Genomic DNA, 72089 nt, shown 5'->3' with positions numbered 1-72089 from the left:
TTATAAAAAAGCTAATATAATGATGGCCCTCTGTATGATATTGTTAATTAATTCGTACTTCTACCTAACTTTTGTGGCGGGAACCATTTTTTTTTCTCGCTGGAACAACGCTGTAGCGCGATTCGCCCACGCGACGTGCGGCAACCGTAAGTCGATGTATGTTTGAACATTTTGTGACATGTACGCGGCTAGTAGGCTACATGTAATTTGTCAAATTAAAATTACAATCTTATACATCAGAAAGTCCCGGAGTACAGGGCTATAGAGTACTATCACTCTATAGTCCAATTCGAGTCAGCGTTGCAAAGCGGTTGGTGGATCATCGCGGGTTAGTTTTATATCGATAATAACTCTACGGAATGATTTCCTGAATTGTTATTGCCTACCCGCACTCTCCTGTCTTTGCCATGAATATTTAATTCGAACTGTAATGAATTTACAAAAAAAAAAACACGTTAAACTGTAAATTTCGGTTTCGAGAACTTTCTAGAAAATATTAGAAAACTTTTAACGAAATATTGGATTGGGTGATTGGTCGTCGTTCTCAAGTTATGACGAGACCGTGAGAATTAGCGGGTTTATTTATATATATTGTAATTTTCAATAGTTTTTTTTTTTATTTACGTGTAGTATTTAAAAGTTAATGTAATGATGAATGTCGCCCGCGACATTGCTCGCGTTTTAGGAGTTGGTCGTTATGTGTTAGGTTTAAAAAATTAATAATCTATGTCCTTCCTTGAAGTTCAAGCTTTGTATTAAATTTCATCAAATTCGGTTCAGTGTTTTGTTAAGACAGCAAGAGTTACTTTCCCGTTCATAATATTATATTTAATATTTGTTTAGTTTTATATAAACTTTTACGTTTTTCTCTTCGTTTTTGATCGCGTCTGTATTTTGAATATATTTTGAAATATTTTATTCATTTTCATCACGGTAGAATCTACATTCGGAACCGGAGGTAGCTTTAAATTTTTTTTTAATTTAATTTTTAATTTTTTTTAATATGTGAAATTCATTCCAGTGCTCGCAAGAGCCTATTTGAAAAAAGTATATATATTTTGATTTTGATATTTTTTTATATATTTTTGCCTAGACCTAAACTAAAGTTAAATTAATAAAAAAAAAAAAGTAAAATACGCTGCCTAGCAATAAATTCTCCATCTTCTTGGATCTAGTCCTGGTATCCAACACTTTACACCGACACACTGAATCGAACCCATTCACTAAACAAGCACCTTCACTCGCGAGCAACAAGGAACTAAAATGAATCAAGCGTCCGCCTCCCTATTTATAGAATATTATGACTCATCGTATATAATGTCATACGTTTTATACATAATGTAATGAAATCTAGAACGGGTCGGTGTGGCCCAGTGGTTAGAACAGCTGAATGTCCACTGAAGATTACTGGTTCAAACCCAAGCAAGAACATTTTAATTATAGTTTTTAACTGACATAACTTTGTATTTCAAATGTTAAAGAAGAGTAACTGCATAGTTTCTTGGCGGTAGAATCTATATACCGAACCGGTGGTAGATTCACTTAATATAGTTTTGTAAAATTACGATTCAAAAGTTCTCGTAAAAGCCTACTTGGATAAAGTATATCTATTATTAAATTAAAAAAAAAAAGAAGTATATTATGATTTTCGTCATGACACATCTTATGACGTGTTTGATAAATGACGTTTTATAAATAATGTTTACATAATTACATCGTCATGGAACGATCGAGTATGTGCCGGTGCGGTCCAGTGGTTAGAACAGCTGAATATCAATCGATGCTTCGGGTTCAAACCCGAGTAATCTAAATAAATAAAAATAGTTATATCATTTTAGTTACACTCTATTCCAATTATAAGAGGAGAAAAGCCAAGTAGACAACAGGACAGCAAAGTATTTAGAAAGATGCACAAGAGCCGGCCTTATCGCTAAACAGCGATCTCTTCCAGGCAACCTTAGGGTAGAGGATAGAAACAGATATAGAAAGAGGTAGAGGTGTACAAGGCAGATATAAACATAATATATGAATACATTACAGTGAAATAATAATATATTTAAAATAAAATAATGTACAGTACCCGGTAGCTAATAAGTAGACATATATGTATCTATATAATATTCGCTATGGATTTGAAATGGCGTGACCTTGAAATGAACTTCGACGAAACTGACGTTCACGAAACAGCTTCGTTGACAATTCAGAGCGTCATATTTTCGAAAATTCATTATAATGAATATCAGATTATTCGAGTTTGATTTCCTTTCAAGTGTTGTTTGTCGATGCGCAAGACGAATTTTCTCGAATCCAGAACGAATAGCACAGATTATACAGTTCTCGACCAATGGTGTAGAGCCATTTCAAGGTCAACGATGATTATTACCGATTTCCGTTATTTTGATGACGTAATTCTTTAAGTTGGCGTTTCTGATTGCTTTATTTAAATCAACAGACTCAAAATATAGTTTGGTTCGCGCGTTAGAGAGCGGGATATCGGGGTTAGAACTTGGTGGTTTGTGCAAGCCCGTCTGGGTAGGTACCACCTACTCATCAGATATTCTACCGCCAAACAGCAGTATTCAGTATTGTTGTGTTCCGGTTTGAAGGGTGAGTGAGCCAGTGTGTACAGGCACGAGGGACGTAACATCTTAGTTCCCAAGGTTGGTGGCGCATTGGTGATGTAAGAATGTTTAACATTTTTTACAACGCCATTGTCTATGGGCGGTGGTGACCACTTACCATCAGGTGACCCATTTGCTCGTCCGCCTACCGATATCATAAAAAAAAAGAACACTGATTAATTAAACTAAATACATAAGTTTTATTAATTTTACTTGCTGCTATAATTAAACATATACTCCTTCGATATTATAATGAGGACAAAATCCAAATAAATAACATTAGTCATTAAATTGACGTGATGTCATTGGTCGAGAGCTCGAAAGATCTGTGATGTTCAGTATGGATTTGCGTTATTTTTGTTAGTGGCAGTGGGCCGGCCATATTTGTCGTAGAACCGATGACCGTTGGGGAAAACGTGTTCTAGAGTGGAGACCGCGTCTCGGCAAACGTAGTGTAGGACGTCCTCGGGCACGGTGGAGTGACGATTTGCGCAAGACGGCTGGCAGGAGCTGGATGCGAGTTGCCGAAGAAAGACCACAGTGGCGTGCATTTGGAGAGGCCTATGTCCAGCAGTGGACGAATGTGGGCTGATGATTGATTGATTGCGTTATGAACGTCGACACGACAAGCTTTTATCGCAACTTTGGGAGTTTAAAAGTTTAATAATAGTGTATAAATAAAGATATATTAATCAAGAACCTTTGACGACCTCCGTGGTCGAGTAGTGCGTTCACCGATTTGCATGGGTACGCCACTCCGAGGTCCCGGTTTCGATTCCCGGCCGAGTCGATGAAGAAAAAGTTGATTAGTTTTCTATGTTGTCTGGGTCTGGGTGTTTGTGGTGCCGTCGTTATTTCTGATTTTCCATAACAAAAGTGCTTTAGCTACTTACATTGGGATCAGAGTAATGTATGTGGTGTTGTCCAATATTTATTTATTAAGAACTGTTAGTAGTGTATAATATATTTATTAGCAAATCTCGTGACATACGTAAATCTAAGGTTTGTTTATCTTTATTCCTTCTTCGATCTGAATAGACTATCCTTTTCTCGGTTCGGCGGTTTGGTCATTAAAAGACAGACATACAGTTACGATCGCATTTGTGGACCCTCGGTGACCCGAAGAATGCTTTGCAGGGCAGTATCGGAGTATCGGTGTCTGTCGTATTATAGAGCCTAAGATATGGTCTGAAATTTTTCACCTTTCAAGGGAACATACATTTATTACGCAAGAGTATTTTCGCTAGTTCGACTGGGTTGAAATTATAATTTTATACTATAATTAATTATGTTGTTTTATTTTTAGACAAACATCATACAACGATCCGTCTGTCGTTCGTCGTGTTCTTCGTCAGGCTACCTGCGGGTGAGTCATATAACTATTTCAACCACTACGTTGGTACCACCGGCAATTCAACCGCGAAACAGTAATACTCGGTACTGTTGTGGTCCGGTTCGAAGGGTTATATAGTTAATATATACAGGTATCAGGGACGTAATATCTCAGTTTCCAAGGTTGGTGACGCATTGCCTATGCAATCTTCGAACGTATAATAAAATACCGGAAGAATAATCTTTTTTTTTTTAATTGTAGCCGAGATGGCCCCGTGTTTAGTACGTGTACATCTGAATGATTGTGACAATGATGTTGAATATTTCTTACAGCGCCTGATTGAGACGGTAGATGGGCGTTTCTCAGCTATAAAAATTGATGAAATTCGTTTAGATTTATACTTGTTTAAAAGTTTTTATTGAATTAAATACAATAGACATAATATAACAAAGAGCCGAGATGGCCCAGCGGTTAGAACGTGTGCATCTTAACCGATGATTACGGGTTCAAACCCAGGCGAGCACCACTGAATTTTCATGTGCTTAATTCGTGTTTATAATTCATCTCGAGCTCGGCGGTGAAGGAAAACATCGTGAGGAAACCTTGTATTTGTATTCCACATGTGTATTCCACCGACCCGCATTGGAGCAGCGTGGTGGAATATGCTCCAAACCTTCTCCTCCAAGGGAGAGGAGGCCTTAGTCCAGCAATGCGAAATTTACAGGCTGTTAATGTAATGTAAAATGTAAGACATAACATAAGATTGGGCTCTGATGGAATATAAGGACGCCTATATACCGCCGCCCCGGTGCGTGACGTCACTTTTGCAAAAAATGCAAAAAATGCCAAATAAGCGTCCTGAAGCAACCTTTACTCGGTGCAATAACCTTGCTTCGTAGTACGCATAGTTTCCGTAAGATGGCGTCAGTGTCATTATGGTTTTGGCGCGAATCACGGCGGCGCTTGGAGAATGTCAAAGTTTTAAATGCTTCTCCTGAAAGAATGCATTTTCGCTAAAGTGTCGGTCTGTATGTACAAGTCATTACAAATCGTGTGACTTTGTCGTTATAAACTCGTAGGCGTCCCGCAGTAGGTAAATACGGTTGACGCATCGCTCTGATCTCTCATTTCCAACGAAAACGCATAGGTCTTTTTTTTATGGGTGTAATTAATTTTTGCAGCTACTGGCCGACCGAGTTCGAGTGCAGAGATGGTACTTGCATCACAGCGGACAGGAAGTGCGACGGTACCGTCGACTGCCCCGACGGTTCGGATGAAACGCACTACCTCTGCCGCAATACACAGTATGTTACCAGGCGTTGTATTTTATTTATTTAATCTTAATATATGTATATAGAGCCGAGATGGCCCAGTGGTTAGAACGCGTGCATCTTAACTGATGATTGCGGATTAAAATCCAGGAAACACAGCTGAATTTTCATGTGCTTAATTTGTGTTTATAATTCATCTCGTGCTCGGCGGTGAGGGAAAACATCGTGAGAAAACCTTCGTGTGACTAATTTCAATGAAATTCTGCCACATGTGTATCCGCCAACCCGCATCGGAGCTTAGTGGAACAAACTCCAAACCTTCTCCTCAAAGGGAGAGCAGCCCTTAGCAGTGGGAAATTTACAAGCTGTTACGTATATGTTTATACTAGCGACCCGCCCCGGCTTCGCTCGGGTGCAATACTGATACGAAATTTACTACAGAATGTCTCCATACAACGGTCACGGCTTTATGTCATTAGACAATACAGACCGCTATGTCCTTGGATTTTAAATCTGTAATATCTTCGAAAATATTCATTTAAATTACATGCTGTAAAGGGCCATATTGATCCATATTAAATGCACAATGTATTTAAGTTACTTAATTGGATAAGGATGAATGCTGTACTGCTTAAAATCTCTTCGAAAATAAGCCATTATTTCTCGTAAAAAGTAAAGGATAAAAAATGTTTTTTGTGAGTTATCCTTAAAAGATAGACTTTTTGATAGAGAGATCATCGCGGACTTTTTTTTGTAGATCTTTTTTAGGTGTACAATACATAATCAGCCTGTAAATTTCCCACTGCTGGCCTAAGGCCTCCTCTCCCGCTGAGGAGAAGGTATGGAGCATATTCCACCACGCTGCTCCAATGCGGGTTGGTGGAATACACATGTGGCAGAATTTCGTTGAAATTAGACACATGCAGGTTTCCTCACGATGTTTTCCTTCACCGCCGAGCACGAGATGAGTTATAAACAAATTAAGCACATGTAAATTCAGTGGTGCCTGCCTGGGTTTGAACCCGAAATCATCGGTTAAGATGCACGCGTTCTAACCACTGGGCCATCTCGGTTCATACATAGGTGTACAATACTGTAGTACATTATTTTGATCTTTCACGTAGGATTCACACAGCGTTTGCAATGTAAGTGCAAAAAAAATTGTCGGTGATCAGTTCAATTGTTCAAAGGAGGAGAAGTCGATCCAGAGATTCTGTTCAGATTCCGTTCATTTGCATCTCTCGGACGTTGTTTTTTGTTTTTTTTGTATATCGACTATCATCGAAGTAATCTATTTTGTACAAATGATTCAAAAGAATATTAAATCCAAATTATAAAATAAAATGGTGTCGTATCGTAAAGAATATATGTTAGTATGTTCGTAACGATAAAAAATGTTTAAACGCAGATATTTCCGGTGCCCCGACTATCTCTTTCGGTGCACGTACGGCGCATGCGTCGACGGTACGGCGCCGTGTAATGGCATTTCAGACTGTGCCGACAATTCTGACGAGTTGCAACCAAAATGCAACAATTACACATTTGAAATTGGGTGAGACATTTTTTGTTTTTTTAAATATCTCTTTCATACTTTAAGGCTTTTTCATGTATGTACATTATAGTGGAAGGACGAGTAAAGATAAAGAAACTAAAAGACTGGTACTCGTTGTAGATTCGTGAAAAACCGTATTGAAAGTTATCGGAGCTTTCGAAATAAAGTAAAGTCTATTACAATGGAAGCAGGAAAAATTATAAACAAACCTTAGATTCACGTACTTCATGCGATTTGCTAATAATAATTCAGCTATATCGTGCATTACTAAGAGTTTATGATTAATACATCTTTATTTATAATACAACACTATTACACTTAACTACTTATTTCCACTTTAATTTTACTTGGTAAATTCCGATAACTTTCAATATTATTTTCGCAAATCCACAGTGAATATCATAGATCGATTGCGTCAATTTTCTGTCAAATGGTGTTTATTTGAATTTTTTCCTGTTACGGTTATGTTGTATTATAAATAAAGATATATTAAACAAGAGCTGTTAGATGTACATAATATATCCGAGTTATTAACAAATCGTTTGACATACGTAAATCTAAGGTTTGTCTAACTACTCCTCCTACCATTGAAATGCACTATATATAATTTTTTTTATCTATTTCCAAACATGTCCAATTGTACACGTTGAATATTAATACCTCAGACCCGTTCGTTTCCACTGATAATCTCAGCTCAAGCGGAGGTACGTTTAGGATACGACGGAAATTCCGTCATAAATGTCCTCTAAGCTCCAGTAGTCGTAGAAATGAACCATTAAACCCATTTTTTTTATTTGTTCCATTTAGTGTATTGAAAATGTCAAACCTGTTGGTAAACTTTTCAAGTACACTAGACACTCGGACACAACGTGCTCAAACAGCTGATGTGACGCTTACCATCGTGTAACGAGTTTACAGTCTAGACACTTTACTAAAGGGCGCCGTCGAAACGGCCCGCCAGTCTAAAATATCAATATAAATATTTTTATATACATTAGAGTCCCTATTCTATGAACGGAAGATCATTTGGCTGACTGTCGTTCAGGCCTAAAGGCCAACGTGTCTAGGCTAGGCGTTTAATTGGATGGCTGATTAAGCTATTTGCCTGCGACCGTGTATAGTGTCGTAGTCTAAACGTAGCGTTAGTTCGACAGCGATACATTTAAAGTATATTTGGTATCGTTTGGTACTCTGCTGTATGCTTAATAAATGTGTAATACACTTGTAGGGGGCAGTTCAGGTGCAATGACGGCAGCCTCATCGAGAACGACCGGCGATGTGACGGCATCCGCGACTGCAGAGACGGCTCCGACGAGACGTTGATGTCCTGCGCCGGCAACGTCTGCGCCTCCAACCTGTTCCAATGCGCTTATGGGGCCTGCGTCGACGAGGGGTCCGATTGTAATGACGTAAGTCGGATATTAATACAAGCTACCCGTTTCGTACGTACAGAGTCAAGCCTCCCATTTCAACTTTAATGTTGGGGGGGGGTGCTACATTAAAGTTGAAATTTCCAATAATGCTTCTAGTTATACGTCAGTAGTTTTGTCTGTGCGTTCATAGACACGTAGAGACAAATTATTTTATAAGTATATGTATATTTATTTATTATTTATTCGGATCTCCAACAGTCGTACATAGTATGCATCCAAAACTGACTTTAAATTAAATTAAAACAAACCCAAACACAAAACTACAAAAAGTAGTATATACTCCATTCCAACCATAACAGGAAAAGAGCCAAATAAACAACATTTGACAGCAAATTGACGCGATACCACTGGCCGAGAGCTTGATATGATATTCACTATGGATTTTGGAAAAAAATGCATTTTAAACGTCGACGAAACTTTTATCAGAATTTTGGATCTAAAATTAGAAGATATGAAGATATATTAATCATAAACTCATCGCACGATGTACGTAAATCTATGGTTCGTTTGAGTTTTTTGTTTCTTGGAATTGGCTATATACATGTGTATATCAAATTTAAAAAAGGAAAACTAATATTTAAATAAAAATACCAAAAAAAAAAACAAAAGACGTACGTAACTGATTTTTGGAATTTTTAGATCGACGAGTGCGCTGATGGTTCTGACGAATCGGATATGCTATGCAAGAGGACAGTACCACGAACGACCACCACCACAACAACCACGACGACCACGCCAAGTACAACTACAGTGGGGTAAGATTAATCAAGAACTGTTAATAGCGCACAGTATAGCTGAGCTATTTGCGAATCGCGTGGAATACGTAAATCTAAGGTTTGTTTATCTTTATTCCTTCATCGTTTGGAACCTTGTTTCGTGAACCGTGCTCGCACCAGTGGTGGGCGAATGTTTTTAAAGGGACCACAAAGTTTAAGGACTACTAGAGGTGGGTCAGATCATACAAGAAATGCATTTTGTGTTAAAGCTTTTAATCATAATATTAGAAGAACATTACAGCATTAAACACTTGTGTGGAATTGACCTGCAACACTTGAACTAATTTAGCTTCACCTATAGGTTATGAGCCGAGATGGCCCAGTGGTTAGAACGCGTGCATCTTAACCGATGATTTCGGGTTCAAACCCAGGAGAGCACCACTGAATTTTCACGTGCTTAATTTGTGTTTATAATTCATCTCGTGCTCGGCGGTGAAGGGAAACATCGTGAGGAAACCTGCATGTGTCTAATTTCAACGAAATTCTGCCACATGTGTATGGAATATGCTCCAAACCTTCTCCTCAGAGGGATAGGAGGCCTTAGCCCAGCAGTGGGAAATGTACAGGCTGCTTATGTAATGTAATAATAAGTTATGCATCTATCCATCTTTTAAGTAGAATCTACTTTATGCTTCTCGATAGTCAAAACGTAATTATAACATGTACATTACTGGTTACGTTAAGAATAATGAATTAACGCTGTTTTTCGTTTTCTAGTGTTCCAAACATGTGCACCCTCCCGCCGCATCCCGAGAACGGTCTGTTCCTGAGGAACGGTGGCGCTGGATACAAACCCGGTGACGTCGAACCGACCGTCCTTTTGAACATCGAGTGCATGCCCGGGTACAAGGTGGTCGGAGAGCCGGTGGTCGTCTGCGTGTCCGGATTTTGGTCGCCCTACAGATTACCATCCTGTGTCCGTGAGTAATGACGTACTTACCTGTCATTTCCCATGAGTCACTGACATTATCCCTTTAAAATCCGTCCGTAATGCGTCTCGACGTTTTGAAATTAAGTTATTAAGTGTAGACTGCACGCAGGCGCCTGTTCGCTGCCGCCGTCGGACAGCGTGGAGTACCGCTGCCAGCTGCGCGACGAGGGCGAGGACGGCTGGCGCGGCTGCGACGAGCTGGAGGTGCACGGGACCGTGGTGCGGCCCGAGTGCCGCCGCCCCAACTACTACAGCCCCACCGCGCTGCCCTACATGTTCTGCGCCGACGGGCGCTGGAACTACGAGCCCACCTGTCAGGCCGGTGAGTGCTTCTGGAAGATAGGTCGAAATTCTGTGCAAGAATTCATTAAATCGTTCCACATAGAGGTTTACACGCTTACTCAATGTGGACGAGAGATAACTAAGCTAAACTGCGTATAAAGGTGTTGGTCAAGTGGCTAGACTAGGCCGCAGATCCCGAGGGTTCGAACCCCCCGATCTGGCCGATTAAGTTTTTCTATCGAAAATATCTCGGATACAGTCCGGGGACTGGAAGTTGCGTGTGTACACTTCCGTGCTTCGGTGCGCACGTAAAGCCGTCGGTCCTGCGACGGAACTCTTACCGGTCACGTCGGATTTGCCGTCTCACGATAGTGACGGAACGGAGAGTGCACCTGCGTCTGTGCGCACACTCGTGCACAATGACATGTCCTGCGTAGGTCGCTGGTCTCCCTCGAGAGGGGCTTCCGTGTCGAAATCGACAGTCAGGCAGTCAGGCAACGAACGACTAACGTAATCGCAGAGTGCGGCACGCCCACGCCGCGCGCCGAGCCGCTGGTGGCGGGCGGCAGCGCGGCGGCGCGCGGGGAGTTCCCGTGGCACGCCGGCCTGTACCGGCGCCGGCGCGGCGCGCACGGGCACATCTGCGGCGGCTCGCTCGTCAACCAGTGGACCGTCGTCACCGGTGAGCGGCCTTACGTGTTCGTGTTGATCGTTACGCTTCCTTCGTTCGGCTTCCATTTTACGTGTAGTCCCGGGAGATTCGGTCGGGTTCGTGAATGAATCGTATTAAACTCGATTCGAATGTGTTGCGTGTGTGTAACTATTGATGAAGTGTAACTTGGTGGTAGGGTTTAGTGCGAGCCCGCCTGGGTAGATAGCACCCGTTCATCAGATTTTCTACCACCAAGTGGTATTCTATTGTTGTGTTCTGGTTTGAAGGGCGACTGACCACAGTCACGATGATAATTATGAATTAGTTCCCAAGGTTTGTGGCGCATTGAAGGAATGATTAAAATCTCTTACGGCGCTAATGTAAGTAGGCGGTGGTGACCACTCACCATCAGGTGGCCCATCTGTCCGTGCACCTACCTGTTTCTACAAAAAAAAAATCCGATACAGTCCGTCGAGTCTGTATCGTTTATTATCTTGCAAACTCGTTTCGTTTCACACGCTCTGAACGCCGAACTCTATCTTTCCCTTCCCCCATTATCGCTATGTAGATATGCACCTGCACTACTGCACAGTATATAAAGTATTCCCCCCGCACAGCTGCGCACTGTGTCTATGAGGACGGTTACGGTATCCTGTCGCTCGAGAATTTCGCCGTGGCTTTGGGCAAGCTGTACAGAGACTGGAACGATACACGGGACGCGCCCTATCAGCAGACGTCCGAAGTAAGTACAACAATTTATTGCACAACAAAATTTCCGCTTTTTTTACTTAAAAATCACGTGTTACACGTTAAGCCCGCTCGTTTCCCTCGGATGTGTTATCTAATTATTATTTTTTTTAAGCTAACGGCGATTTTCGTGCCGGAGCGATACGGCGGAGCCCAGATGTTGTATCAAGATGATTTGGCAGTGATTAAACTCAAGGATAGAATTGTATACAGGCCGTACATCCGCCCCGTCTGTCTTGATTTCTTACAGGAATTCAATGATTTGCAATTGCAAAACGGAAAGTTGGGAAGAGTGAGTTTGTTTAATTATATATATTTATTATTATAACATTATCTGTATGTAACACTTACGGGGTCGGCTTACAAGTTGTTAGGTTAAAAAGTAGCAACTTCAAGCTTACTTCATATTCAATTTCATCAATTTCGGTTCAGTGTTTTGGTCATAAAGGGAGACAGACAGACAGGCGTGCAGAGTTACTTTCGCATTTGTAATATTTAGTTTAGATGTTTGATACGAGAAACATCCTCAATATATTATCAGCAATACCAATATTTGCTTGCTATAATAGAGATATGAACTGAAAACGATACGGCAACTAGTAATATAGTTGATTAAGAAAATAAAAAAAAAAAACTGTCTTAGGCCGCCGGTTGGGGTCTCACTGAGAGCCGACGAGGCTCCGAGTCCGCGGAGCTGAAGGTGGTGGACATGCCCTACGTGGACTGGAAGGAATGCAAGCGTCGCACTCCGCCCGACTATGCGGCCTTCATCATCAGCGACAAGATCTGCGCCGGCTTCGGCAACGGTGAGAGCGATTCGGGCACCGTTACCGGCACCGTTTCCGGCACCGTTACCGGCTCCGTTACCGGCTCGGACTCACGCGGCCCCCTCCCCAGGCACGACGCTGTGCAAGGGCGACAGCGGCAGCGGGCTGGTGTTCGGCGCGCGCGAGCACGGCGTGCTGCGCTACTACCTGCGCGGCGTGCTGTCCACGAGCCCGCACGGCGCGGGCGGCGGCTGCAACCTGCGCGCGCTCACCAGCTTCACGCACGTGCAGCAGCACGAGCGCTTCCTGCGGCAGCACCTCGCCTCCGACCGGCCCTAGTCGACGCCTCGACGCCAGTGATGACCTAGGAACTCTATACGCTTATAAGCATAGGCGGCGCCTCTTGTGGGCGCTTAATGGTGTGTGACAGCTTAACGGCGTTTCGTGCTCTACCAATATTTTTTTATATATATAAGGAGAATGACGAGATACTAATTTAATACTAAATTATTTATGACAATATATTTTATATGATATTAGTCGATTATAAACATATTATTTACGATATACACAATTTTACTAGTTCAAAAATGTTATGTCTTCCAAATTTTACTATTGAGGAACACGAAATTAAATTAAATAAATAAATATTAGACAACATCATTACTCTGATCCCAATGTAAGTAGCTAAAGCACTTGTGTTATGGAAAATCAGAAGTAACGACGGTACCGCAAACACCCAGACCCCTTTTTTTTTTTTTTTCTCGCTGGAAAAACGCGTTACGCGCTTCCCCCACGTGATGGAAAGTGAGGGGGTGTGTGGGACTCCCCGGAGCCCTGGACGCCGAGTGCGCCCAGGTACGCCGGGTCTACCCACTAAAAAACCAGCGGTACCCTCTCCGTCTTTCGGTGGGCGCCACGGGATCGCTTGCGCATGCTACCGTGACGCCCTGACGGTCGGCCCGCCTATGCGGGCCTCCAACACCTAGAGGGGGTTCTCGGGGTACTGAGACCCCCCAGTCCCTGCGACGCCTATTGAGGCGGGGGGAGAAGGTGCGCGTAGCGCTTCTTCCTCCTCCCCGGTCGTCTTCGGCGGAGCGGGTCTTCAGCGGCATCCTCTTCCCGCTCCCGCTCCGCGGCTTCCTTCTGCGACATCACGTTTTCGCCCGGTCAACGACGCCAGTCAACGGGTGTAACTTTCGGCGGTGGAGCCGAGTGGACTGCCTGCGCGTAGGGCGCAGCAATTTGCTGCGCCGACTCCCGCCTCTTATCCGCAGCTAACGGAGGGCGTCGTATCATTGCGGGTGGCAAGCGTTCCTCTAATACTGCAAATCGGGCGTTAAACATAACGCTGAGCGAAGAAATTATGGAGGCCTTAAATTTCTTCTCATTTGCCCCTGCCACCTTGGTCCGCATCTCCGCGAACTCGCGGCGGTGAGCCTTCACCTCGGCCTTGAGGCTGTCCACCTCTTTGCGCAGGCGGCCATTATCAACGCGGAGCTTTCGCGTCTCCTCGGCTTCTGTCCGAGATGCTAAGGCGTCTACAATGCCCTGCAGTGCAGCCGCCGACTCCCTCAGCCTCTTTGCAAAGCCTATTTTTAAGTTGGAGGACTTTTGGGCCACCTCCAGAATGAGAGCTGCGCTTCGGCCAGCTTGTGCTCAAAGTTCCTCCGCACCCAACTTAGTGGGATCCTCCGTATGAACATCTGAGGAAGAGGATTCCTCGGAGTCCAAAACAACCTGAGGAGCGTCCTTTCGAAACGTTCGACTACGCAGCGATGGCTCGAAGGCTTCCTCTCTGGCCTCGTTGGCCTTGGCTTTCAGCTCAGCCTTAGCCCGAGCGAGACCACTACCACGTCCTTTCGCGGTTTTGCCGCGAATGGCAGGCTTGCTCTTCGCAGCTAACCTCGTCTCCGTCTCCGTGTCAGAGTCTGAGTTAAAAATAGCAAGGCCCCCATAAGGGCGTTTTCTGCCAACCAAGGCGTCGGACGACAACCTAGAGTCGACGTCCATCGCCGAAAAATAAAAACATCAAACAAGAAGAAAGAAAGAAAAATTTTCCATATACAAAGCAAAAAGTCCAGATGTTACGCGTCAGAGATAACGAAAACCAGTTTACAAGCCGGGTGTCGTTTTAATTCATCAAATCGTAAATTCTTATCGCGATATTCAACACAACCTCAGTCGAAGACGTCCGAACGGCGAATCCTACCCCTAGTGCCCCCTACTTTAAAGTAAGAATAAAATAAAAATAAGAATATCAATCATACCAATATTAATCATAGCAACATTTGTAGTCTCATCACGTAATATTTTAGTTAGTTTATTTCCGATAAGTGTTATAGAACTCCATTAAAATCCTTATCAACAATACGAAACGCACATGAACATCACAATTTATTATAAAGATTAATTTATTGCATAAATTAAAGCACGAGAATACTATATTACGAACGTTGACAGGAATCTCCTTTGTGAACTTAAGACCCGGCCCCCGACCCCGCTCGCACCGGGCGGGTCGGCTGCTTATGTCGCGCGTCTCAAGTCCGTTAACGGTTCTAGTGCATTCTCATGCTAAATGCGAGCTCAAATAGTGCGCATAAGATAGTCTTAGTATTTTAGGTATGTTATATTAGTCTATTAAATAAGATCCGTACAATAAGGGTAACGAATAAGAATTTGAGAGAGATTATAAGGCTTGAGAATCCCGTCGATTTGCTTAACTAACCGCCTTCCACCCGATGCGTTCAGTTTTTGATACTGTCTATTCCTACTCAGTGGGACTGGTGACTGGAGAACTGCTGAGAGAATGACTTAACAATATTAGAATGACGTTATGTTCATCTTATACGTTGCAATCTTGCCATGTTAGGAATTAAATTAGACCCTTTCTATAGGGTAATATTTTTTTATAAACAATTTTATTTATTAAGCTGTGGTTCAGGAATACTACACACGTTCCGTGAGAAACGATACCGGATAAATGATTAATGTTGTTAACGCGCGAGTGTATTGAAATAGCTGGATGAGTTGATATAAACGAACCTTTTTTTTATTTAGATACTCTATGCGATCAGCTTAGCTACAGGATTGTTTTAGAGCTCCGTAACTTTTACAGAATCCGATAGAAAAATGTTTGTTATAATTTAGTTTTTACGTAGTTTTTTACTTAAGAGAATATCTAATTGTTTTTTTAAACCTAATACCAAATAAAAGCTCATAAATAAAGTCTCAATGTTACCATGTAATTTTCTCATTTTAGAGTTTCTAAATAATCTATTATTTGTAAATGTGACTATCCGAAGCTATTGGATAATCGAAGTTTCGTATCAGCAACCGTGTCCATAAAATCTCTGCTCTATATTATGGATTACTAAGAGTTCTTGATTAATATCTTTATTTATAATACAACACTACGTCCACGTAAATCTTACTTAAAACTTTCCAAAAACACTCCGCTGACGTTCAAAAAACAATTTTTCACAAATTCATGATGAATATCACGTCTTGTCAATACAGGGTCAAAGTTTATTTATCCAACTCCTCCTGCTATTCGAATCGACAGGGTTTAGATAGTAGTAATAATAATTAATTTATTTTTGAGATTAATTTCTTATAATACGCTTATTGTACGGTAGTTAGACACTTCCTAGGCTGCCCTCCTTTTATTTGCAGCCGTGAAATGAGATCGTAATTCTTTTTTAATTCTACTTTTGTTATGCTAACATTATTTACAGAACAAATTTTAGTATAGAAAGGCATTTATTTGCATTTAGTTTTCTTTTTATTTATTTAAAAGTAACAATTGCTATGAATATAGAAAATGTGACAGAATAACGAATTTGCTAAACTTAAATTCCCGCCAAAATTTGACAGTTTTTTTTTATGTAATTTGGAATGAGATTCATGATGATATTTGTATATTTTGTTACGTATCTGTTATTTCGCGTTTATTAATGAATCATGAAGTATGATAAATTGTTATATATTTATTTCTTTTGTAATGTTATTAATTAATTTATTTTTTTAATTTTAAACCAAATATTACCAAATACGTACAAATGTGGTTGTATAATAGATTTGAATTGTATTAGTCAATTATTAAATGTAACTATTAAAGAATATTTAATAAATTATTAAAATGTAATTCTTGCTGATTGAAATTATTGTAAAATGTTTCTTAAATGGTCGATCATAGAGTTGAAAATATGCTAGGATCATTTGTATTGTAATGACAAACTCAACTTCGTCTTCGATCTTATTCTCTTTGAGAATATATTTTGTTCTTCTGTCCTTTATTTTTGACCTTTATACAAAATTACTTTTGTAACATTTATTTTTAAATACCCTAAAATAGACCTCAAGAGATAAGTAGTTACAAAAAATAGTCTACAGAGATTATTGTTGTATTTCAAACTAATTTGGCGTATAACCGACGAATAAAAATGGCAACTAAGTCTGCAGGGGAGGAATGAAGGTCAATGCATTTCAACTATGCCATCCCATTACATGTACCATTAAGAAAATTTATAGGGATACGATGACCAAGTACTGTAAAAATGATTAGCTTACAAATACAGTATTTTCATGTCAATAAATACCAATAAATGATACTTAAATTTAGTATATACAGCGCCATCTAGTTTTATTTATAATGAACTATTTCTATTCATAGTGACAGTTCACTGCAAGTTGATATAGATGGCGTTCATGTGTTGGAAGTTACAAAAGAAAAACTCGATTATTTTTAATATCTGTAATACAACGAAAAAGTGTGTTGCATGATTATTTAAGAAGACTACAAGAGCTAAGTGTCCTTGAAAATCAAACTCACCCACAATCGACAGGACACCAGAATTATTATTATTTATTTTGAGTGTTAATTGAAAAATTATTATAAAACTGATTAAATTAAACATAAAATATTTTTATTTATATTTTGTATACAAAAAAAATAGACATTTAGTTTTAACCTAAGAGTTAACGGAAGAGATTTCATGAGAAAAAGCGAAACTACCCGTAGTTTATTTGTTAATAGTAAAGAAATGTTAAATTAAATTTTCTAGTTGTTGTTTTAATTTTATATTTTCTTATTATTTTTTTTGCACGTTAGTATGGTTTATTAGCCTTTAAATTCGATAATCTTAATTTTTATTACCAAAATGTAAGCGGATTAAAAACTAAAACTAAGAATTTTTATATCAATGTATCAACTCATAACTATGATGTAATTGTACTTACGGAGACTTCGCTTAACAGTAGCGTCTGTGATTCGGAACTCTTCGACGACAGATATATCGTTTATAGGAGGGATCGCGAAACCAGTTCCTATAATATGCGTAAAGATGGCGGTGGAGTCCTCATTGCAGTTTCAAAACACCTTAAATCGGTAAGGCGTTCCGAATACGAAAGCACGAGTGAGGATCTTTGGGTAAGCATTGAAATTAAAACTTCACGTAAAACAATCGAAAATTTAAATATATGCGCTATCTATTAAGCCCCACCATTAAAAAATGAAACTCTTACGACTTTCAGTTCAGTTCTTGACTTGTTACTCAGGAGTACTCATTTTAGCAAAATCATTCGTTGCTCCAGAACTTTAATAAAAGAAGATCCATTACATCCGGCTTTGGAATTTTGTGTTCCCCTCAATGTAGTTAGTCACTTACAAGTTAAGTCTACTATCAGACCCGATTTTTTTAAAGCAGATTACGACATGATTCTGGAATGTATTTTCTCAATAGATTGGGAGCATCAACTTCAGAAGTGTCCATCGGTTAATCAAATGTTAGACTACTTTTACAAGTCTCTAAGAGAAATAATTGAAAAAGGGGAACCCATGAAAAGACTACGTAACTCAAAATATCGCACCTGGTATTCTCTAAATCTGATTCGTCTATTTAAAGAAAAATATAAACTCCATCGTAAGATAAAAAAAATTAACAATTCCCTTGACTGCTTATACTTTGACAGACTTCGCGACAGTTGCCATAAATTATCTGTTGATTGTTATAATGAGTATATAGCAAAGCCTGAAAAATCTATTCGTTCTAACCCTTGAGTTTTTTGGTCGTTTATAAAAGCTAAAAGAAAAGGAAGTAGTTCTTATCCAGCCAAAATTCAACTTGACAATAAAGTCACCTCTGACGGTAAAGAAATATGTAATTTATTTGCTGAAAACTTTGGACAAGTGTTTTCAAAGTCCGATAAAAACATAAATACATGTAACAGTATTAACACTTCATCAAATTTTCTTTGCCATTTTTCATTTAGTACACTAGAAGTTTATAAATCACTTAAAACACATGATGAACGCAAGGGGGCAGGTAGTGATAATCTTCTACCGGTCTTTATAAAAAGATGTGCTAGAGCGCTAGCCTTACCCGTTACTTTAATATTTAATCGTTCTTTAAAAGATTGAGTATTTCCAGACCAATGGAAAGAAGCTTTGGTGCTCCCCATATTTAAATCTGGTGAAAAGCAACTTATTGTGTTTTACTTCCGCTTTATCCGAAAATGTTTATAAACGAATACCTGTTGATGTAATATACGCAGATTTCAGCAAAGCTTTCGACAAAGTTGACCACTTGCTTTTAGTACATAAACTATCACAATTTAGTGTTGGTGGAGCGCTTCTCAATTGGTTTAAATCATATTTGCAGAATAGAACTTTTAAAGTTGTCATCAGTGGTCATTGTTCTGATATCTTTGAAGTGGTGTCAGGCGTTCCACAGGGCTCACATCTCGGACCAATTCTTTTTAACGTATTTATTAATGACATCACTACACGTTCTCACCACGCAAGCTATTTCTTATTTGCCGATGATCTAAAATGAATGAAGCCTATAATTACAAACGCTGATGTAAATAAATTGCAAGAAGACATTGACAGATCGGAGATTTGGTGTAGCGCTAACAATATGATACTTAATATAAAAAAATGTCACTACATTACAATATATTAACAAACAACAAATTTTACCATTGCACTGTATACAAGACCTTGGAGTTACTTTTGATTTTAAACTGAGATATGACACACATATATTTAATATTGTGTCTAAGGGATTTAAAATTCTTGGTTTAATACTCCGTAATATGAAGGACTTCAAGAATATTTCTACCAAAATTAAAATATTCATGACTCTAGTTCTTCCCATACTGGAATACAATAGCATTATATGGAATCCACAGTATGATATCCACATCAATAGATTAGAACAAGTTCAAAAACGCTTTCCTTGCCATCTCTCCTACAGCGATTTACAGGCTAAAAACATCACGAGTTATAACGACAGAATTAAATATTATCACATGACCTCTTTTATAAATCGTAGACATATCACAGATCTTATATTTCTGCACAAAATAATACATGGAGTCATAGATTGTAGTAATCTGTTGCAAAAGATTCAAGTTAATACTCCTTCTCGTATGGCCCGTATAAAAACATGTAACTTATTTAATATTCCTACATTTCAATCAAACTTAGGTCATAACGCTGCTGTTCCAAGGCTCTGTAGACAATATAACATACTTTCTAGAAATAATAATGACCTCGATATTCATCGTTACAGTTTGTCCAAATTCAGATAGTGTCTAACTAAACTTTTAACCTAACACAAAAATATGTTCAATTGATAAGCTATTCTTAATTTTTAAGTTACTAATTTATATTTGTTTTTTACTGCTACGTATTTTCTTTTTCATTTTTTATCTTAATTGTATTTAAATTATTATTTAGTGTATTCTGAGGTCTCCTATAATTGAAGGAGCACACAACTTGTAACCCTTATATTGTTTAATTTTAAGAATATGTATTTAGTGTGTATCTTTTGTTGGAGACTCGAGAATTAAATAAATAAATATATAAACCTTATTGTGATTTATATTATACCTCGACTGGTTATACTAAATAATACATCATACCGATTTTTAACATTTTATAAAAGTTTGATAATCTATTTATATAATACAATCGTAAATGATCTCTGAATCTGTAAGTAAATGGAAGATATTTCTGAAAAATTATTACAGGAGGTATTTTTTTACGCAATATCACATAAATATAATTTTTAGATATTTTGACAGTTTATATATTCGTTTGATACCAATAATCTCGTAAATGGCTTAACTTTTGGATTCGGGTTTCACAATTTTAAATACAATAAAACAGTTTTAAGTTAATCCTAATTGTGTCTTTATGCCAATGCAGTTGAAACACAGTTGGACCTTGGAGTAGTGCAAAAACCTTTCTACTCTTAACTTTAAACGCTAAATGTCGCTCGCACTTTCAGAGTTAATAAGAGTTTTAATTTTAACTTTGTTCTTCAATGTAAAAGTTGCACATAAACTATTATTGTACACGTGTGGACAGGGCCGGACCGTGAGTTTAAGGAGCCCTGGGCTAATACTACTTAGTGGGGCCCCCACTTAAGACACACCCTGAACGTAGACATGCAAAAATTAATTGAATCAGTTTTATTAATTGCTACAAACCATACGATCTATTTAATTTAATAAAATGATGGATTCTTTTGCATCATCGTCTATTTTTGAATTTGACTTGACTTAGCTGGGGGCCCCTTGAATCCACGGGGCTCGGGGCTGAAGCCCAGACAGCCATACGGTAGATCCGGCCCTGCGTATGGAGCCGGGACGGGTAGCTAGTATTTAATAGTAAGACTGGCATAAATACATATACGTACATACTTCTTTTTATTAAAAACGATTGAGCTGTCACAAAGGAAACAATTGGATGACTGTGAGGGATTGTAAAGAAATATAGAGAGATTGGAGCATCATTGTAAAAAATAATTTTTATTTTGCCATCCCGAACTACTGAACTTACATAAATTTATAAAATTAATTGGTTAAAATGACGTACATTCGAGTGAAAATATAATTTAATTGCGACCTACATTCGCAATGACCCTACTTACCGTCACGCAATCCGTACATTCGGTCCAGTATGAAATCAATAATTTACGACGATTCGAATACGATACCATAGTTTTATTATGCAATGTAATGTAATGTAAACTAGTTTAATAATTAAATAATAATAATATACTTGGTGGCCCGATATATACTCATCAGATATTCTATCGCCGAATAGCAGTACTCAGTATTTTTGTGTTACGGTTTGAAGGGTGAGCGAAAGCAAATGAACCACCTGATGGTAAGTGGTCACCACCGTCCATAGACAATAGCGCTGAAATAAACCCTTCCATACAACGCCAATGCGTCACCAACCTTGGAAACTAAGATGTTATGTCCCTTGTGCCTGTAGTTACACTGGCTCACTCAACCTTCAAACCGAAACACGACAATACTGGTACTGCTGTTTGGCGGTAGAATATCTGATGAGTGGTTGGTACCTACCCAGACGGACTTGCACAAAGTCCTACCATCAAGTGAGCGAGCCAGTGTAACTTCAGGTACAAGGGACACATCTTAGATTCCGAAGTTGGGGTCGCATTGGTGTGATATAAGGAACGGTAATACGGTTCTTTAGAAATAGCATTTCCACTGAAGACGCAGTTCTAGCATTAACGAATGAAATAAGCAATCAATTGGATTCTGGTAACAAATGCGCTGGAGTGTTCCTTGACTTGGCTAAAGCTTTCGACACCGTGTCCATTCCCATCCTTCTTGAAAAGTTATATAATTTTGGTATAAGAGGATTGCCCCACGCACTACTCTCGGATTACTTAACCGACCGTCAGCAACTACTAAAGTTGAATGAGTATGTGAGCCAACCCTCAAGTGTCAGTTATGGTGTCCCACAGGGAAGCGTATTAGGACCTACCCTGTTCCTAATTTATGTAAACGATCTCTGTAATTATAACGTTGAAAACTGCAAAATTTTCACGTATGCTGATGATACAGCCCTCATCTTTAATGCTAAATCTTGGGACGAGTTACATTCTATAGCTGAGTCGGGAATTCATCGAATTTCTTGCTGGTTAAGGTCTAATCTGTTAACATTAAATATAAATAAAACTAAATATGTAACCTTTTCCATCCGCAAAACTACACAACCTGACTCCCACTTTAATCTAAAAGTTCATAACTGTAATTATCCTGATTTAAACACTTGCTTTTGTGATAACATATCGAAAACAGATAAGATAAAATATCTTGGTGTAATTATTGACCAGCATCTCACCTGGAGACCTCATATTGAGAGCGTCGTTGACAAGATAAGAAAAATTACTTGGGTTTTCAAAAAACTTAGACACGTTGCGAGCGAGGCCACTCTTATTACCACCTACAAAGCACTAGCCCAATCTATATTGAGCTACTGTATCCCTGTATGGGGAGGTGCGGCTAAAACGCATTTAATAATTTTAGAAAGAGCGCAGAGGTCTCTCATAAAAGTAATGTTTTTCAAACCGTACCTTTTTCCAACTTTTGATTTACACAATCAGTACAAATTACTGACTACTCGTCAAATATATATATTAAATTGTATACTTAAAATTCATCATCATTTACCTTTTGTTCCCTCTCAAACCCAAAACCGTAGGCGTAAATCTGTTTGTCCTATCCCAACTAGTAAAACCAAATTTAAGAAAATGCAATACAATTATCAATCGTCATATCTTTATAATAAACTAAACAGTAGACTTGACTTCTACAGACTGACAAAGACCAAAGTAAAGCGTGTTCTAACTGAAACATTACTCACGTATAATTATGATGAAACTGAAAAATTGATAATCAATCTAAACCTTTCGCAATTATAATAAAATTTATACATGTTTAAGCGCACGCATGCACACACACACAGACACACACACACATACACATACACACACACACACACACACTCACACACACACACACATACACACACTTTTCTAGTTGTAACAAAGTCATTGTTGACTTTCTAGTTGTCCTGGTGGATGAGCGGGGCACCCAGTAATACGGGTTTGCACCTAGTACAGGGGCCCTTGCAACTTGTTTGTAATGTAATCCTTAAGTCAATAAAGTTTATTTTGTTTTTTTGTTATTTTTTGTAATAGTAATATTTCATCAATGTCTACGGACGGGAGTGACCACCTACCATCAGGTGACCCATTTGCCCGTCCGATTGTCTATTACATAAAAAAAACACGTTAAATAATAGCCCTACTTCCACTAAGCCCGGCGCAAAAAGTTTATAAATGAATCATGTCTGTCTGTGACATCGTAGTCTCCTAAACGGATGAACTGATTTCATTTTGGGCCATTCATTTATTACGTAAGACGATTTAGGGGGAAGGGGGTCGACCATGTCTTATGTTTTCTTACAAGGGGATGTGGAGGAGTCTGCATAATTCTTACGTAGGATCAAAAAATGCGCAAAGTTAAAATTATTTGAAAAAGGTTCGATTGTCGAGGTTCGCTTGGATGCGTATAGGTATAAAACGATATTTCCATTTCCATGGCGACGGGCGGGCTAAAAAATGAAGATTATTAGTACCTTTGACATTACGAATAAATATTTCAACAAATTGATGCTTTGTAACATAAACATTAAATATATAAATAAATAAATAAACCAAACGTGTATTCCTTTTTTTCTATTAGATTCTTACTTAATAACTATTAAACAGGGGTGAGGGGCTCAGCCTATTCTTATTTTTTCTTATAATAGGGGGAGAGGGGGTCAAAAACAAAGGAAAATTGTCTTACGTAATAAATGAATGGCACTTGTCGATCCTACAGCTTGAAATTCAACGTAATGTTGAACACTTGCGATGTTCTTAGTTACGATTAAAGTAAAATTCGTTCAACTTCAACTGGTTGAAGATCAGCAGCTGAACTATTACAGATAAATAATTAGTTTTTCAATTAAGACAATTACAGTTAATGCTCCAAAAGAGAGGGGCCTCCAAAAGAGAGGGGCCCACTACAGAAATTCCGACGAGTTGACAATTATACTGTAATATATATTATCATCCCAATAATCATCATCCCTCATTCCAATTTTACTTGGGGTCGGCGCAGCATGTCTTCTTCCATACTCCTCTGTCGGACGTCATCTCACAAGTAACATTCTTTCCAGCCATATCGTCTTTCGCACAATCCATCCATCGTTTCTTTGGTCGTCCCCTACTTCTATATCCATGTAATATATATTTATATATATATGTGGTCAAATTATATTAATTTTACTAAATACTGAAAAACTGAACTAAGTAAATAAATTTTTGCTTACTGACAGAAAATAAAATTTTCAAATTAATTTGTAAAACAGTAATCAGGGCCTACGATCCTCTGTTGCTCCAGGGCCTCCACTCCTTTGGGCCACATTGCCTGCAATTCTTTAAACCTGGCTCCAGTAAAATCACGTTACATATTTCTCCTCTCACATCTCTCCATTTACTCCCAGATCCGAAGTACGTGGAACTCGGTGGTGCTCTGGACGCCTAGTGCGCCCTTGTACCCCGGAACACCCAATAAAAGAGCAGCAGTAATCTCACATGTTACTGTGACTGAGCTCTTTCCGACCTGATTGATCTTTTGACTTCGCGCAGAGATATTGGATCACTCTGTATCTTCTACATGATTCGGGAACCTTGAAGTAGAGTCTTCTTCCTAAAGGATGATTACCACCAATCACTTTCCATCAGTTGAGCCTCGTGCTCGTTGGCCACTTATAGCATAAACATAAAACAATATAGTTACCATAAGTTTGAGAATATAATGGAAAAGATAAACTTTATTAAACAAATGTGCAAAAATATTACATGAGGGTGTGCAATTCAGTTTATCCTTATAATTTAAATGATATCTTTCTAAATTTAATATACACGATTCGTTTGATGTTCTCTTATAATAATATCAAGTTCTTTGATTCGGTTTTCGTAAGGCTCGCTTCGTTTTTGCACCTGTTGACAATATTTTATGGATTTAGTTAATTAAATATCTAAATTATTTTATCAAACTGCAGAAAAGTGGTTCCATAGAGTGGTTGTCCGTGGCAGAAAATGTCTCCCAGAGGATCGGAATAGCGATTCAACGGGGATATGCCGCTATAATTCTTGTCACTATTCCACGCGGTCATTTAGACAGCTCATGGTCATCAAACAATCAATCCAAATAAACTAAATGTAATCACTCGACTTTTGACATGCCTCGTAATTAACAGGATTATTTTAAATTAAAGTGAAGCAATTCATCTTACCAACACCTTCGTGTCGTCACGTCTGTATCGTAAAATCCCTTCCAGTATGAAGTAGGTTATCTCCACGAAGCTGATGAAGCTGGCTCCGAGGAACAGACCAGCGGCACCGCCGAACGACACTAATATATAGATGATAAAAATCACTCAGGGTGTCATGATATCAATAACTAATACTGTATTGCTTCTGTTCCAAAGTCTGTGATGGGAAACGTCAATATGCTCTTGTTCAAAATGGTACCCCCAACTCCCTCCCAGGAGAGTATCTCCTGTATGTATTCATATACCATATACTGCGTAATTATTAATTACTAATTATGCCCCCGGCTGCGATCGAGTTTTAGGTGTCAGTAAACATTAAACAGTCTATGGCTTTCCTCGGAGTTTAAGCTTCATACCAATTATAAACATAATCGGTTCAGTGGTTTATAAAGACCAACAGACAGAGTTGCTTTCGCATTTATGATATTAGTATGGACTGATTTTAAAATGCTTACCAATTAGGTCCTGTAGATGAAACACGATGTACCGCGAGTATCGCGCTCGTGGTGGCCGAACCGTCAGCCGCATCGCACCACGAGACTGGAACGGGCCCCTGTCCCTACGTAGCAAACATTGGTCAAACAAACTCCAGTAAGACACTGTATAAAGTGTATTCCACAACTAAGATATGTCCCTTGTGCCTGTAGTTACACTGGCTTAATCACCCTTTAAACCGGAACACAACAAAGCTAGGTACTGTTGTTTGACAGTAGAATATCTGATGAGTGGGTGATACCTACCCAGACGGGCTAGCACAAGGACATACCAACAAGAAATGATATGATCCCAAATATATTTCCATCGCATCTCTAGTCTGGAACGGGCCCCTGTCCGAACTTAGCAAACATAGGTCAAACAAATTGCAGTGCAGATTTTTTCATTATGTTTTCCTTCACCACCAAGCATAAGATAAATTATAAATAAAAATGGAGCACATGATTTCAGTGGTGTTTGCTTCGAGTTTGAATTCAGAATCGTCGGTTAATATTCACCTCATGTAACAAGTGTGCACCACTTTAATAAATAGATCACGATATAAACGTGTCATGTGGACATTGCACTCGCGCGAAGGTCGGAGCCTAGGCCTTATAACCATTGTTTAATGGGTGTCTAGATAAATACTTAAATAGTGATGTATTGATTTCTAGCATCGCTGGTTTTACAAACGATTGAATAAGGCACATCATTCTTTAACTAAATATTATGAAAAGTAATTCTTTGCTCAATTCTTGTAGGTGAAAATAAATCTGACCAAATCTGTTCCTCCTTGGAGACTTCCCTGAAGACAGAGTCAAGGCACTGCTGGTTGCAAATACATTTAACGCTGTCGAAGGTAGCGAGACGATGGAAGTGTTTAGCCAGGCACCACATCCCCGCTGGTGTACAGGCGGGACCGTCTGTTGAATTACCACAGTGAAACAATTTAACAAAATAAAAGATTAAGGAATCGTGAAGCTATCACTGAGTGGGATAAAAATTCAACTTAGAGAAGATTCTACGGAAAGTTTAAGATATTACCAACAAGACCTGGCTTCAAAGATAAAGTCAATGTCGATTCTAACAGTAAGATCTGGTTTATTGGATGACTTTAAGTCGAAAATATTAATTTCCCCGTCAAAAATTAAACGATAAATGGAATGAGCTGAAATTAACACTAATTTATAAGAGAGATTGTTAAACGAACCTTCTGTTTAAATCTATATAGCTTTGGATTCCAGTTCTTTAAAACCTGGTTTGCCCCATAGCTAGACTCTACTAGCAATTCTAAGACTACGGATAAATACTCAAGCGTATCAATAAAATAGTAATAACTGCGCATAAATAAACTTTGAATAAGTTGTAAAAGATTTTTGTGAAGCATCTTTAGACGCGAGAACATCGGCGGTAGCCGGTGCCGCCAACGCTTAACGCCACCATTAGCTGGGCAATAATAAGTAGTATTAACTTTATTATTAATAATCAACGTTACCATCGTAGAAATAATAGAAGGGCTGGCAGCCGCACAGTTTCAACGCCAATCGACCTCTGCAGTCTTGACGGCATATGTTGGTGCTGTACACCTGTGTATTATGTACAAAAAATTAATAATTACGCAAAATATTCTAATTTGGAAAAACATTTGTTACGTCTAATTCGTCTCTATAACACTTTTAGAATGAAATCGTCACTAAAGAATTTCGTCCACGGCGAAGAAGATCGTATGACACTATAGTGCCCAAGTGTGTGCGCAAAAACTGGTGCACTATCTATCCAACACACTCATAATCTTAAAGCGAATCTGATACGATGCAAACAGTTCAAGCACAGGTCGGTTTAAAGTGCAATCCGAGGTACGGGAGTGTAAACAACATCAATTTCCAAACTCCGGATGGACACTGAGAATATATCAATTGAAAAATAAATGTTTCTATTAGCTCTTGGGGTTTTGACCTTAGAACTCAGGCTTGAAGTCTTATATAAGACAGTTTTGTTATATCGGACACCAGCAGTTACCTTTTTTTTCGCTGGGAAAATGCTCTTTCGCGCCCCACGTGAAGCCGTACGTATTTGGAACTAGCCGGTGATGAGAACACCTGGTGCGCCTCAACTCACCGGAATACCCACTAAAAACCAGAGGTACCCACTTCGTTTCTGAGTTTCGAGGGGTACCTCTAGGTATCACGCCCTAGAGGTACCTAGGGGTACCTCTAGGGCGTATATAGATAAATAGATATATTTATCTAGGATTTCTCCAATTTGGGCACTACGAACAATATAATATCGTGTACAAAATACTATATTATTTGAACTCCGATATTTTTTCTCGTTAGAAGTTGGAAAAACGATTTTATCTTAAAATAATATCATAACATGAGGTGTAATGCTCCATTGCACTTTCTCATTGTATGTCAAAATTCTACCACCGGTTTGGAAAGAAACACCTTAGACCTGAAAAGAATCGGCGAAAGAAACTCAGCGGGATTTTTTTTCAGATATTCATGATTACAACGATAAATTATTTATTTCTAAAACGGCCTGGAGTCGATCCTATCCTATGTCATATAAAATACAACTCACCCTTCTAGATTCCCTCGTTGGTTCACTGGTGTAAAGGCAGTGTCTTGTACGTGGCGATAGTTCTCTGACTCCCGGCCCCGCTTGGGTCTCCATGGTCGTCAGCTCCGAGAACCGGTTGAGTGACGGGTATGTGGAGGACGGTGGTAACATTATGTTTGCGACATCGTATGGCGAGTGGATGTAATACTGTCAAATGTTGGTTTTATTTGAACGGTAATAAATTTTATTGTACTTAGATACTTAAAATTATAATTTTTGTAGTGATAACTTCTTATGAGAGGGCTAACCGCTTCGTTACGTAACGCGTTACGGCGCCAGTCTGTCTGGCTTCCCTTTCTCTTACGCATACTGCCACGGTAGGCAGGCTCCTCCTTTCTCACTCTGACCCACAGAGCTAGCCGTATTTCAGACAGACATTTATAATTAATGAATAAATAACCTTTCCTTAAATTATAATATTAATAAACATAAAATCTAAGTAATAAGCTTAGCTTTTCTCAATTTAAACAATTTCAATATTAAATAGTTCAACTTAGATTAGTTATCAATTTTCTAGGGCGTCCCGTGACACACGCGATTTTTTTTGTATTTCATAGGTACTCATAGTTGCTGTCTCTTAAGTTTGCAACGTTATTTGTAAACAAATATCAGTAAACTTGTTTCCCATTTAGGCAGTTCACGTCAAAACGATACTGGTGTTGAATACAATTTACTTGTTGTCTTCATTAGCTCAGTTGGGAACAAAAGCATATTTCAATGAAAGTTCTGAAGCTCTGCCATGGAAGCCATTTTCAACATTTAACCGGAATGTGTTATAATGCAACGAGAGTTTGAGATCACTGGTGTGCTATTTGTAACCGCACTCTAACAACACAATTAGATGGCAATCTAACCCAATTAGATCGGTAAAAATCACACAAAGGAGTAACGGAGCAAAACTCTGCTACCATCTTTGGATTTTAGGTAACTAGAATTCATTGACTCGCTCGACTTTACCTCGACAGGGTTTTCAGCTTTCAACACTCTGATCCAAGTTAGTGGAAACAAGTGGCAGGTTTCCTTACGACGTTTTCCTTCGCCGTCTAACATGAGATGATTAAGCACATAATTCACGAGTTCTCATTGAGTCATCATTTTCTACTCACATCAATAAAATTATTGCATTCCAATATCCAATAACAGCTTTGCGTTGAATACTTGCATGACATGGGTATACGTGTTTCGTTCCAATCGGATTTTCTGAAAAAATACAATTACGCTAAGAGTTCATCAAGTTCCTTACTTAATATGCTTGGTGGTAGTGGTGGTAGTGGTGGCTTTGTGCAAGTCCGTCTGGGTAGGTACCACCTACTCATCAGATATTCTTCCGCCAAACAGCAGTACTTAGTACTGTTGTGTACTGGTTTGAAATGTGAGTGAGCCAGTGTAACTACAGGTACCAGAGACATAACCTATTAGTACCCAAGGTTGGGGGCGCATTGACGATGTAAGATATGTTAAATATTTCTTACAGCGCCTTTGTCTAAGGGCGGTGGTGACCACCTGACAATATCATTAAAAATATATATAAATTTAAGGGTGAACTTTATCGGTCTATTAGCAAAAGTAATAATATCTTTATGTTTATCTGCATATTTATTTCGTATATATAAAACGCAGGCAAAGTCGCCGAACTTTCCACAGCTAATTATTTATATAAGTAGTCACGGCTTGTTCTTACGTTACAGATACATCCAAAACAGCGATGGAGTTGATTGTGTAACAAGCGCCAACTTCAGTCATCACCGGTTTCCACTTCGCAAGTAATGGTTCTGATGAACCAATTTTGATGTGATTGTGCTCCGGCATCACCTATAGTATTACAAATTACACTAATATAAGCTAACGCAGAAAATATTCAAACAAAAAATGGTGTAAATATTCGTCTTTAATGCCAAATGATATATTTGTGCCCTTTGCAGTCGAATCCTTGATCTGATGGTGCATAAAACCTGTATAAGATATATAACAACAACAACAACAACAACACAACAAAAGCACAACAGCTTATTGCCTCCTTTGGTGTTCTTAGGTCTGGTCCATTTTTCACCCAAGGAATCAGAATTTCGATTCAATGGGGAAATTCTGCTAGCATTCTTGACACCATTCCACGTGGTAATAATTTTCACGGTAGCTGTTTTAATCATGATTTGTGTAAAAGCCTCTAAATATACTAGCGGGGCTAAGCCCAGCACTCCACACCAAAATAAACCAAACGTCCTGTCATCAGTGGAAGCAATAAGGCGAAGTGTTGTATATTTTATAACGAATCTTCTCCAAGAAAATAATAGCTTATGAATTCAATGGCTCTGGCTTCACTGACCGTCTTCTGAAAAGGAGAGGAAACCTTTAAACTTTAGTTCAGCTGTGGAACATTGCTTTACTAACACACTCACTTCAACGACCAGTTCAGTCAGATCCACCTTCAGATTTGGATCATCCTTGAATTCTTCGTAACCAGTCAAGTTGTAGAGATTAGAATTGGCGACCATTTGAACGAATTTTTTATAGTATTCATACTTTTCTTGGCCAGGATTCACGTTCCATCGCGACTTTATAGCGGTTGGTAATTTTTCTGCGTTCACTCGATCCTGGTGACAATTTGACTCGTAAATAAAGGTACTGAATAATAATTTTCTCTTTGCATATTTATTTTTAGAAGATATCATCGAAAGAAATCGCGAACGTGTTTAATTCAGGTTAACTGATATTAACATAGTTTTATGAGTTACTGTAAGCTATGCCTAGTCCCCAGAAAAAACTTCATTTTGGGATCCCTTATAAGGTATACTCCACTCTTCTAGTTAAAGAAGTACCAGTGTTTACCCCCAAAGTTTACCTTTTCGCAAGCCGTCACGGCTGGCAAATTGTATCTCCAAGTCCTGAAATCCTTCTCCAACGTGACCACTGTTGGGTTATCATTGTACCGCTGCCACTGTCCAAGAGAAATGTCGACCACACCCCACACAGCCACCGTTGTGACGATCACCCATAACAGTCTATAAAATATAAGAATAAAAAAATAAATGCATATAAAACAGGACTCGGGTTTTAGGGATTAGTCGCCAGGTTAAAAAAGTTAACCTATATCGTTCCTTGGATTTCAAGCTTGCTATTTGCATAGCAATAGACAGACAGAGCTACTTTCTCATTTATAATATTAGTATATAAGTAAAGATTAAGAAATGATTGTGCCGTGTGAGAAATGGCTTTAACAAGGTCATTATGGCACCGTGTGCACCTTCGTTGTTTAACTGAATTTGTATTTTTTTGTTCTTTTAAATTATAATATATATGGTCCATGCCGCAATCCGATATTCCAATGGAACGGCAAATCAGACAAGACCGGAATGATTTCAGACTACTCTACGTGCTTTCGGAGGCAAGGGTTGTTCACACTTCATCTTCCAGATTCCAGATAATTTTACTAAGAATTATTTAAATAAACCAACCTCCTCGTCACCAACGAATATAACCCTTTTTTCACAGAAAGGTATTTTGCCCCATTGAACTGAACTGAACCCTTTGTGACAAAGTGCCATCGATATATATGTACATCGTACATATATAAGTTATCTAAGGCAGGTTACCTTTCAAACCAGTGTCTTCCAGGAGCGGCGATGTGGTTGAACCCGTGGATGCTAGTTTTAAGGCAATATTTTTTTACGGAATTAATTATAGATTTTAAAAATTGACACCCTTTTTTCCTTTCATCAAGAGCATCCATATTATATTCCTTTGAATAATACATTTATTTTATAACGAATATTCTTATGTCACTTGTGATTACCTGAAATGGAACTTATATATATTATACCTTACAGTTGAATAACTATCTACTGCTAACTACATCATTAGCAACCTGTAAATTTCCCACTGCTGGGCCAAGGCCGCCTCTCCCTTTGAGGAGAAGGTTTGGAGCACATTCCACGCTACTCCAATGCGGGTTGGTGGAATACACATGTGGCCGAATTTCGTTGAAATTAGACACATGCAGGTTTCCTCACGATGTTTTCCTTCACCGCCGAGCACGAGAAGGACACAAATTAAACACATGAAAATTCAGTGGTGCTTGCCTGCTTAACTACATAGTTGTTGACTTTCGACCTTTTCAAACTGATGCTAGATTTAATACAATTCAGTAAAATGACGTTTCAATGTAGTCACCATTGTTAACCATACCTTCCATTGATGGGATGTTATATCCCATAAATTTTCAACTATAATGATATAATGTTTGTGTATTCCTTTAAAATTGTTATATTACATGTCTAATGTAATATCGACAGTACACTGTCACAATAAAAATCATATTTAATTTAAAAAAAAAAACCGTTATTTAGTTTTAAACGTTTTTAATAACTGTGTTTTAAGTGCTAAGCTATTTAAATTGATTTTGAAATACTAATCATTTGCGCCGACTTGCCTACCTACTGAGCATCTGATAGTCAGTGGTCACCGCTAGCCATAGACATTGATACTGTAAGAAATATTAATAATTTATGTCCCCGTAAGTTCACGGGTGGGTACCTATTCCAATGGAAGTAGGAAATAAGATAAACAAACGTTAGATTTACGTATTTCATGCGATGTGCTAATAACTCAGCTATATTGTGCACGACTAACAGTTTATGATTAATATATCTTTATTTATAATACAACAGTATTGCACTAAACTACTTAATGCCACTATAATTATACTCCTAAAATTCCGACAACAGTCTCGTCGACATTCAAAACGCCATTCTTTCGCAAATCCACAGTGAATATCATAGATTAATCAAGCTCTCGGCCAATTATATCGCGTCAATTTGCTGTCAAGTGTTGTTTATTTGGCTTTTTTCCTGTTATGGTTGGAATAGAGTATATACGGAACACGCAGCCCTACCACGAAGTAATATGAGTAGGATCGTCTTATGCTGTGTAAAAATAATCAAACATTTAAATTTCGCATTAGGACGTAGTGACGTCATTGTTGTAATGTTTTAAAACATGAAATAATATAATTATACTTACGTTCAAATGACTAATGGATTTTCCTTGTTTTATTTGTGACGTACCTGTGATTGCTTTGAAAGTTTTTTTTTAAATTAATTATCACTCATTTGTTCTTTTTTAACTTAATTGTATCTGGGTACCAGTCCTTTTACATGAGTGTAATAAGGGTCAATGACCATTAATGTACGTGATAACCTTCAGATTAAAGAACAAAGATATAAAAGAAAAATTCTCGCTTTTTTCGGCTAGGAAAGTCGGAATTCTCGGCTTTTCTCTATTATAATATGCGTCTATTATACATATACAGTAAACCTTCCTCTTGAATCAAAATCAAACTATTCTTCATTCAAGTACGCTCGTAAAAGCACTTTTGAATCGTCATGTTAGTGTTGAATTAAGTTTAAAGCTACCACCGTTTCGGAAAGTAGATTTCTACCGAGAAGAACTAGTAATAGTTACTCTTTATCACCATTTTAGTTACAGAGTATGTCAGTAAACAACGATTATATTTTTTATATATCCTGCCTAGAAGTCGGTAAATAATAAATTAAAATCCGTTATTTAGTTCAAAAGATCTAAGCTTCATTTAAAGAGATATTAGACCTCTTGGGACAACAAAAAATATATATTAGGCAGACAAAATGATACCTAGTAATTTTCACGTCACGCAATGGAAAAAAACTTATCAAAATATAAATTGTATTGATAAATATCAAGGTGACACGTAACTCAATATCCGGACGATACCGGAAGTGTGTCGATTTATTTGTCATTCATTTCTTTGAATTTAAAAATAAAATGATTTTATTAGTACGTCGATTTTTCATGAATCATTGAAGTATTTGTCTTTGAGCGATTCGAATTATTTAACGTCATTCGAAACAATCTTCGTCTAATATTTAAAGGGATGTTATGGATACGTTATTTCGGATCTGGAGATGGATATTATTTGCTGACTTGCAAGCAGGATCTATTACATACAAATATAATTGTATTTAACTACCATGTCTGTAAAAAGAATAACTATTGAGATTCTTGCCGTTTCTTCTCGGTAGACTCTACATTCCGAAACGGTGGTAGCTTCACTTAATATAGTTTGTTAAATGACGATTCAAAAGTGCTTGCAAAAGCCTACTTGAATAAAGTATATTTTGATTTTGATTTTTCCGGTTTCATTTATTTCATTATTCGAATCGGTTCCGGTTTCGGATAGATTATTATTTCGGATATCCGATGGTTTTGGTTACGGTTACAGAGCTCTAACCACTACAATCCAACAACAACAACGGCAAGCATTTCTTATTCTTCCATTCTCCTCTTTTACTCGTCATTTGTTCCATCTCTCTCATCTCATTTCAGACATATTTTTATTTAAATAAATATACATTATACATATATTGTTTATGCGTATTACCAGACCATACATGATATACGCATGTCATCCTGACCTCCCAAATGTCAGCGTCGATTGAGTGTGATCAATGATGATATTACCAATATTTTAATAAGTAACTTCTGAAACAGTAAACAAGACCTCCGATTTAGTTTAGTTGATGGTATTAGTGTCCAGTGTCGGATTGTGGCATATTTTGGAAGGTAATAAAATTATTTAAGACAGCGCAAAGAATTTTTTTAAACTTTTAAAATCACGTCTTATATTTCAGAGCGCACTTTTAACATATGGTCGCCATTAAGATATTTCGGATAAATGTTTAAAAATTTAGCAGTCTAACTCTCGAAAGGAATTCGTTTGTCACTATGTAAATTTAACATATTTAACATGTACTCGTATCGATAAACTACTAAGAACCGTCTTATCAGTGATAACAACATACTTTCCAATAATAATTGTGACATAATTTTGTATGTCGCGTACCGGCTTCGCACAGTTAGTTACTGAAGGAAGAAACTCGAAACTCAACGCAGAACAAGAACGCGAAAAGTCAGAATATTACACGCAACATTGACTTCAATCATTATGAATTTTATAGAATACACGTACCCAAATGGCAATTAAAATAATGATCCAATTAAACACCAAGATGTTAAAAATAATGTTATCCTTTAAATTTGCTCATGAGATGAATCATAAAGAAATATAAAGCATATGGTTGATGTGATGAGGCTTTGTGCAAGTCCGTTTTGGTAACCACCCACGCATCACAAATTCTAGCGGCAAGCAATACTTAGTACTGTTGTGTTCCGGTTTAAAGGGTGAAACAGTGTAACTGCAGGCACGAGGGATATAACATCTAACTTTCAAAGGTTGGTGGCCCATTGGTGTTGTACGCCATTGATGACATCTTACCATGGCCTGCTACATATGCCATATGCTTAAAAAAGCTTCTCTACTCGTTCGTGGTGATGATTTTAGGCTACACCTAATAGAAATTATCGAATTATAACATAGGAATGTTTGTATCATGCAAAGGGATGGACACTTTAGAGTTGAAATCTCTAAATATGTTTTCTTATGAGATACTTACGTTATGAAACAAATGTTCCATATCAGTTTTCTAGACTCGATAGTTTTGACTGAACTGATAGACAGTTAGGTCAAACGATTTTATAAGTACAGATAATGCTTTATTAGGAGAACCATCTAGAATTAAAAGTAAACATTTTTTTCTATTAAAATGATGAATCATATTACTACGAGTCAATCTCGTATATGTAATCTTGGGGCTCTAGACTCTCTACAGGATGTTTTTAATAGAGTGGATATACTTACAATTGCTTCACAGTATGTTTACAATAATATTAAGTATATTTACAATGATATAGATATTTTCGAAAGAAATGGTGACAATCTTTGTATGGACACGCGGAAGAAAGTTAGTTTACCTTAATAACACCTAGTTTCCGCCTTCGAAAAGTTAATACATCCTTTCTGGGGCGCGGCATTCGTGTTTATCATAAAATTCTACAGTTATTTTTAACTTGACAATAATATTTAGATTTAGATTTTGTAATTTCAAAGTTATTTTTGGAATAACAGAGACGTTAATAGTAACCCAATCATTCTTTTTAAAATTATTATGAAATCATTATATCACCAGCGACATGCATTATCAATACGGGATAGAGAATCGCGCCCTAAGGGACGCCTATGTACAAAGTTATCAGTGGCGCTGTTATCGTGTTATCACTGAATTTTTATCGCCCACCTTTACACTGAATTTCGAAACGTTGATAAGATTTCACGACTACACGACGGTTTTAAATAAAATCCTTACTGTGGTCTGAAGTAGACGCTCTTGTAGTATAAGGGCGTGGCGGGTTTTGATCCTGCTTTCTGTGGTTTTAGTGAAATCGACTGTGCGAAATGGGTTTTAAATTAATACTAGTAGCTGCCTTCCTCGTCGGTTGTGCGACAGCACAGAATTGTAAGTACTTCATTGTTATGTAATCATGAGGATATGTTAAAATTAGAATTGGAATTTGATTCCTTTAAAATAATTTAACTAACTTGCAAAAATCTGTTAACGTTAAGTACTAACTGTTCGTCCCTACTTTGTACGAGTAATATTTATACTAACCCCTCCCATTTTCCTTGAAGTTGATATGTCCTTATAATCTCAGTGAACGTGTTGCACAAGTACCTATCAAGTCAATCGAACATAATATCAGAGATTTCGTGATAAGTCAGTGCTATTGTTTATACATTTATAATAATATAAAATGATTATTACCTGTCAATCTAGAGTTCTAGAATGTATATTATACAGGGTATAATATACATTCATTCATACAATATTATACATTGGTAATTCGACGTATTCCCGTTAGGAGGTGATAGGGGTGGCTATTTGCGATAATTTTAATCCCCATATGCATGATGCAAATGTAAACCATTTTTGTGTTATCACGTTTTTTAGATTTTTTCAAAATAAGTCAAAATTGCAACTTCAAAAATTTATTAAAAAAAAAAGTTTCGATTAAAATCTACTTTTTTCTTCTGATTTATAAAAACGATTAAACACTGGATATATTTAAATATTTAAACAATAATTATCGATCCATATTTAAAAATGCGAGACGAAAACGATATTATTTCAATATTTTTCCCTCAAATATGCCTGAAAAACAAAAAAAAAATCATTATGAAACTTGTTCTGCAGATTATTTTAAAAACATAATCGTTTACTTAGCTTTCCGAAAATGTATAAAAACTAGGAATTTATTTCAAAACAACCGAAATAAAATGATCAGAAAGGACGCTGGTGGAAATTCGTATTCGCACATGACCGAATTCGTACTAAAGGTAGCTCTTTAAAATTCCCACAAAATTGATTTAAAATAATAATCAATGTAAAAAAAACTTACTTATTTACTTAACTTACTTACTTAATACAAATTTAAAATTAAATTTAGATTCATAAACAGTTCATTATCATTTTAATCCTGTCTTATCATTTTAATCCTGTGCACGTTATTTACGAAGAGGATGCTGAAAGAAGAGTTGCTTTCTGTAGATTCAGGCTTAATGAGGATTTAGAAGATGCATCTTTTTTAAAAAAAAAAATATCTAAAAAATTAAAATAAGATAAATGGGAACTAAATATAAAATAGGTCGGGACATAAATACTCTTTTAACTACAGATAGGGACGGAGTATTTATTAAAACCGACTGAAACGTCAAGAATGTACAGACGTGATGTACTAAATAATTAATATAGACTTGGAATGTTATGGAGATCCAAAACCGTAATCGTAATCATCGGATATCCGAAAATTAAATCTATCCGAAACCATAACCGATTTCGATATTTATATAGTACGAGTAGTGTAATCTTTTATATTATATTATAGCTAATTGTTTATTTATTAATACCAAATAATAACCTACGTATAAAGTCAATAAACCGTGTAATAATTTGTATTTCCAATAACCAAACAATCTAACATTCATTAGTGAAACTTTCCGAAACAATCGGATAATTAAACCAAAATAATTTCGTATCCGTAACCGTATCTGAAACCGATAAGATTATTATTCATAACATCAGATATTTGAATTAGTAGTTTTTTTTTTTTGGTGTTAACATTGCTTACGATGCGTGTTTTAAAAGTTTAAAGTGTAGCCGAGATCTGGAGTCTCCTGCCTCTACACACTCAACAATCTATTAATATCTTTAAAGTCGGTCCTCGACTCGATCGTCGTTCCATGTTTTCTAAGGGCTGTCTTCCTTCCCGATCCGACCTTGGCCATATAAAAGGGTGCCGAATACACGTCCAGCCCGGGGCGCCTAGATTGTTGAGTTTACAAATTACTTGAATCTATGAAACGGCAAAGTTAAAAAAATAGGAACACATTAATAATGCCGTCGTCCTGACCGATTTCGGTTACGGCGGTCTCAAGACAGACCAGCAAAGTACGCAGGACATAGTATATTGTACAAGTGTGAGCGAACATAATAGCCGAGATGGCCCAGTGGTTAGAACGCGTGCATCTTAACCGATGATTTCGGGTTCAAACCCAGGCAGGCACCACTGAATTTACATGTGCTTAATTTGTTTATAATTCATCTCGTGCTCGGCGGTGAAGGAAAACATCGTGAGGAAACTTGCATGTGTCTAATTTCAACGAAATTCTGCCACATGTGTATTCCACCAACCCGCGTTGGAGCAGCGTGGTGGAATATGCTCCATACCTTCTCCTCAACGGCAGAGGAGGCCTTAGCCCAGCAGTGGGAAATTTACAGGCTGATTATGTTTTATGTTTATTAAGAGCAAACACAGGTGCGCTCTTCATTCTGTCACTCTCATGTGGCGGCAAATCCGACACGAGCGGTAAGACTTCCGGCGGAGGCGCGACGGCCTTACGTCCGCGCCGAAGCACGGGCGTATACACACGTGCAACTCCGAGACTCCGGGCTGTCACTGAGAATTTTACGATGGAAAATCTTAATCGGCCAGATCTAGGGTTTGAATCATGGACGGGAATTGCGGCCTTATGTAGCCACTAGACGATGAGGCATTCACATTAACGGTACCCGTGCTCGGTTAAATTTTCTTTTTTTGCTTAATATTTGTGTTTATAATCATTATTCTCAATTTCGTTGCTAGGCGGACCCACCGGGCCATATATATTTTAAACACATTGTGTAGAACAAAGTCGCTTCCCGCTGTCTGTCCCAGTGAATACTTAGATATTTAAAACTACGCAACGGAATTTGATGTGTTTCTTTCTAATAGATAGAGTGTTTCAAGAGGAAGGTTTATATATGTAATACAGGCATATTATACACTGATAACTTTAGAGGTATATAATGTGATGTCGTAAATAAACACATTTAATGCGCTTACATTGCAAACACTGTTTGTACCCTACGAGATCAAAATAATGTACATACGACAGTATTGTAAACCTTTAAAAGGTCTACGAAAAGTCCGCGATGTCTATCTCTTAGGGATAACACACAATAACCATTTTTTTATACTTTACTTTTTACGAGAAATAATGACTTATTTTCGAAGCGATTTTAAGCAATACAGCATTAACCCTTATCCAATTAAGTACATTTAATATAGATCAATATGGAACTTTACATCATGTAATTTAATATTTAAATATTTTCTAAGATATTATAGATTTTAAATGCAAGGACATAGCGGTTTCAGCATTGCGCCCGTGCGAAGCCGGGGAGGATCGCTATTATATTTTAAATTGCTAATACAAAAGTCTTAACTATAAACAAATAGGAATTGAAAATAGTTACTGTACAAAGCATGGAAGCGTGCAATGGCGGCAAGCAATACTAGCAGCATTTCCCAGTTAAATCACAATTCCCATCTGGGCAAAAAAAATGAACCAGCCATCCTGTCAGTGGAGACAATAAGGCGAGGTGTTATACTTTTAATGAAGGTTTTTGTACGACTACTCTGAGGTTCAAGTGTTATAACTGTAGAATTAATTGTGTTTAATAAGTATTATTACAAACTATGTCACGGACACGAAAATTTATTACATATAAAGTATCTTATCGGGTCTGACGTCACGCCGGCAACGCCTCGATACTCGAACATATTAGTCAATGGGATATATACAATATTAAAATAATTTATTACAAGAATTAAGCAAATAAATTAAACAAAAATATGTGCAGTTAAAGAAAATTTATATATACTCGATAAAAACCCGGCTTCGCGGGTAAAATAAATGAAACTAAACAAATACGGCTTATCATTTATAAATAATTTACCGTGAATAAGTTTCCATTGAGTTACCGTACCCCTGCAAGAAATTCTTACTTGGAACACATTTACTGAACTCACCCGTAAACGTCAAACATGGACGCCCGTTGAACTTGATGTCATCGAATTTTATGGATTTAAATCGAAATATCTCGATTATACGAATTTTGCGGATTTAATATGTTGTCGACTAAAACAATATTATTTTTTATCGATCCATAATTGTGGATATATTTCGATCGGGACTACAGTAGACCTGGACGAAATTATTAATATAGATATTTTTATGTGTGTAAACGGTCACCACCAAAGATAATAGCGCTGTAAGAAACCACTTCTTTAACCATTCCTTACATCGCCAATGCGCCTGGGGAACTAATATGTTATGTCTCTTATGCTTGTAGTTATAACGGCTACCTCATCGTTCAAACCGGAACGTAAAATAATAAACGCAAAATAAAATACTCAGGAAGCGACCGTTTCATTTCCGATGTGCTGTATAATAACTCATTTATTGTACAATAACCCTTTGCACATAAGTGGACACTTAGAATTTTTTTTTTTAACCTGGTAACACATTAATTATGAAAGGTTTCGTTATAAAACCGTATACGTTGCTTCAAAAAATTAGCTTCAGTAATTACTTTGTGTCTGTTCTTTGTATACCAACGTTATATTTAGGCAATTTATTCAATTATATAGGTGATAATTTTGTATTTATAACGTCGGAAAAGTGTAACTACTGAGTTTCTTGGCGGTACTTCTCGGTAGAATCTACATTCCGAACTATCGGTCGCTTTACGTTTAATAAAATTCTGTAAAATGATATACATTTTAAAACACAATTGTCCGTGTATTGGAGGTCATAAATAAATAATTAGGTTCGTACCAACATCTTATACGTGAGCGCAGCCGCGGGCGGTCACTAGTAATTTAGTTATATAATATTTTGTTTTTTTTAAATAATTTATCCGATTATTACGTCATATATCGATATACAATATGTATACTGCAAACTAAGTTTAATGCCAAATATAGTATTTTAAAAACAATCAACAAACATTATTTCGAACTGGCAATACAGCCAAATTTGGTGCAGGTCAACGAAAGACCTAATCGAAACCTATCCACAGTTATAGATAGATAAAAAATAATCATTTTTAGTTTACAACATAAACCTATATCCGCAAAATTCGAATCATCGAGATAATTCGATATTAAATCAATGAAATTCAATAACATTCAAGACAGTTCAAGGGACGGCCATGTTTGACGTTTACGGGTGCGTTCAGAAAGCTGTGTAAAGAATGATTATTGTTAGTTTTCATCGCTTTAAATGAAAAATATAGATGCACGATAATCAAAAAGTCATATAAAGATAAACCGTATTTGTTTAATTTTATTTATTTCGCCCAAGCGAAGCCGTTTTCATTTAGCATATAATATTTTACGAACAAACATACGACTTCGGTTTGTTTAGTGCCGCTATGAGTCACTGGCTCGCCTTAGCGCTTATCGCGTATAATTCATACGAGTCACATGACTGTTTGACGATTACTTTACGCATATCACGATAAATATAAAATCTAGTATCTATATAATTTTATAGTATCAATAGCTCAATGGGGTAACGGCCGTCTAACGATGTAAAAACTCGCAAGTTTGATCCAGTCCCCTAGGGCTATTGTCGTTCCTATTCCCAACACAAGCTAACTAGTAAATAGTTTTAATAATTCTTTAAAATTATTAAAATATATATATCTATATATATATGTCGTGGAAAACCAATAATTTTAATTAAAAGTCACTGATACGATTGTAGTAGTAACTTGTAAACGCGGTGACGTCATTTGTTGTTGAAGTCACGTGGACAGTGTCGTGTGTGAGACCATGGGGACTGTATAAGGACACTTGTGTTTAAGTAACCGATCAGCCCACACCTCCAAGGCGAAACTGTCGGTTTACCTATTTGTAATTAATTTGTAAATTCGTAGTAATAAATCATTGCTAATTCCTACGAGTTTAATTTGATACATCGTGATGGACCCCGAACCATCACCATCGAACACAGAAAAGGACAATCATAACGCTCAGATATCGCTGCCGCCGTCATATATTTAAAAATAAAAATGACCATACGCTAACTTATGTTTCGCTAGTCAATACTAAAAGTGTAATTAAATTGAATTGTCCGTTTGTAATAATGTTTAAACGATACACAAACAAATAAAAACCACTTTTAAATTTTTGACCGTCTGACTCAGACTGACGGTCTCAGCTTGCCCTAAACGTTAGGGCAATCTCTGAAAGCTGAGGCGAATTTGATATTTTATCTAGTAACTATGGCTACTTTCTTTTTGAAAGATAACTTAGGATTGCACATGTAATAAATAAAGCAAAAAAAAAATCTTGGAACTCATCGGCCCCGATTGCCGGTATATCCACAAAAATGCCAGCGAAACGGGATTGCTTGCGCATACAACCGCGACCCTCCGACGGTAGACCCGTCTATGTGGGCCTCCAATCTAACCCTCGTGCGACGCTTCTGGTTTGGGGAGAAGGTGCACATGGTGGCGACGCCTTTGGGCTAGAGGAGTTCATAGTAACTAGACCACTAATCCGTCTGGACTAATTCCCTTTTTTTCTCTTTTAGATCGCATCTGCATACCGACCACCAGCACTCAAATATGCCAAAACTTAGACAACATTGGCAGCCAAGTGATTTGCGAAAGAGTAGAAACGAAGTAAGTATTTTTTTTTATTCATTAAACTACCGCGTCCAAATCGCGTTGATATAACATTGATGACAACAAAAGGTCGAGCTTATTGAGCTCGAGGCTAAAAGGTAATACAGTGAGGAAACCAGGGAGCCAATACTATTAACAAAATGTCATTATAGAAATGAAACGTAATCATTGCTCTTTAGCCATTCTCATGGAATCGGGAACGTACCGTAATCGTTATAATTTAGTAGAATTGGCGCCTTGTATGGAACAAAAGAAATTCTGCAGTAAAATTGGAACAGCGTGATAGAAAAACGTCTAAGACTTATCCTTATGGGGAGAGAATGTGAAGACCAAAACCGAAGTATGATTGATTCCTTGAATGTGAAAGAACCAGTTTCGAAAGTGATCCTGGTATTTCACAACCTTCAAACACCAGCTAATTTGGATTCTGATTGTTTGTTGAGAATTCCGCTCGTGGATACCTGCAATATGGTACCACCAACCAGCAATGAATAAGCCTGGTGAAAGACCAACAGTGGGACATTTGCAAGCTGTTAAAAACACCCAGTTTTCGATTTATTTTTATTTACAAATACGTTTTGTCTCCAGGGTAGACTGCGCCATAAAAATAGCACGAGGAGCAGCTGATATTGGAATTTTCTCTGAGGAGGAAATAGTGCTGCTCGGCCACCAACAGCCTAGTGAACACCGGGTGGTGGCTTCCATCAGAGATGTCTCTAGACCAGGTGACTTCTTATTACAAGATTATAGGTTTTGGACAAGCGTTTTATATTTTTGACATTTATAAAGTAAGCTATCGTGTTTCGGTAGTGATTGTACTCCATTTACTACAGATAACCTCAGCCGAGAGATCACTAAATTATTCCTCACCGTAGGTAAACGGGTAAGAAACGATGTCATTCCTGTTTAAACTAGAGATTCCTAAATGCCATCATCATTTTCAAACTATATTTCTAACACAAAAATATGACAAAGATGGACTTAAGGAATATACAATAAATTGTCGCTGAGACACTTTTTTTTAATTTGTGTGTTTTCGCTTCAGAGCCCTTCGCCTTTGAAGCGGTAGCGGTGGTGCCTTTCAACCACACTGGTGGTCTTGAAGGGCTCCGTGGTGGTAAATATTGCCACCCTGGCTTCGATCAAAATGAACAACGCTGGTCGCCACGTGTCTTAAAGGCTTTTGAATTGGCGGTAAGTTAAGATAATCCTAAAATAAGTCATCCGCCCCAACTTTTATTTCCAGGATTTAAAGCGGTTTTAAGTTTAGTCATTTATGTTATTGTTGGACTTTCAGCAAGCTCAAAGGTCATATATCTCCCTTCAGTTAGTCAACTGTCACACCTTAGTATTTTTTAGGAATAAGATGATGAGCCAGAGTAATGCTTATATGTTTATGAGCATGGGCCATTTATTGTCCATAATTCAATTTATGTTCGGTGGTGGTAAAATGAACCGCATTGGAACATAATGATGGTATAAGCTCCAAAGCTTCTCCTAAGGGCAGCTTTTTGTTAAGTACATACACCATAAAGCTATCATTAATCATGATATTTTTGCACAGGTCGCACGCACTGACCGTTGCCCAGATAGTAGCACAGATAGAAAGACAGCGGAAGAGCTGGAAGTGGATACATTGAGCAAATTCTTTACCAGTGCTTGTCGCCCTGGACCCTGGAGCGCAAACACCACAGTCGATAATGACCTCAGTATGTATTTTATAATGTAATTTATGTGTCTTTTTATGTGATAGGTAGGCGGACGGACAAATGGGTCACCGTGGTAAATGGTCACCACCGCCAATAGACTTTGGTGCTGTTAGAAATATTAGTCATTCCTTACATCGCCAATGCGCTAACAACTTTGGTAATTAAGATCTTATGTCATTTATGTCTTTACACTGACTCACTCACCCTTTAAACTGGAACACAATAATATGTCTGCTGTCTTTTGGTGGCGGTGGAATATCTGGTGTGTGGGTGACACCTTAGAACGCGTGCATCTTAACCGATGATTTCGGGTTCAAACCCAGGCAGGCACCACTGAATTTACATGTGCTTAATTTGTTTATAATTCATCCCGTGCTCGGCGGTGAAGGAAAACATCGTGAGAAAACCTGCATGTGTCTAATTTCAACGAAATTCTGCCACATGTGTATTCCACCAACCCGCATTGGAGCAGCGTGGTGGAATATGCTCCATACCTTCTCCTCAACGGGAGAGGAGGCCTTAGCCCAGCAGTGGGAAATTTACAGGCTGATTATTTATGTACTGTTTAAAAATTATATTAAATCCATAGGAAATCGCTATCCAAGTCTCTGCTCGCTCTGCGGTGAGAATGCCAACTGCTCCAGATACACCCTGGACATGGGAGTCACGGTGGCTGGCATCCAGAACACCAACAGGCACATCCAAGCGCTGGAGTGTCTCCGCAGCAACAACAACGGCACCGTCGCCTACGTCGCTTGGCAACACGTCCGAGAATTCTTCACTGTAAGTTTTTAATAAAAATCAAGTTTTTTATTTATCAAGAGACTTTGATATTTAACATAAATTATTTTTTTATCTCTTTTGCGCTGTGAAAATTAAAGATTTTAAAACAAAAAGCGATTCAAATAATTCGCAAACAATTCCGCGACGACTGGCGTAGGACCAGTCCGACTCTCACGCCGAAAAAAAAGCAATTTTCCTTATATTTATAAAGATTTATATTGTAAAGATTTTTTATAAACATTGAAATTCACCAGATTCGCAATCCCCAAGACGCGACGTCGTTTGCTTTGATCTGCGAGGATGGTTCTCTGAGAGTCCTCACTACAGAAGTCTTGACTTCCGCTACAGCGCCTTGTTCCTTCGTCAAGCAACCCTGGAGTACCATAGTGGCTTCCAGGTGAGTTATCCAATTTTCTATAAGGATCGCTGATTTCGCCAGTCGTATAAACAAGCTTGTCTGGTGGTACTACCCAGTATTATGGTGTCCTTGTTTGAAGGGTGAGTGAGCCACTGTTACAGGCCCAAGCGACGTTGGATCAGCGTTGGGTTTCGGTACCCAACTTGGAAGCTATATAGCATATCTATTTAGGACACGGTTGCTGTCATCTCAAATCTCTTTTTTTTCTGTGTGTGTGTGATTTTTTTGTCAGGATTGTTTTTACTTTTATCAATTTTGCCGTGCCTTAAATAAACTTTTCTTTTTTTCTAATGACCGCTAACCGTCAGGTCAACCTTTTAGTTTTTCATATTTTCCGACAACCCAATCGCGAACTGTCCAACTGTAACGCTTCGTAAATGTGTGTTGGTAGAGCGTGAACATAAAAGTATAACATATAAGACATTGATACGGATATCTACAGCCACTAAATGATACAAGATTTCGAGTCCAATTGAAATTTGTAAATGTTATCTGTGCGCCTGTGCGCATAGCGTCGACGGTTACTGCGATTTGTATGGAATCAAAACAGCGTTGTCAGGTGACAGAAATCGGAATCACAATTCTTGAGATTGATTATTTTACTCCGCCGTTGACAAGCATCAAACATTGATAAGACTCGACGGTGATAACGTGAACGCTCGTGATTGGTTGTCTCCAATATTTAGACAATGCAAAATTAGTAAAATTTACGTGAACTCCTCGGTGAACGTATACGACCCAAAACTCCAGGTATACCGAACATATAAACATACAGACATATAAAAAAGGACGTAAATCCAAACGAAAAACGAGATACTGGCTCTGAAACATCGGAACTCTTTGATGATCCAAAGTGATCCAATTATAAGCTAATATTATATTCGTTTATTACGCTTTCAAGTCGTAACTAATAAACTGATCATTCTGTATACAGAAAGACAGACGCTAAACGCGACCCCACCCCCCTCAAACGCGCGGGATAGGTTTGGGGGGAAATTATTTAATAGATATCGAGATCAATCCAAATTAATAACAGTGATGACGTCTCAACTTGATTAACTTCATTCATCTCATAATGAAGGTTAATAATATAAATAATAATAACAGCCTGTTAATTTCCCACTGCTGGGCGAAGGCGCTTTTTCCCTTGAGGAGAATTTTAGGATCATAATCTACCACGCTGCTCCAATGGGGTTTGGTGGATTCACATGTGGCAGAATTTCATTGAAATTAGTCACATGCAGGTTTCCTTCAAATGTTTTTCTTCACCGCCGAGCACGAGATGAATTATAAACACAAATGAAGCACATAGAAATAATTGATGCTTGCCGTGGTTTGAACCCATCTTGAATGAAGGTTACTTAGGACTTACTCATTCATGTGTCTTTCAGTTCAACCGCAGCAGCAGTCCAAGCCAGTATGCGGGAATGGTGGCCGAACGGTGCGAACCCTGGAGGCAACTCTTGGCAGTCGGTTCTGTTTAACGCCGTCATCGGTGGTGCAAATGCGCGCCTTACATTTGAAGATGGAATTCCCACAACCCAGAACTACACATCAAACGGTGAGCTTGAAGTCTCTAAAGTGAGCAACTGTGAATTTATTTTCTACTAGTCACTAGGGTATCGAACACCTGATACACTAACATTATGACCAAAAAGCGGGCTGCAACTGGTACTTTATAACGATACTAGACTCAATCAGACAAATTGCACAGCAAAGGGAATCCTCAGGGGATGGGTCGTTTTTTCTAGGATAAAAGTAACTCATGTGCTATTTCAAACTACACTCTATCTCTACGCCAAATTTCTTGCAAATCCGTTCAGCCGTTCCGGTGTTGTTGAGTAACAAACATCCATCCAACTTTCGTATTTATAATAAATAATAATTATCTTAATACTTCTACATTTCAGTTCGGAACTTCACAACAATCACCGGTTCTTCGTCATGCATCCCGGCTCGTCGCTGGTGTACCATCTCCGCTCAGGAGCACAACAAGTGCACTTGGATCCGTAGCGCCGCATACACGCTGGGCATCGAACCCGCTATATCCTGCCAACAGAGGAGCAACATCTTCGAATGTCTGACCGATATCAGAGATAACACCGCTGATTTCACCGTCACTCCCTCTAATTATGGCTATTTGTCCAGACAGTAAGTGAAGATTTAATTATTTTTATTGAATCTTCTAAATTCGGGATCTGTACTATAGAAATATTTGCAGAGTAAACCAGTGAATAAGTAACCTACTAATTGTCCGAAAAGAGTAACAACAGAGTTTCTTGCCGGTTCGTCTCGGTCGAATCTACATACCGAACATGTGATAGCTTTAAATTTAATTTATCCATCTTAAATGACGATTCAAAAGAGCCTACTTGAATAAAGTATATTTTGATTTTGATTAAGAAGTCGTGAAGTTAATCAAAGATTAAGGGTTCAAGGCCAGGCAAACACCACTGAATTTTCATGTGAGGAACCTGTCGGAGTAAAATATGCCACATATATGATCGCCAATTCCTCTCCCCTCAAAAGGAGAGAAGACCTTAGCCTTCTAATATAACCAAAGTTGACACATCATAAACTAACATTCCGAATCCCTGTCCGCAGACACTACAGGCTCTCGTCAGTGAAGTTGGTACAGAACTCCCGCAGCAACCCGCTGGCATTCACTCGCGTCGCCGCCTTGCTGCGCGAAAGCAGCACGCAGTCGATCACACGGTTCGAAAACTTAAGAGGGAAGAAGGCTTGCTTCCCTGAGTTTGGAGGAATTTGTAAGTACTCATGTACATTCTGGATTTTCTGATAGTATAGGTTTTTTTTATTTAACTTGTAAAACCATTTGAAAATTTTCTATACATAGTATGTATGTCATTGTTTCAATCAAAATAATTAATACTATTATGGATATTAAGAGTACCAACTTTGTTAAAAAACATCCCAAAGGTGGTCTTGTGCTCCGAGATTATAAATAGCTTTAATCCCCTTCTTTAAATACGTGAATACGTATTCTAAACCTGCCGAATTACCACAAAGTTATACATTATAGTTAAACAGTATAAATATCAGCTAGCTGTCTAACATTCCTAATCGCGTATATTTCAGATTTGACAAAACAAGCGAGAGTTCCAATAGAACCAATAAATTCAAATCTATACTAATAAACCTTTATTACACACGGTTACACTAAGATTTCTATCGTCCAACGTTAATTTATAATACTACCTTTCCCTTTTTTAATTATTAGTTGATCATTTTATGATATATTACATTTTAATCAAATTATTAGAACTCGGAAGTTAGAATAGTGTGCAAAGGTAACTGGTATTATAAGTCGATTTTCGATTTAAACGGCCTCGACCTGCAACTGCGGTCCACAGCGCACTAACTCGGCAAGTGTTCTGCAGCGTACGTGGCCTTCGTGCGCGCGGCCCACGAGCGCGGCGTCATCAGCAGCTCCGAGTGCGACTACGGCCGCGCCGTCGGCGAGTTCCTCGACAGCGCATGCGCGCCAGGCGCACTCGACAACTCGCACGCCCTCACCGAGTCCGTGAGTACTCGCTCCACGGGCGATGGCCCCGTCGAAGATGTCATGTTTCGTGTGATATTAACTGACTCGCCCTTCACGGCAGAAGCAAAACTTTGCTGTTCGACGGTAGACTTGGCATTCCATTGGCAATATATTTTATCTTAAGGAGAGGGAGTCGGTTTGTCCGTGAACGAATTCCATAGCAATAATATAAATATTTGAGTTAAATATATTTTTAAACATTTTTTTAGATTTACTGACACAGTAATTATATTTCCCTAAAATAATAATTTAGTCAACTACAACCCCAAACACCAATTTGGGACTAAATTTGTGAGTCACAGTCATTGTTAGACGCACGGAGTTAACAGGTAGGTCTTTTGTAATTCAATCAAGGGATTCCTGTTAACATTTTATTTTACCGGATTCACACTAAGCTATTCAGAGACTCACTTAACACACAAATCCTCGACAGTAATCCAATCATTTGGGTTTGACTATATCTTCACACGAAACATATATATTCTCGTATTTCAGAACTACAACGCCACCAATTTGTGCAGCTTATGCAAATCATCAGTATCAGTAGCCGGCGGTAACGATTGTAAGTCCATTTCATTATTAAATTTTACTATAGATAAACAGACGAACAACTGGACCACCATATGGTAGCCACCACCCATAATCATTGGGACTGTAGGAAATATTAATCGCTCCTACATTTCCAATGCGCCACCAACTTTGACCACCAGCGTGGGCGTGCAGCGTTTTCTCTTGAACCAGCGACTCAAGCGGGGACGTAGCGCCTCCACTGTCACCAGTGACCAGATCTTCCTCCCATCGGACGATCAGGGCTTGCTGGGCTAGAGCCCTGATCATCATTATCGAGTTAGAAGATGTTATGTCCCTTGTGCCTGTAGTGACTCAATATTATGTGCAGTGCTTAGCGGTAGAATATCTGATGACTGAATCTACCCAGACAGAGCACACAGTCCACAATAAAGAATAAATAATATTTTTAGATATTATCTTAATATGACTTTGGTAATATTTGCAGTCACGTGCGCCTACGATGAAACAAACATGTTCTACGGCAATAATGGCTCGATACTGTGTCTGGCTGATCCGAACTCAGACATCGCTTTTGTGGAGCTGCAGAATATTGAGTGTAAGTTTATTTATTAACTAGATACGAACCCGGCTTCACAAGGGTAGAGTAAGGGTATAAGTAAATTGGTTTATGCTGAACCAGTAAATACAATCACCGACATATTCCAACCATTTTACACAAAGCTTTAACAAATTATGCACGAAAACCTTCTCCATGGAAAAATTAAGTTTACGATTTGTTAAAATTATTTTTATATAATTCAACGACAAATATAAATATTATTTACAATAACGACTTCAAATGAATTCTAAATCTTGATTTGGCTGAACTTGAGGTCCTGCTTTACGCGCTGACATTCAGACTTATAACAGAGTTCGTGTTCGTGATCAAAAAAATCTAATCAAAATATACTTTATTCAAGTAGGCTTTTACAAGCACTTTTGAATCGTCATTTAACAAACTATATTAAGTGAAGCTACCTCTCGGTAAAACAGGCAAGAAACCCTTTTTCAACATTTAAAAATACAAAGTCATGTTAGTTAAATATAATTATATAATCTTTTAGTGAATAAAATTTTTACAAATGATTTGAATTTATGAAACGGCAAAGTTAAAAGTGTCTGCGGAATTTTATTTGAGGACTCAGGGTTAGGGTACAAGTTTGTTTTATCAGTTTTTTCTTTATACAATCTATCCAATATATATATTTATATAATATTCTTTTGTCGTCTGACCCAAAGATGATGTTCTTAGACCTCGTATGAGAAAACTGGCAATGGCTATACTGCCAAGAGCCAAAGACTTGCTTCTTCAACAGAGGCAGAAGTATAATTTATAGATTTAGATAAATCACAAAATATTAATAGCGGTAGTGAATTAAAATCGTTGTAAAACATTTTTACGTATTATTGTGATATAGAAATAAAATCAAATCAAATTTAAAGAAAAAAAAATTTTTTTTTGCCCCCCTGTGCGACGCATCCTAAGCGGAGATCCTCACATACCCTTAGATGGGCTGTCAGCATCCGGCCTATTTTATGACTCCTGCTGAACCCCCCCCCCCCCCCTAATTTCGTTGTCGAGTTCATTTAGAGTTCATTATATTTCGATAAAATTGACTAATAAAAACTCAAGTGCTTTGTTTTGGCTTTTTTTTATTATTATTCAAATTCTATTTTTAAAATTACATTTAAGCATGTGCTATGCACGTAACATGTGTGTGCTTTTGAAATTTGTGTGTGTGTAATCTACCTATCAGAAAGTGTTAATAGCTTCAATATTTTTATTTATAATTTTGTTTCTCGTTCAGCTCACCTGCGCACAGCTGGCTTGCAACAAACGGACGTACGAATGCTCTGTCGTAACAACACACTTGCGGCGAGCACTGGAGTGACCGTCGACCAGAACTGTCTCCTTGCCTACGTGGTCGACTCCGAGGTGCTGGCTAGACGGTTAGTAAAAGTCTTTACTTTATACTGTATTACTTGGTGGTAGGGCTTTATGCTAGCCCGTCTGGGTAGGTACCTCCCACTTATCATATATTCTACCGCCAAACAGCAGTACTCAGTATGGTTGTGTTCTGGTTTGAAGGGTGAGAGAGCCTTCGTAACTACAGGCACAAGGGACATAACATCTTAGTTCTCGAGTTTGGTGGCGCATTGGCGATGTAAGAATTGGTTAATATTACTTAACGCGTCATTGTCTATGGGTGGTGGTGACTACTTACCATCAACTGGACAATACGCTCGTCTGCCAAACTGAAAAATAAAAAGAAAACATGGATACAGCCTTTATAAAAGAGGCGTACAATTTTTGACCTTATCGGTACATAGCGATCTCATTCAGACAACCAACTGTGTAGGTTAGGACAGCTCATAGAATATGTCATAAGTTGCAATTTTGACTTATTTTGAAAAAATCTAAAAAACGCGATAACTCAAAAATGGTTCACTTTTGCATAATGCATGGGGGTTAAAATTATTGCACATAGTCACCCCTATCATCTCCTAACGGGAATACTTCGAATTACCAAAAACCCTGTATATATAAGATGTTTCATTTCTATCGCGTGTACGGTGTTGCATGTGCAATTATTTATATAATACATTTGATTTTTTTTTTTTATTACAGCAACGACCCTCTCTTGAACAGCCTCAACACGATGCTGGACAGTCTTGAAATGCACTTTGGATACAGTGCGGCTAATGGCGCTCAACTAATCAACCTGGAAATGTACTCTCCATTTGATGGGATCAGCGACCTGCTCTTCAAAGATACCGCCATCGGCCTATCAGAGCCGTCCAGCGAATCAACTAGCGAACCAATAAAGAACTATAATGAACTATTCCAGCACCTGGAGTCTTGTACAGGATCAGCTGCTCCCCTACCAGGGCTTGCGACGAGGAGCTTCGTCTCATTCATCACCCTGATCGTGACCTCTCTTGTCGTACGTTTCGTTATGAATTAAGCGCTTTCGAACTGCTTGGTGCCTTGAAAAATTAAAAACACAGATAATATACGTTTTAAAACACATGTAATTTTTTAGATTAAAAAAAAAAAACCACTTCAGTTAATGATATTATTCCATTATCTGTATTTACATGACATTTATTTTTTTCAAACAAGGCATATTAGCAACTTTTTTTATTAGCTAGATTATATACAATTTTGTAAGTAAGTTTAGTACATGTATATTATATAACTGTTTTATGTAATGTTGAAAGAGTGAAGCAAAATATGTTAGAGTAGATTATTGACAATCAAGGACGTAAGGTGCGTTACCCTTGCCTTATCAAAATGGTAAGAATTAAACCAAAAAATATTTGCTGTCTGTAATATGTATTTTTTACTATTTTATTACTTATGTTTTTAGAGTAGTCATGAAATTTATTACATACATATATTTCAATTAAACAAATATTTTTCCGAAGTGTAGTAAGCAGTGGTTGTTTGGTGCAATACCTTTGCCTTTTCCAATAAAAAATAATTAAATTATGATATTATTTTTCTACATTTATTCATCGAAAATGTAAATGCATTTTATATTTAAAATATTTACAAAAAAATACATTTGTAAGTGTGATTGTTTGTAATTCCAAATTAAATTAAAAACCGAAATTTAGTTTACAACTGCCAAGTGATTTTGAATCGTCAAGCGTTACCACCGAACTATAAAGCCCAGCAAGCACAGACATGACAATGCTATTAAAAATAAAAATAAATTAAACTTTAAACAATCCTTTTTATATTTAATAACAATAAACATTTTTAGCAAATAATAAATTGTATAATTATAATAATTTTTATTTATGGTATCGAAGAACGGCTACGCTACAACAATTTAGACATCCGTACTCGACGGCGGTTTATCGCAGTCTGGCGTTTTCAAAGCTATGCGTCTGCAAAATTAGTATTCTACAAAATCCATTGCAAAAAGTATATATATATTGGATATAATTTCGGTTCATACAAGGGCACGCATTGCATGTGTTAGAGTGGTTTGAAATAAAATACGTTTTTTTTAAATAAATTCTTTTATTTAATTGACCTAAAACCATATAAATTACATTCTCATAAACTCAATTCCAATCGAATAAGTTGATTCGATAAATAAAAAAGTGTACACATATTCAATACGATTTGTTAATAGATCGAAACAAATAGTTCTTGATTAATATAAATTTATTTATAATACAACACTATTTCACTTAGTTTATATTCACTTTAATTTTACATCCAAAGTATCGATAAAAACTTTGCCGATACACAAAACTTCATTTATTTAATCAAGAATGAATATCATAGATTGTGTTTATAATTCATCTCGTGCTCGGCTGTGAAGGAAAACATCGTGAGGAAACCTGCATGTGTCTAATTTCAACGAAATTCTGCCACATATGTATTCCACCAACCCGCATTGGAGCAGTGTGGTGGAATATGCTCCATACCTTCTCCTCAAAGGGAGAACCTTAGCCCGGCAGTGGGAAATTTACAGGCTGTTTATGTTATGTTATGAATATCATAGATTAATCAAGCTCTCGACCAATGATACGCGTCAATTCAACGTCAAAGTTGATTTTATTGTCGTTACTAATCCTTGAATAGAATAAGTTGTAAATTGTTTTATTTAATTTTAAATACTACTACTACTACTACGCAGCAGGTCTTTGCCCGAATTCGGATAAATATAAAACTAAAACAGAATTGATAACTTAAACTAATCGCTGCGGTATGCGTAAGAGAAAGGGAATCCAGACAGACTGGTGCCGTAACGCGTTACGTAACGAAGCGGTTTACCCTCCTATAAAGAAGTTATCACTTCAAAATTGGTTAATTAATTCCAAGTAGCCCTTTGGCAGTTGACCAAAGATTATACTACGTACATAGAAAGTACGTCATGTGTCTATTCCTCTCTAACAACAAATACTTGGTGTGAAAGAGCGAGTCAAACATATGTTAGATATACAGCTTAGAGTTAAGGAGATTTTTTCTCTACATAGTATAAAATAAAGTCGCTTCCCGCCATCTTTACGCGTAGATCTTTTAAACTACGCAACGGATTTTAATGCGGTTTTCATTGATGCACAGAGTGATACAAGAGTAAAGTTTATATGTATAATACAAACATTATAACATAGGAAAGCCGATAATTCCTTTTTATCTTTGTAGTTCTACCTAAAAGTTGTATATTTTTTGTATACGTGATTTAAATTAACACAGTTAAATAATAATTTACGTCGACGTATACTCGTATATACTAGCTAAAGCAGGCAGACGATCTTAATTTAAAAAAATGGAACACTTTTTAGTGTTTCTTAAAATGTCTGTAAACAAGATGGCGCTGTTATTGATGGAGAATAGGTTACATTTAACAGAGAAATATAGACTAAATAGATATCCGTATTCAACGTACTTTTTTCAAAATAATCTGTTAATCAAATTTATCAATCCGAATTAATAAACGCTGTATTTTAAATTCAGTCGATTATTTAAGCTTCATTAACTGTATTTTACGGGATTTACACATTTATGGGATTCTTATATGAAATACTTCTCATAACTACCAACAACATACAAGATAATTTTGAGTATATTAGCATAGATTATTATTTTAAGTCAAGGATGTATATTGAATCACATTTGCCTACCAAACGGAAATGATTAAACATGTCTATCTTGTTTATACTTTTTATTAAATAATTACCTTAAAGTACTTTACTGTACACTAAAGTCGGTATAATTTAATTTGCGATAACTATACTAATAATAATTAAAAGTTTTATTTATATATCTAATCATTTTTTAGTACTCGTTTAAGTAAATTAATTTCTTACTTAAAGTAAAATTTTTAACTTTTCTCGTAAACAGAATTAAAAACAAGATTATTTAAAAAAAAAACCCAGTCTTTTGATACTCAATTGTTTTAAAGATGTTTCAAAGAAGTCGACAAATTTCGCGTTGTCAACAATGAAACCTTCTGATGGATTTCAAACGGTTGCCAACACCGAAAATTCCAAAAAATACACTGGAAACCCACCAAGAATCAACGATTTGCTATGATTTCTCAACCCAACCAAACCTGCCTCTCCCAAGGACTAGCATGAGAACGTCATCGGTCGCCGGTTCTATGTTCGGCGACACACGATTTCTCCGTGACCGCTGTTCAGGAGTTGACGCTAGAATTATAAATAAATTTACTCACAACTATCAGTCAGGTGTTAGACATAAAAAGTGTAAAACTTCACCTATAGCGCAGAAACCGTCTCTTCCCATTATACGCCCTAGAGGGGTGAATTAATATATAATTAATAATTAAGCCTATATCATTCCTCATTACTCAAACTATCTCCTCACCAAGTTTCATCTAAATCGGTCCAGCGGTTTAAAAGTGAAGAGTTAACAGAGTTACTTTCGTATTTATAATATTCGTACACGCAGCGGAGCCGAGAATTTTGAGAGGAATGTGTGGTGTTACGCGAATGGATAGAATAAAGAATGAGTACTTAAGAGGAAGTTTGAAAGTGGCACCGGTAGCCGAGAAGTTATGCGGAAGGCGGCTGTCACGGTATGGGCATGTTATGCGGAGGAATGAGGAACATATTGTGAGGAAGGTCTTGAGCATGGACGTGGATGGATATGATGAAGGGGACGACCAATGAAAAGATGGATGGATTGTGTGAAAGATGGTATGGCTGGAAAGAATGTTACTTGTGAGATGACGTCAGATAGGGAAGTATGGAAGAAGATATGCTGCGCCGACCCCATGTAAATTGGGATAAGGGCAGGAGGATGATGAATTTTAGTAGAAATTGCGTCTATAGCGGCCGATCTCAAGATTGACCAGCCAACTACGCAGGACATATGATAGGGCACATGTGTGTGCACACACAGCACTTTCTATTCTATCACTCACATAATCCGGCAAAAGCAAATGTTAAATACACTGCACACACAGAGATAAGTTGACTGCAAACTCAACTCAAATTCCTTTATTCAATATAGAAGCATTACACTTACTTATTGATAGTTAAATGACTACCACCGGTTCGGAAACCATTCGCACACAAGCGTTCCTTAACATTTTTTTTTAATTTGGCAACAGAGGCATTTTGAACGCTTTCTGGGATCCTGTTGTAGAACCGTTTACATTGCCCCATAAAAGAGTCACTGACTCTATGCAGTCGAGTAACAGGAGTAACAAGTCTGTGTTTGTTCCTTGTACCAATGCTATGAGAGAGCGGCTACGTTACCCCATTGCATTAGGATGAATAAAAAGGGGAATTGATTCCTTGATATCCAGGTTTATAAAATCGTTCAGATACCTCCATTTGCTCCATAGCTTCGTGCGGGAAGGTCATCATAGCAGACTATAATAGAAAACTCTATTTACTGTGCCTATTATATTTGTGACGCAAAACAAGACCAGTACAAAGAAATAATTGGATACATCCCATTGTGGAAGCTATTCAGAGGGAGCGTTTTATACTCTTTTTAGTAAGCTACGAAACACCTAAAACAAAAACGCAAAATGCCCCACACATAGACAATTTAAACGCACACTTAAAAACAGTATCGTCCGACAGCTCAAGGGCATCTTATGGTACCGCCAGCGCATCGGTGTCGGCTCCGATATCGGATATCGGATCGTATCGGAATATGAAAGATAGATACAAAATTATACAGATAAATACAAGAAATAAATACACGATTATACAGATGTTCAAAAACCGTGGAGTTAATACTTGTTGACTTCCAGGTAGGTTATGTTACATGCATATATAATTCTATTTAACTAACATAACTGTATTTTTAGATGTTGAAAAAGAGTAAAGAATGAGTTTCTTGTCGGTTCTTCTCGGTAGAATCTACATTCCGATCCGGTGGTAGCTTCACTTAATATAGTTTGTTAAATGACGTATCAAAAGTACTTGTAAAAACCGACTTGAATAAAGTATATTTTGATTTTGATTTTGATACATTTTACTTCCAGCGATACCGGATCGGCGCCCGACATCAATATGGGATCGGATAATGTTAATACGTTCCTACTCTTGAAGACACTTTCTTCTTAGGAGCGCTCCCTTAGTCTACACACTAAAATAAAAGGAGCCACAAGATGGCTGATGTTGTACCACGTAAAGTCATACCACGGACAGTCATCAACGTTTCAATATATTCATTAGATACACACATACGCAGACACGCACACAGTCAAAGAAATATTTAAACTTGGAAGGAAATTTGTAAAAGCTCTTAAAGTTGACAACTTACCGCCAGATCGGCGCTGCGATCGCTATGCGTCCGAGCGAGACGATCTCGGCCGACGTAAGAGTGAGCAGGACGACAATAGGATGTGAAGAACCGCTAAAGTCGAGTATATAATGGTTTGGTATTTATTTAACCATAAGATAAACTCTGTTCTGCAATCCTGAAAGAAAATGATAAGGTAATTTCTTTAAGTAGTTATTTTTATAATTTTGGTCTACTTGGTGGTGGGGTTTTGTAAAATCGATATACGGTGGTTATTTGGACAAAAACTGAACTCGTATAGATATACAAAACCGTTTTGTTCTAATTACTGCTGAATAAATATTATCTGTATTTATTCAGCTGTACGTTCATTTAAAAAAATAATTCTTCTCTATCGTGTTAGTTGGGCTTCCTGCTCTATGAGTGCCATTTTATATATTTTAATAAACATGATCTATGTTACGAATATTACATATCAGTAAAAAGTTGTAAAATTGTCTATGTCTAAAACTCATTGTCTTTGATTAATAGAGACTTGAGTATCTATTATATTTGACAGTATATCCACTTTAATTTTACTTCCAAAAGTTCCGATAACAGTTTCATCGACGTTCGAAATGCAATTTTTTTGCAAATCCATAATGAATCATAGATTAATCAAACTCTCGACCAATGATATCGCGTCAATTCGCTGTCAAATGTTGTTTATTTGGCTTTTGTCCTCTCGTGACATAGACTATAGATGTTGTAGTCTTTGATGGATTTTTGTCAAAGTGTAACGAAAATGTCAGTTCTAGAGCAAAGGAACATTATGATTCCTGAACAGATATCCGACTCTTGTAAAGTTTATTATTTGTATATGTAGATTTATGAAGATGTTTGTTTGTGTGTTTAATTGCAAAAAATAGTGTGTGATTGAATATTCTATATCCCTGATTTTACATATTAGTCTAATTCAATAATAATAAAAGCTGAAGCAAAAGAAAGATCTAAATATTAGTGTCGTGTCAAATTACTTTTTTGTCTAATTTGCAGTCGAAACACTTGGCCCTCGGTGTAGTGATGCAAAAAGCTTCATCAAAAGTATAACACCTCGCCTTATTGCCTCCACTGGTGACAGGAGGGCTGGTTCGTTTTTTGCCCAGAGGATCGGAATTGCGATTCAACGGAGAAATGCTGCTAGCATTCTTGCCACCATTCCACGCGGTCAAGATTTATACAGTAACTATTTTCAATTCATATTTGTATATATTTAAGCGCTTAATTTTATCAATTCTTATGTTAATAAATTTATAACAATCATATAAATAAAATGATTGTACGACCATAAATCTCTAAAATAATGCTGTAACAGATAACGAATAAAAAATCAGAACAATAAATAATCAACTAAACGCAGTGGAGGATATGAAATTACTCACATTCTTGTAGATGTTATCTGTGGTACAGTTGCCTGAATGAGTGACGTCACAGCATGACCAGGGTATCGTGACGGGAGTTCTGGAGACGAAAGAAAATAATTAGTTAGATGTTAGTTAATAACTTCGTGTTTATAATCCGTCCCATGAACTGAAGGAAGGCATCGTGAGGAAACCTTTTGTCGATTTAAATTATGTCGCGTATCCACCAAGAAGCTTTTTTGCGATTTTTAAGACACTTTCTGCCTCGCACAACCACTCTGTGGAACCAGCTTTCACCGGCGGTTTTTCCGAACCGATACGACTTAGAAACCTTCAAGAAAAGAGCGTACTCTTTCCTGAAAGGCCGGCAACGCACCTGCAAGCCCCCCGGTGTTGCAGATGTCCATGGGCGGTGGTAGTCACTTTCCATCAGGTGAGCCTCCTGCTCGTTTGCCACCTCTTAATATAAAAAAAAAAAAAGCTCGGTGGAAGCCCAGTCGTAAGAAATTTACTAACTGTAACTTTTTTTAACATGAAAAAATATAATCAAATTTGTACTTTTTCTGCTGTCTTTACATTTAGTGGTCTAACACACACAAAGACATCTCGTAATCACGACCGCCACGCACACTAATGCACACCGATAATCTATCAAACGGCGCTCTATCCTGAGTAAATAGATATTCCACAAACCGTTAACGAATGTTAACGTTAACGACAAACGTGACTCAATCTGTAATAAATATAACTTTAGCCTATTTAAATAGCAGGAAGAGTTAAAATATAAACCATTTTAAACTTGAATTGGTTTGAAATCATTCGTCAGGGTCTTAGAGAGTCTGTGGTGATCATTATTAATTCGTGTTAAACTTGCCTTTTAATAGTATGGTCACACTGTAAAAGAAACAAACTGTAACTCCCACTGCTGGGCTAAGGCTCCCTTTGAGTTCACATATGGTAGAATTTCATTGAAATTAGACAGATTCAGTTTTCCTCGCGATGTTTTCCTTCAACAAGCACCAGATGCAAAACGCAAATTAAGCACATGAACATTCAGTAGTGCTTGGATAGGTTTAAACGTAATCATCAGTTAAGAAGCACGCGTTCTGACCACTGAGCCATCTCGTTTCTTGGTTACAATTTAAAAGAAAGTACAAATGTTATCTTCTCTAACAGCATAATCGGTTACGAGCATTATCTAAAAATCATGAAGCCTTATTGCCTCCACTGATGACAGCAGGGCTGGTTCGTTTTTAGCCCAGAGGATCGGAATTGCGATTCAACGGGGAAATGCTGCTAGCATTCTTGCCACCATTCCACGCGGTCAAGATTTATACAGTAACTATTTTTAATTCATATTTGTATATATTTGAGCACTTAATGTTATCAATTCTTATGTTAATAAATTTATGGTTTAATTAAAAATCATCATAATCAAAATATACTTTATTCAAGTAGACTTTTACAAGCACTTCTGAATCGTCATTTTACAGAACTATAATAAGTGCTCCACCGTTTCGGGATGTAGACATGAGACTCAGTAGTAGTTTTCCAACATTTAAAATACAAAGCTATGTTAGTTAAATACAATATATTATTGGAAAACGAAAAGTGAGGGACGTGGTCAAGGAAGTGACGTCACCTTTGAGACGTACGGTTGTAGTATATACTGCCTGGAAGTCAACGAGTACTAGCTCCACACTTTTTTATCTTGGTTTTTTTTTTAAATTGTCCGGGTAGACATATGATTCCACTCCACCTGATGGTGAGTGGAAGTGGAGTCCAAACGCGAAGACGACTAGTACAGTCACCAAGAATGAACTGCACTAGTCACCCATGGCGACCCGCAAGATGCCTCTTCACGGCTCGTTTGAAGGCACCCAGGATGCAAGAGGAGGGGAACACGTGTGCTTTGTATTGAATAATATTTTTTTTATTATTCATAATTTTTTTACAAATGATTTGAATCTATGAATCGGCAAAATTAAACTTAAAATACAAGTTTCAATAAGCTTACGTGTTATTCAGATCGCAGCATCGAAACTGGACGCGCAACGCGTGGTTGATGAAGCCATCTTGTTCCTGGAGACCTTTCTGTGAATATAATCACAATAAACTTGATAAAAAAATTGTAATAAATATCCACGTGGCAACGTGTAGAGGATCGGAAGGGCGTAAACGTTTCTAAAGACGTACAAAATAAGTATCTAATTGTCTATAGCTTAGGCTCATTTTTGTCCAATCCGAACATTTCTTCGAAATATTGACGGACGGAAAATTCGACCCTGCACAAAACCCAGGGCCGGACCGTAAATTTAGGGGTCCCTGGGCTAACACTACTTAGGGGCCCACCTAAGACATATCTGAACGTAGACTTGAATAAAATTAATTGAATGGGTTTGATTAATTGCAGGACTCGCAGCGCTGCAAACCATACGATCTGTTTAATTTAATAAAGTTATGGATTATTTCGCATTATAGTCTATTTTTGACTTTGACTTGACTTAGCTGGGGCCCACTTAAATACACGGGGCCCTGGGCTGAAGCCCAAAAAGCCATATGGTAGATCCGGCCCTGACAACTACAAAACTTAACAAAACTAAAACCAACACCCTTGCGTCCTTAGTATCCGTATAATAAAGTACGCACCTCAGTTATATTCGAAGAAAAATAGTACAGAAGGGCGCACTCCAGAAGCATCATAAGTATCACCAGTGTCCCGTACTGTAATACGAAAATGATTCAAGTGATTTAATGAGCACATTGACATTCTTAATTAACACTGACACACAGACACAAATAAGGATTTTATAAACAGGGATGTTATCGAGCTCTTTGACCGTAACATAAAATATCGGATATCCTATCCTATTTATTATTTATTTTATTTATTGAATAAGTTACATCATCAACTAAATAAAATTAATAACTGATGTAGATAACATTAATTGTGATACGTCTTTAAACTATGTATTACCATCATTACATAGTATAAAACAAAATCACTCACCGCTGTCTGTCCATATGTATGCTTAGGTCTTTAAAATTACACAAAGGATTTTGATGCGGTTTTTTCAACAGATAGATTGATTCAAGAGGAAGTTTTATATGTATAATACATGCACCATATAGTAGAGAAACATTGATAATTTTAGAGGTTTCTGAAGTGATGACGTATATAAACACATTTTTGCGCTTACATTGCTGGCTGAACCTTTATAGATCAAAATAATGAACTATATACATATATATATATACCTATACTATATATATATATATATATATATATATATATATATATATATATATATATATGTATATAGTTCATTATTTTGATCTATAAAGGTTCAGCCATATATATATATATATGTACACCTTAAGAAGGTCTTCAAAGAAGTCTATGATACTATATATATATGTCTATCCCTTAGGGATAACCACTTTATATTCTTTATACGAGAAATAATGGATTATTTTCGAAGCGATTTTAAGCAATACAGTATTAATCCTTACCCAATTAAGTACCTTAAATACATTGTACATTTAATATGGATCAATATGGCCCTTTACAGCATGTAATTTAAATGAATATTTTCGAAGATATTACAGGTTTAAAACGCAGGGACATAGCGGTTTGTATTGTCTAATGACCGAAAAACTGTGAACGTTTAAGACATTCTGTAGTATATTTACTATAAGCATTGCACCCGTGCGAAGCCGTGGCGGTTCGCTAGTAAAATATAATATCAAATTTTAATATCTAAATAATAAATGAAATTAAGACAACAAAGATAAAATACTGTACTGAGGAATAAATAAAGCAAATTAGAAAATTTAAAAAAGAAAAACAAAACTTAAATATATTATTTAGAAGGTACGAGATCGAACAAGATCATTAAAAATATTGGACAAGATCACATACATTACTCTGATCCCAACGTAAGTAGCTAAAGCACTTGTGTTATGGAAAATCAGAAGTAACGATGGTACCACAAACACCCAGACCCAAGACAACGTAGAAAACTAATGAAATTTTTCTACATCGACTCGGCCGGGAATCGAACCCGGGACCTCGGAGTGACGTACCCATGAAAACCGGTGTACACACTACTTGACCACGGAGGTCGTCGAATCATTGGAATGCTTACATTATAATTTTGTTTTAGCATAGTGTTGTACCCAAAGAGAGTGTCTAATTATAATTTAAATAATAGCTTACAAATAAAGTCGAATTGACATCTTGTATTATTTCATTTACAATATCTGAATAATCTAATATTTACGAAAATATCCGAATAGTACGAGATACGAGGCTGCGAAGAGGTGCGGCCAGATGCGCAACGGCAACCATGATTTTTCATCAGTCTTTATAGGGGTTGCCGTAAAGTGGACGACATTTTACTGAAGAAACAAGTCAATGAAATTTTTGACGGAATAAGAATTATTAATAATTTAATTTAAAATACTAGCGGCCACATTTTGATAGGCAACCTAGGTAGTAACCATAGGTAGATATAAATTCTCCTAATCATAAATATGCGTAAAGATTTGGTTTTTAGCAAACACTCGATGGGTACACTGATTCTGCAGCCGGATCTTTGACTAGAAACAATCGGATAAATTGAAATAATTTCGTATCCGTAACCGTATCTGGAACCAGTAAAATATTATTCATAAATATATATCCAGATCCTAAATTACATATCGAAAACATCCCTGGTCATAACCGATTGAACCGGGCTCGGGTTTGCACCCAGGGGTCTGCAACCTTATTTAGACAGTCGTACCCACAGATTTAGATTAGTCTAGATACGACAAGCCGGTTGACCGAGTGTACCCGAATATTGCACTAAGCACAAACTTGACGCTCTATAACTTTATATTGCGTTCGTGTGATTGTGTCATTATAAACTGTAGAAACTCTTCTCGGGTAGTAAATCGTGTCAACGGAGGTATAACTTATCATAGGTATGTAATTTTGTCGCTGAAATTGTTTTCGTTAATTTTAAAATATTTACAAGTATGTTTGTTTTTTTATAAATTGAATACACCCGCGGGCTCACAGCTGCCCGTGCCTTTTCACTTTTCAGCTTTAGTTAAGTGTGGCGGTTGACAATTTTTCTTATCCATTAAACATCAGCAGATCTTCGCTGGAGTTGGAGCTCGTCGTCCTTTTTGAAAGACGTTGTCTACACTGGCTGAACTTTTTATTTTTAATGTTATATATTACTTTCAATATATCTATATGTATTTCTAGACATAGGTGATATTATATATATTCTGTACTTTGCTTTTTTTATCATTGTTGCGTACCTACTCTTGTACGGGTGACGTCATCGTAGGTATAAAAAAAATGACGCGCTCTGTTCGCACTATCTAATGTACATGCGGTATCTAGCTTCTCTAAATCTGTGCTCGAAACAATTACCCTTCAATAAATCCTTACCATAAACAGCAAGAACTGAGATCCAGTAACTGCCCCATAAAGACCCATGGCTGATATGAAGAAAATTAAACCACTAATCAGAGCTCCAGATATTCCAACTTGAACTGATGCATCCATCACGAGCAGCTTGATGAATAAAAAAAAAGATTAATCGTATTACGTCAAGGCTGTATAGTGTTATACCTTGACCATTTATAAGATTTTTTTTTTTACTGATATTATAATTATGAATGTTTGTATGGGTGGATATTACTCAATCACGCTAGTATGGAATAGTACATATACCCTAACTTAACGTAATCTCCCTTTTAGTCGAGCGGAAACTAGTCTATAATAATTATAAAATCTTTTTTTTTTTTTATCTATCAACGCACAATTTATTATTGTTCATTATTGTTGATAGGGCTTTGTGCAAGTCCGTCTGTGTAGGTACGTCCCACTCATCAGATATACTACCTCCAAACAGCAGTACTCAGTATTGTTGGTTTGAAGGGTCAGTGAGCCAGTGCAACTACAGGTACCAAGGTTGCTGGTGCATTGGCGATGTAAGGAATGGTTAATATTCCTTTCGTGATGACCACTTACCATCCATACTTACTATAAAATATATACATAATAATACTATCCAGTCCAGAGCTTACAAAGCTACTCGTCTCATTACCCCCCCTTAAAGTTGAAATAGCAAACGTCTATCGATTCGGTTCTATTTTTTACGTTTGTTAACTCAGAACTCCATCATTTATAAACCGATTTGGATCGCTTTGACGAATTTTCCGTTTTGTTTTCAAAACTATTTTTATTTTTTTCCAATAAAAGACAGACGACCTAATTAATAACCTCCTTTTGTTTTGAACGATTCATAATAATGTTTTTATTAGTTCGTCGGTAACAATATCTTACATATCAAACTCAACTCAAATTCCTTTATTCAATAAAGAAGCATTACACTTACTTTGATAGTTAAATGACTACCACCGGTTCGCAAAAGAAAATACGCTGACCTGAGAAGAACCGTGAACATTCATATTGTATCCACTAAGCCATGACGGCATGGAAAATGTGGAAAACTTAAGCTCTATTGTAGTATGGTGTCGTGTATCGATGCGTTGACCTCATTTCCTATAAATAATATAATCGGCCGCTATTACACGATCTATAATAGATAAACTACATAGATAGATATACCAGTAGGGGGTTATTACGTTATTATGGGTAATCTTCTTTTTACTAGGTTATATGAAGATTTTTATTTATATTTATAATCAAAATTTATTCAAGTAGGCTTTTGCGAGCACTTTCGAATCGTCATTTAACAAACTATATTAAGTGAAGCTACCACCGGTTCGGAATGTAGATTCTACCGAGGAGAACCGACAAGAAATTAATTAGTTACTCTTTTCCAACATTTGAAATACAAAGTTATGTTAGTTGAATACAAATGTATACAATATATCCCGCCTGGAAGTCAACGAGTATTAGCTCCACGTTTTTTTATCATCTATGTAATCTTGTGTTGAATAAAATAATTATATCTACAAGGTCTAATAACTTGATATACAGCAAACTCTTCATGAACGCTTAAAAAACGAGAGCCGTCTTTACGAAAGTATCAAATCCCCCATTTTATCCCATCTCTAGGAGACATTTGTTTAAATAAGGGCATTGCATCAGTTCGCGAGTATCTCTTTGATTAATATTAGCTATTTACACCATTTTTTTTTAATTTTGATCTTTTCTGTAGTATTGGAAATCACTCGTAGGAACAGATATTTATTGAGTGGATCCGAACTTTCCAAATGAATTGTAAGAAAACACAATCAAATGTATTAAACAGTTTTTATTTTAAATGTCACAGACACTATTTTCACGGGACACACTCTAACTCGCTGTCGTCTCCGATCGAAATATGACGTTTTATCCGTCAAAAAAAACCATTGACAGCTCGCCGCCGGTTATTGTTCAAATAATTAAACGCTAACAGTAGGGATATCGATCTAGGTACAAATGTAGTATGAAATAGGAAGGCAGGACTGGCAAATGTTAAGCGGTCACCAATCCCTGAAATATTGACGCTGTAAGAAATATTAACCATTCGTTACACCGCCAATGCGCCACCAACCCTGGGAACTAAGATGTTATGTCCCTTGTGCCTGTAACACTGGCTCACTTACCCTACAAAACAACACTATAATACGAAGTATTGCTGTTTGGCGGTAGAATATCTGATGAGTAGTATCTACCTTAGGCTTGCAAGCTCTATATAACAAACAAATTATCATATATTAGTATATATGTATCATATAAATAATAATATCATGGATAATAATTTCTATTATATATAGTTTATTTTTAAACATTTTGTTTAACTGTATTATTAAACTTATTGTTGACGCAACAAAAAAATCAAACATTAGTATTTCTCGAATTGGAAAAGTTTGGGAGCCACAGATTTAATGTTACAGTGACGTTTTATTATGTACAGTAGGTCACAATCGTACCATCCCGTGACTGACACGGCCGTTTTAATCCTGAATCACTTGATACTTTAATCAATGTAGCGAATTTAAAAAAAGAACATTATCCAGCACAGATAAAAACATTTTTTTATATCGTTTAGAAATTAATGGTAACACTTTATTTATCTGTTTTGTGAGTTTAAAAATATATATATATACTTATGTAGTTTGGGAAAGTACTTGAAGTATTAGTAGAGTGTAATGAAATCAAATGAAAATATTTATTCAATCAGGGTCATAAAGACACATTTGAATCGTCATTTTACAGTATTGGAAGCTCGGTTCGAAAAGTAAATACTACCGAGAACCCAGAAAGGAACAGTAATTACTTTTTACCACCATTTTAATTGCATATCATGTCAATAAAGTACAAACAAATTTATTTATATCGTGCCTAGAAATCAATAAATACTATTTTCTTGCGTGCACCAGGGTGGATTTATTAATTTAGCGAACACGAAAACTAGGTGTTATTAGGTTACCTTTCCTCCTCGTTTCTATATAATTATTGTCACCGTTTCATTCGAATAGATCTATATTATTTTGAATATACATAATATTGTTCTAAAAATACTGTGAAGCAACTGTAAGTATACCCAATTTATTAAAAACATCCCGAAGGGAGTCTCGAGCTCCAAGCTTATAATTAGACCGGACGGACGGATGCAAAGAAATTGCAGAATGAAAACAGTTCCAAAAGCACACGGCAACTTAGAAAAATTAAAACAACTTACATTTAGTGTAGAATTTCCAAACAGTTGTATGGTCTGAACGAGACTTTCAGGCGATGCAATAACCCAAAGGCTTATCGCAAACACAGCCATGCATAAAACCTGAAAAAAAAAACTTGGCCGTATAATTCGAAATCAGTGCACGTTTTACAATAATGAAAAAAAGAAAGATTGTCAAATGCGAGCAGGACTTGGTGTATGAGGGTGATATAAGTACTTTGATTGCCGCGAAAGTTTAAAGATAGATATTTTTTTTTTTAGAACAATAGGCTCTGGTTCAGTAATATTAATCCTATGTTTGTATATTTTCCAGAAAAGTATCACTTATCGAATTTAAATAAAGGTAAAATAAATGTAAGTAGACATGTTGATTGATTGTTTTTATTTAAAAAAATATATTAAAATAAAACGTTACAGACTTGGAATGTGAATATTGGTAATTAAGCTCAGTAATTAAGGTTCATTAATAAGAGTTACTAATTAAAAAAAATAATAATCAGATTTTTGTTTAAAAAACAAAACATTATCTCGTTTGCAACGAAAATGACAAAACAAGAGGCGCGTTTACATTACTTTTTTAAAACATGTAATTTGAACAGTATCGTTGTATCGGCCAGAAAAATATCGCCGATACCGATTTATCGGAAAACCTGCCGTATCGCCGATATATCGGAATCGGAATCGGTATCGGTATCGAATGCATCCCTAATATTTTCTTGAATATCTATAACTGCGTGTTTAAAACAATAATAAGAATATAATTACATTTCTCAAAACAATTTTTTATTACATATTCAATTTGTCCTTCTTTAAAAAACTACATAACCAAGACACGGGTATCACTCAAGATTTCCCCTGTGTCACTGTTACTTTGCTGGAACCGGTCAACAATGATATAATTTCGTTTTTATTGCGTTAAAAAATGCGAATTGTTTAAACATAAATTGAATTCACAAAAATGTTATAGCGTGTCTGTGTGAACTAGTGATCTTAAATTAGGATTCACCCGTTGTCAACTCTTAAAATCTCTGCCTATTTTTGACAATCCTTCCATGGATTTACTCTGACACAGGACACACCCTAAAATAATCGACTATACTAATGTTATAAATTCGAAAGTAACTCTGTTGCACTTTCACGGCCAAAATACTGAACCGATTTTAATTAACTTTGAACTCTAAGTAATAACAAAGGCTACTTTTTTATGCCTAACACTAGACGAGACTCCTAGAACGCGACTGAAGTCGTATGCGTAAACTGATTTTATATAAACGTCCTCGTACTAAATATTTTTTAATAATTTAGCTACAAGGACTTCTGCGGCGCTGTTTGAATGTCTCGAGGTTGTATGAACTCATTCGATTCATATGTAATTTTGATTACTCGTGACCATTACGGGTACGCCCGTTTGTAAAAGTATTGTTTTGTTTGAACTTTAATTTTTTTTTTTTTTTTAATATAATGTCATAAATATTATTTCCTTAAGAAATTCTTTGTGTTTTTGGCTGTTTGAAAAAAACGATTGACTTTTCTTTTTTTTTTTTTAATAATTTGTTACACTACAGGCAAGGACATGACATCTTAGTTCCCAAGGTTGGTGAGATGGGTTAATATTTCTCCAGCGCCATTGTCTATAGTTGTGACCATATATCTTCAGGTAGCCCATTTGCTCGGTCGACATATACCATTAAAGTAAACTTACTGTTGAATGGATCGCCTAATATTAGATGATCGTTATCACAGTAAACGCTGACATTAAGAATTATAAGGCTTATTATGTTGTTGTTGTATGATAATAGTTGTCGCCCGCGGCTTTGCTCGAGTTTTAGGTGTTCGTCGTCGAGTGTTAGGTAAAGAAAGTGAGTGAGCCAGTGTAAGGACAAGAGAGGATTTAAGATTTTACTATAATTAACATTTATTACAGCTAATGTCTATAAGCGGTGGCGACCACTTACCAACAGGTGATCCGTTTCCCACCAAAGGATACACGCATCGAAATGGCGTATCGCCGTAAATTTTAACATTACTCGAGTGAGATACGAAAGTGAGAAATCTATGAGTATTAAACAACTAAATATTTCATAATATTTTTTACAAACCATGGCTGTGAAATTAATCGTAACGAGAAGGAATGCCGCAAATTTTGACGTTCCTTCAAATTTCCCGCACATTTTGATAACTGAAAAAAAAGGGGTTACCATATTAAAAAATAAATAAACAGCACATTTACCGATCGATTCGGTGTTATTGAATGGGAAAATAGTGGTATCTAAACTAATATTATAAAAAAAGTAACTCTGTCTGTTACCTCTTCGAACTTGAACCGCTGAACCGATATCGATGAAATTTTGTTCTCTTTTTTTTTAGTTATAATGAAATAGGCGTTTGTCTTCCATCTCACCTGATGGAAAATGTAGATAAAGACGAAGGTGGTACACGCCCATCTAAAAGAAACCTGTTCACTCTACTCTTAAAGGCTCCAGAGTTCAACTTATCAGGAAAAATAGACCCAGACAGGTCGTTCCAAATCTTGGTGACTCTAACGAGCTGTCAAACCGTTTAGTTCGACTTTTGGGTATGTCAACAATATTTGGATGAAACGTTTGCTTGCGCCTAGTATTCCGATAAAGGAATGGAGATGTCTCAAAATGGATGAAGATGGTTCTGGAGATAGTTTGAGTCTCCGAAAAGGACATGGGCTACTTTTTTTAATTCGGTCCCTTGAGGGATTAAATTTGGGGTAGACGGTTTGTGTGCTATAGATAAGCTTTATAAATTTCTCGCAAGTAAAGCTGCAGGTTCAGGTAGTATATTATAAATGCGAAAGTAACTCTGTCTGTCTGTTACTCATTTACGCTTTAATAACTGAAGCGATTCTTTTAAGCGAAGAAGGCATTTTTGTTCGGTAAATATTGATGACCTTTAGTGTTTGTAAGGAATGTATCATATGACATATACACATCTATACAATGCATGGAAGAAATCACAGAATGCTATTGGCGTGTTCTGTGATTTATCCACAGCGTTTGATTATTCAAAGCACGAAACTTTCTTGTACGACCTGAAACATTAAAGTGTTAATAG

The 72089-nt window shown here is 37.1% G+C and overlaps 3 protein-coding genes and 2 long non-coding RNA genes across 5 annotated transcripts in view; 2 read left to right on the top strand and 3 right to left on the bottom strand.

Annotated features, from left to right (window-relative positions):
• The window catches only part of LOC113403900 (modular serine protease-like), a 16845-nt gene extending 3861 nt beyond the window's left edge, over positions 1-12984 (top strand). The window contains exons 4-15 of the mRNA XM_064219637.1: positions 3928-3987; positions 5136-5258; positions 6634-6777; positions 8006-8186; positions 8850-8965; positions 9704-9906; positions 10027-10239; positions 10720-10881; positions 11469-11593; positions 11714-11890; positions 12242-12404; positions 12496-12984. Of these exons, the coding sequence (XP_064075707.1) occupies positions 3928-3987; positions 5136-5258; positions 6634-6777; positions 8006-8186; positions 8850-8965; positions 9704-9906; positions 10027-10239; positions 10720-10881; positions 11469-11593; positions 11714-11890; positions 12242-12404; positions 12496-12704 (1876 nt within the window). The 3' untranslated portion in view covers positions 12705-12984. The remainder of the gene's footprint in view (positions 1-3927; positions 3988-5135; positions 5259-6633; positions 6778-8005; positions 8187-8849; positions 8966-9703; positions 9907-10026; positions 10240-10719; positions 10882-11468; positions 11594-11713; positions 11891-12241; positions 12405-12495) is intronic.
• An 11918-nt stretch (positions 12985-24902) lies between these two features.
• LOC113403899 (uncharacterized) lies at positions 24903-32219 on the bottom strand. Its single transcript, XM_064219636.1, has 11 exons — positions 32130-32219; positions 31517-31720; positions 31074-31268; positions 30359-30489; positions 29784-29877; positions 28639-28824; positions 27551-27641; positions 26834-26978; positions 26037-26140; positions 25543-25661; positions 24903-24953 (listed from the first exon to the last, which is right to left on the bottom strand). Exons 1-11 carry the CDS (start codon positions 32217-32219, stop codon positions 24903-24905), a joined length of 1410 nt encoding a protein of 469 aa, XP_064075706.1.
• A 4693-nt stretch (positions 32220-36912) lies between these two features.
• LOC113400384 (transferrin-like) lies at positions 36913-54692 on the top strand. Its single transcript, XM_064219745.1, has 15 exons — positions 36913-37061; positions 43526-43616; positions 44208-44344; positions 44665-44813; positions 45184-45328; positions 45918-46111; positions 46366-46508; positions 47921-48090; positions 48440-48680; positions 49134-49297; positions 49931-50073; positions 50590-50656; positions 51110-51220; positions 52473-52614; positions 53294-54692. The coding sequence occupies exons 1-15, from the start codon at positions 37001-37003 to the stop codon at positions 53628-53630; spliced, it is 2295 nt and encodes a 764-aa protein (XP_064075815.1). The 5' UTR covers positions 36913-37000; the 3' UTR covers positions 53631-54692.
• Positions 54693-58939: 4247 nt separating this feature from the next.
• Positions 58940-62408, bottom strand: LOC135194275 (uncharacterized). Its single transcript, XR_010309751.1, has 3 exons — positions 62330-62408; positions 60334-60412; positions 58940-59090 (listed from the first exon to the last, which is right to left on the bottom strand). It is a non-coding gene; the product is annotated as an uncharacterized LOC135194275 (long non-coding RNA).
• Positions 62409-62961: 553 nt separating this feature from the next.
• LOC113393880 (uncharacterized) lies at positions 62962-69113 on the bottom strand. Its single transcript, XR_010309752.1, has 3 exons — positions 69009-69113; positions 65759-65884; positions 62962-63036 (listed from the first exon to the last, which is right to left on the bottom strand). It is a non-coding gene; the product is annotated as an uncharacterized LOC113393880 (long non-coding RNA).
• Positions 69114-72089: the final 2976 nt, after the last annotated feature.

This window comes from Vanessa tameamea, chromosome 29 (assembly GCF_037043105.1).
Source record: "Vanessa tameamea isolate UH-Manoa-2023 chromosome 29, ilVanTame1 primary haplotype, whole genome shotgun sequence".
NCBI classification, from domain to species: domain Eukaryota; kingdom Metazoa; phylum Arthropoda; class Insecta; order Lepidoptera; family Nymphalidae; genus Vanessa; species Vanessa tameamea.
Note: the sequence above shows the minus strand (reverse complement) of the source record. Positions and strands in the feature narration are given on the sequence as shown.

Coding starts and splice junctions, on each gene's coding strand:
- LOC113403899 (XM_064219636.1), bottom strand. CDS start 32,219: ATGGCACTTTGTCACAAAGGGTTCAGTTCAGTTCAATGGGGCAAAATA. Junction 27,642..28,638: donor CAACGAGGGAATCTAGAAGG/GTGAGTTGTATT, acceptor CATAATACACAG/GTGTACAGCACCAACATATG. Junction 24,954..25,542: donor GTGACGACACGAAGGTGTTG/GTAAGATGAATT, acceptor ATCATCCTTTAG/GAAGAAGACTCTACTTCAAG.
- LOC113400384 (XM_064219745.1), top strand. CDS start 37,001: ATGGGTTTTAAATTAATACTAGTAGCTGCCTTCCTCGTCGGTTGTGCG. Junction 49,298..49,930: donor CCCTGAGTTTGGAGGAATTT/GTAAGTACTCAT, acceptor AGTGTTCTGCAG/CGTACGTGGCCTTCGTGCGC. Junction 50,074..50,589: donor CGCACGCCCTCACCGAGTCC/GTGAGTACTCGC, acceptor CTCGTATTTCAG/AACTACAACGCCACCAATTT.